The sequence below is a fragment of the Mytilus edulis genome, chromosome 9 (assembly GCF_963676685.1).
Source record: "Mytilus edulis chromosome 9, xbMytEdul2.2, whole genome shotgun sequence".
NCBI classification, from domain to species: Eukaryota; Metazoa; Mollusca; class Bivalvia; order Mytilida; family Mytilidae; genus Mytilus; species Mytilus edulis.
This window is the reverse complement of record NC_092352.1, coordinates 44,441,707-44,513,795: the sequence shown is the minus strand read 5'-3', so window position 1 is coordinate 44,513,795 and position 72,089 is coordinate 44,441,707. Positions and strand designations below refer to the sequence as shown.

The window sequence follows — 72,089 nt, the reverse complement described above, 5'->3', positions numbered from 1 at the left end:
TTATGCAGATCTCTGTTCATTGATATTCAGTAACTACTGATCTACGTTTATATTTATAATGACTGGTCCTTTGTACAATTTTTTTATCCTCATAACGTTCTAAGCTAGAACGTTAGCCTCTATTCTCATGTTATCTTCAATTTTTATAAAAAAAAAAAAAAAGTGTAACTTATATATTCAAGCAGTAATTCCAATTGAAGATATGTTAGCTACCTTGTTCGTGTCAATTTTCAGTTGCAGGGTCAACAATTGAGTGCTTTATTTAAAATCTGTTCATTCGAATTTTTTATAGATGACTACCCCCGAAACTTATAGAGTTGAATCGTTCTATTCCGACCACACACAATTCTAACAATATTTATATTTGGCTGAACATGGAAATAAATATTATTATTGGAAACTGCATGTTTCGAACTGAATGGATGATTTAATCGAATCATTTGTTCTTTTTCTGCCAGATATTTTAACTTTGAGCGATGCATTTCATTGGAAATGACACGTAAACATCGTACTGTTTTTACATTTAAATCTCTCCTTCCATTGTATCCAGTAAGCACATTATTGTGGGGGAAAGGCTTTTTCAATCGTTTCAAATTATTTTTGTCTTAAAAACACAAAAACTTCGACGTATGAATAGGAAACTATAACAATGTAAGCATATGTAAGGCTTCAATTTTCACATTAATATTCATTGGTTTAATAACTTCCTTGTTATCATATTCCATCAAGAAAATCAAGATAGGAAATGCAATCCCTGTGATATTGTTTAAACAACATGGGATGCAATCTAATTAAAAGTCCTTTTTGAATTTTGCCACATATACGTTTAGAAATTAAAAAAAAAGAGTCATAATGTTTACATTTATAACAGACAAGTAATTTTATACTGTCAGATAAATAGAGAAGAAAACGTACATGAAAATACATAATTTATTTAAATAACTTAGCTACATTGTAGTGTTGTGTTGTTGTTTTTCTCTTATATTTATGCGTTTCCCTCAGTTTCAGTTTGTTACCCTGTTTTTGTTTTTTGTCCATGGATTTGTGAGTTTGAACAGCGGTATACTACTGTTGCCTTTATTTAGCCGGATTCAACCACATATCATGTCGGAAAAAAACTGACAACATAAAAGGACTAAAAGACAATCAACAGTAAACGAATTCTGTATAGGAAACAAACAAAAATAGCAACATGAACCCAACCATAAACCGGAGGGGAATAGGTTTGAGGGGTTTGTGATGCGTTAAATACGCTATTTTGTTTTATTATATAATATTTTGCCGAGTCTGTTTAAATTATCTGCATTCTCATTTCTCTTTATTTGTCAACAACTACATTATATTTTTATTCGAAAAAAAGGAAATAATTTGAAACATTTCAAATCATTGTGTTTTCTTTTTTCTTTTTATGTTCCTTCATTTTCAATCAAATGATTGATTTTATATAAATAAGAAATCATTCGGCAATCCCTTGAAGATGAGGGTACGGAATCGGCCGAGTTGAGGCGAATGACACGAAACATGTGAAGCAAACATAAAGTAAGTGTAAAGAGTATTCTTATAAAAATTTGTAATATAATTTAATTAATAGAATTCTGGATCGGTCTTTATAAGTTGAGAATGCAAAAAGATATAACAAAAATACCGTACTTCAATGTTTATTAAATTTACGACCCATTAAGACTGATCTGATTCTATCATTTGAATAAAATGATTCTTAAAGGTTACCAATTCAAAGTTGTTAGCTCTTTGCATGTTATCTTTACCGGTTCTTCATCGTGAAATGTTTTTTTTTATTATTAAAACTTTAAACATAACTATACATGTTGGAAGAACGGAACTAGAAAAACAGTAGTTATTTCGTGCTTTTTAGACTGTCCTTTCTAAATAATTATAATATTTATATTTTCAATACTCAAATATTTTGGCCTCATTCGCAAACATTACTGAACAACCATTAATTGTCGTAATGCGCAGATGGTGTATCAACATTGGTATTGTTAATCTGGTTAATACCACTTGTTCGATACCTCTGCTGGTGGACTGTTGTTTACCAAGGGCATCACCAGCACAAAAGCCAGTCCTGTCATGAAAATACGAATATAGTTTGATCAGAATTTGCTGTCATAAATGTTTTGACATTATTTTAAATCAAGGAATATATATCTCCCTCACTCAAAGCTCTGTTTCCGTATCTGGATTTGGCTTGGTTTTTGGTCCCTTTCTTTTTTGTTTGAATCGCTTACCATATTTTTATTATATTTTTGAAACTTAAATACGTTGGCCTTCATCATCACACAGGACATTTATTGTCGAAAATCACGTCTGGTACGGTTAAAAGTATTGCAACACTTTGTGAAGGAAGTTAATTTGTGTCTTGTATCTGTTTTCATATAGTTTAGAATGATGCATATATTTGAAAATGTATAAAATAGTCCTTTCTTTGAAAAAAAAACACAATTGCGACCAATTGAACTTTCTACTAGTATTATAATTTTTTAAAGTGGAATTTCAGTGAAAAGATACATCTAAGATGTCAGCTTATGGTATAATTGTTAATGGCAAATTGATTTCCGGTATTACGCCACACTCATTGATAGACATAAACGAGAAAAGAAAGGCATTAATGTGACAACGACAAATGGAACACAAATGTTCAGTAACAGTTAATTATATCGTAAGTCAACCGTAAAAGTTAAACAGAATCATTTCATATTTACAATTAAGTTGGAATTCCTTGTAAAGGCAATTCACTAATAGTGCGAAAATCATTGATTGAAATTACATGCTAAAATTTATCGTACATTAAAATTGAGATTATATAGTCTTCCTGTGTATGTGCTACCGGCTTGTTGCTACAAAATGTACGAAGCAACATGCACAAGATACAGTATAGTACGTAAAATGTCAAATAGAACCGATCCAATTGCTCGGAATTACTGAAAGCTAGAGAGAAAAGACACAAAAGTAAATAACAACAAAATATATGTTTGCCATATTCAAATATCAATCAGTAAACATCCAACATATCTAGCTATGTTGAAACTAATTAAGATGAATAATCAATGTATCACAATGTAATATCGATAAAAACAACATCCTAACACGATAAATTGATATTCTTTTAGAATCAAATGTATCCAAAGGAAGTCTATATTGGTCGTATTCCAAAGCACGGGATCAATTGACTACACCACCGTTTGTTATCAGGTTTCTACTATACTAAAAATCTACAACAATACTATCGAAATACGAGGCAAATTCATGAGGTTGAATTTCATTTAAACTGAAAAAATCAAAATAGCCAGACTTTCAACCTTATCTGTGTATCCATGCACGGGTTGGGTTAGGGAAAATCCGAATATTATTTGTTTGGATTTGCTACCATCAAATGTTTTAACATTATTATAATTCCAGAAATATAACTCCCTCATGCAAATTTGGATTACTTGCCTTTGTTTGACTTTACTTAAGATCCTCTTTGGTTTGATTCGCTCACCATATCTGTCTCATTATTTGGATACTCTAGTATCATCACGATTGGTTGCCGAAAAACTCGTCTAGTGCTTTAAAATTTGTACCGTTTGTGTTATTGTTTTATTATTGTCTTCAGTAGTTTAGAATATAGAATATATTTGGAAACGTTTTATCTTTATTAAGATTAAACTAAAAGTACGTCAATGTATAAAATTGACCTTTATTTGAAAAAAAATAATAATCTGCAAATTAGCTTATTTCAAACACCGAAATACAGGCAACTAACTTGGATGAGGAACGTAATGAATGTGGCGAGGTTAAGGATGTCTATGAGCGATTTACTCTCTCCTTAGGTGGAAAACGATGTCGTATTTAACAACAAAACCAACGAACAAACGATAGAATTAGTTGGAAATTGCTTGACTCATCAGTTTAGGCATAAAACAACATCCAAAGGTCTATCTACCGTATTTAATTGATATTCGTTCAAAAAAATAAGTTTGTTTAAATGAAGTTCACACGGTCATATTCAACCGCAAAGGTTCTTTTTACAACATCATCGTAAAAGTTGGGACGTTTATCCCTTTTGTAAATGTAATTAGTTTCTATCGGTACATGTATATCGTTGCTTTTTTCTAATAACTGGATTCTATTCAGAAAAGAACAATAATGCTGTCAGATACTTAATGTGAAAATGTATATAAACTATAAATAACCTTCAATTCAAAATTCAACTAAAATAGACAGAAAAAATGGAATATGTCATAGAGACGACAACTCGACCAAAGAGCAGACAACAGACGAAGGTCACCAATGGGTCTTCAACGCAGCGAGAAAATCCCGCACACGGAAGTAGTCCTCAGTTGGCCCCTATTTACAATTGTGTACTAGTTCAACAATAATGTTACCGTTACGAACGAAAAAAGAACACAAAGGAAATGCAGACAATAGGATTTTTTATTACTTTCTATAGGATATTAGGTAGGCTAATTTTAAGTATTTTTTTTAAGTGTTAGGAGTAGATACAGACACCTTTTAAGTATTGTTCTACAGTTTTACTTCTTCCGATCTATAGCTACACCTAATAACAGCGGTTGGACCTACTACATCCTTCAAAAATATATTGATGCTTTCTCTTTATCCTCGATGGATAATGAACTGTTATTGACCGATTACTAATTACATCCGTTGGCCGAAGACCGTTCATTGAATCTTAATGTTGATTTCGATTTCACTATCTGATATTGGACTATTATTAAAATTAATTTATAAGTATTTTTCACAGATCACATTACATATTTTTTGTTAGATCGCAGACGTGTTATGATCTGAGTGACCTTACCTCAATACTGATTTGCTTGTGGATATATTGAAACAATAAACAAGTTTTTTTCAGCAATTACATTTTATAAGGGGCACTAGGTGTCAAATTTGTGTTCATCGATTTGATCAAAATTCTCACATTTAATTGATAACCATGTAAACAATTATCCAAATTATAAAAAATCTAAAATAAAGAATTACCCGGGCATAGGCTCGATAATATGTAAAATCGTTTTGTGTGTATTTTAGTCTAAACGCCATCTCAATAACTATCGAGTCGACCTCCGAATACCTCATATGGTCATATAAGCGATATAAACATTTAAATATAGATATAAATACAAAGCGAACTTGTACAATTGGATTTTTCTAGGTCTGTTTCATTTCATAGTATAGATTAAAATCATATGTTAATCATCTTTTAACCTGTATAACCTGTATAACTGTATAAGAATAATCTGTTTGTGGACCGAAATAGTCAATCAAATTATTAACCTTTGTTTCACTTCCAATGTTAACATGCTTTTCCAATAAATTACCGAACACGCACACTGTGTGCGTTATCCATCTCTAGGTAAGGGGTTAAACTGAAGTTCACATGAATAATGATAATTTATCATCAATGTTTCTTGGCTTATGTTGCACCTTAGATCACCCCAGCGTTTTGTTAGGTTCGTGAAGTTTTTATGTTCTGTTGTGTATACTGTTGTCTTTCTTATTGATGTTTTACCTTTTTTATTTTGGCGTTGTCAATTTATTTTTGACTTATGAGTTTGAATGAACGTCTGGTATCTTTCGTCTCTCTTGAATATCCTAAATCTAGTTTACTTTTACTAATTTTAATCAATTCATGCAAGTCCCGCATGTTTCATTTTAACCTTGATTTGTTATTTCAGAATGAATTTATTAAATTTGTAAAACTGATGATGCCTCTAATCCAAAGCACACATGACATTGCATGTGACAAGCTGATATAAAAACAAGATTTTCCGAAAACATATTTTCTTTACGGCTATATTTCAAGAAGTAAAGCAAAGTTAATTCATGTTTTCGACATCCGGTGTCCTTGTGAAGTATGCAATCGTTCGCGTAGGTGTTGATATTTGTATACCTTTCAATTGATATTATATTTTGTGACGTCAATTCTTTTTTATTACGGATGTTATCGTGCCTTTTGTACAAGCTAACTATCTGTTAATTGTTTTTAGTTTCTGAAAACTTTCCAATATTTGAACTTCTTTATTGGAGCCACGTTAAAGGATCAATATATGATTTTTTTCCTCCATTGTTGAAGCATATGATAAAAAGATCATAACATGTCATTTTTCATATCTCATGTATTATCAGCCTTCATTCATTATCAGCCCTCGAGCCATGCGGCTCTTGGATTGATATTGAACCTAGGGCTGATAATACATGCGATATGACAAATACCATGTAATGATCTGATATTATTTCAGCGTAGGCGGTAATGGCAACGTTTTTCTTCTGTAGCTCAGTCCACATCGTAAACATGGACATGTATGATAGCTTGTTTCGGATCTGAGACATTTTCACAAAATTTATGTGGTTAATTTTCGGGTTACGAATAGTTATCAAAGGTACCAGGTTTATAATTTAGTATGCAATAAACGCGTTTCGTCTACTTAAGACCTATCGGTGACGCTCATATCAAAATATTTATGAATCAATACAAGTACAAAGTTGGAGAACAAAAATTCCAAAAAGTTCTGTCAAATACGGCTAAGGTAATCTATATATGCCTGGGATAAGAAAATCCTTAGTTTTTCGAAAAGATCAAAGTTTTGTAAACAGGAAATTTATCAAAATGACCACATTATTGATATTCATGTCAACACCGAAGTGTTGACTACTGGGCTGGTGATAACCTCGGGGACAAAACGTCCACCGCACAGTGGCACCGACCCAGTGGCGTAAATAGTTATCAAAGGTACCAGGATTGTAATTTGGTACGCCAGACGCTAGTTTCGTCTACATGAAATCATCAGTGACGCTCATATCAAAATATCTATAAAGCCAAACAATTACGAATCAATGTGATTACTTTTCTCGTTAATTAGCATACCCCGAAAATCCTGTCGTGATGCAGGTTCTCGTGGTAAAAATTCCTTTTTTAACACAAGAAGTTCTTTGAAAGTTTAATACTTTGAACACATTCAATAGCTCCATACTTATAACACATTTATTATATATCCTTCTTCTTTCAAAATCAACACAAATGATTAAGCTGTCTTGTATGTTCTTCCATTTATTTGTATTGTAACATTGCCATAACAGCACAATGTTTGGCTTGACAGAAAACCAGGTTCAACCAACCATTTTTCTTCTTAAAATGACCTCCACCAAGTCAAGAAAATGACCGTTGTTATCTTATAGATCGTTTCTGTTTGTGTTGCATTGTCTTATAGTTGATGTGTTTCCGTCGGTTTTAATTTGTTACCCGAATTTGTTTTCTCTTAATCGATTTATAACTTTCGAACATGCGGTATTCTGCTTTTATTTACCATCGTTATGCAGATCTCTGTTCATTGATATTCAGTAACTACTGATCTACGTTTATATTTATAATGACTGGTCCTTTGTACAATATTTTTATCATCATAACGTTCTAAGCTAGAACGTTAGCCTCTATTCTCATGTAATCTTCAATTTTTATAAAAAAAAAAGTGTAACTTATATATTCAAGCAGTAATTCCAATTGAAGATATGTTAGCTACCTTGTTCGTGTCAATTTTCAGGTGCAGGGTCAACAATTGAGTGCTTTATTTAAAATCTGTTCATTCGAATTTTTTATAGATGACTACCCCCGAAACTTATAGAGTTGAATCGTTCTATTCCGACCACACATAATTCTAACAATATTTATATTTGGCTGAACATGGAAATAAATATCATAATTGAAAACTGCATGTTTCGAACTGAATAGATGATTTAATCGAATCATTTGTTCTTTTTCTGCCAGATATTTTAACTTTGAGCGATGCATTTCATTGGATATGACACGTAAACATCGTGCTGTTTTTACATTTAAATCTCTCCTTCCATTGTATCCAGTTAGCACATTATTGTGGGGGAAAGGCTTTTTCAATCGTTTCAAATATTTTTGTCTTAAAAACACAAAAACTTCGACGTTTGAATAGGAAACTATAACAATGTAAGCATATGTAAGGCTTCAATTTTCACATTAATATTCATTGGTTTAATAACTTCCTTGTTATCATATTCCATCAAGAAAATCAAGATAGGAAATGCAATCTCTGTGATATTGTTTAAACTACATGGGATGCAATCTTATTAAAAGTCCTTTTTGAATTTTGCCACATATACGTTTAGAAATTTAAAAAAAAGAGTCATAATGTTTACATTTATAACAGACAAGTAATTTTATACTGTCAGATAAATAGAAAAGAAAACGTACATGAAAATACATAATTTATTTAAATAACTTAGCTACATTGTAGTGTTGTGTCGTTGTTCTCCTCTTATATTTATGCGTTTCCCTCAGTTTTAGTTTGTTACCCTGTTTTTGTTTTTTGTCCATGGATTTGTGAGTTTGAACAGCTGTATACTACTGTTGCCTTTATTTAGCCGGATTCAACCACATATCATGTCGAAAAAAAACTGACAACATAAAAGGACTAAAAGACAAACAACAGTATACCAATTCTTTATAGGAAACAAACAAAAATAGCAACATGAACCCAATCATAAACCGGATGGGGAATAGGTTTGAGGGGTTCGTGATGCGTTAAATACGCTATTCTGTTTAATTATATAATATTTTGCCGAGTCTGTTTATCTGCATTCTCATTTCTCTTCATTTGACAACAACTACATTATATTTTTTTCGAAAAAAAGGAAATAATTTGAAACAATTCAAATCATTGTGTTCTTTTTTTTCTTTTTATGTTTCTTCATTTTCAATCAAATGTTTGATTTTGCATAAATAAAAAACCATTCGGCAATCCTCGGAAGATGAGGGTACGGAATCGGCCGAGTTGAGACGAATGACAAGAAACATGTGAAGCAAACAAAAAGAAAGTGTAAAGAGTATTCTTATAAAAATTTGTAACACAATTTAATTAATTGTATTCTGGATCGGTCTTTATAAGTTGAGAATGCAAAAAGATATAACAAAAATACCGTACTTCTATGTTTATTAAATTTGAAATACGACCCATTAAGACTGATCTGATTCGATCATTTGAATGAAATAATTCTTAAAGGTTACCGATTCAAAGTTGTTAGATCTTTGCATGTTATCTTTAACGGTTCTTCATCGTGAAAAGTTTTTTTTTATTATTAAAACTTTAAACATAATTATATATGTTGGAAGAACGGAACTAGAGAAGCCGTAGTTATTTCGTGCTGTAGACTGTCCTTTCTAAATAATTATGATATTCATATTTTGGATACTCAAATATTTTGGCCTCATTCGGAAACATTACTGAACAACCATAAATTGTCGAAATGCGCAGATGGTGTATAAACATTGGTATCGTTAATCTGGTTAATATCACTTGTTTGATACCTCTGCTGGTCGACTGTTGTTTACCAAGGAAATCACAAGCCCAGAAGCCAGTCCTGTCATGGAAATACGAATATAGTTTGATCAGAATTTGCTGTCGTAAATGTTTTGACATTATTTTAAATCAAGGAATATATATCTCCCTCACTGAAAGCTCTGTTTCCGTATCTGGATTTGGCTTGGTTTTTGGTCTCTTTGTTTTTGTTTGAATCGCTTACCATATTTTTATTATATTTTTAATACATAAATACTTAGGCCTTCAGCATCACACAGGACATTTATTTTCGAAAGTCACATCTGGTACGGTTAAAAGTATTTCAACATTTTGTGAAGGAAGTTAATTTGTGTTTTGTATCTGTCTTTCATATAGTTTAGAATGATGCATATATTTGAAAATGTGTAAAATAGTCCTTTCTTTGAAAAAAACCAATTGCGACCAAGATGCTTTTGCGTATATTAAGTTGCACTTTCTACTAGTATTATAATGTTTTAAAGTGGAATTTCAGTGAAAAGATACATCATAGATGTCAGCTTATGGTATAATTTTTAATGGCAAATTGATTTCCGGATTTCCGGTATTACGCCACACTCATTGTTAGACATAAACGAGAAAAGAAATGCATTAATGTGACAACGACAAATGGAACACAAATGTTCAGTAACAGTCAATTAAATCGTAAGTCAACCGTAAAAGTTAGACAGAATCATTTCATATTTACAATTAAGTTGGAATTCCTTGTAAAAGCAATTCACTAATAGTGCGAAAATCATTGATTGAAATTACATGCTAAAATTTATCGTATATTGAAATTGAGATACATAGTCTTCCTGTGTATGTGCTACCGGCTTGTTGCTACAAAATGTACGAAATAACATGCACAAGACACAGTAAACGTAAAATGTCAAATAGAACCGATCCAATTGCTCGCAATTACTGAAAGCTAGTAAGAAAATACACAAAGGTAAATAACAACAAAATATATGTTTGCCATATTCAAATATCAATCAGTAAACATCCAACATATCTAGCTATGTTGAAACTAATTAAGATGAATAATCAATGTATCACAATTTATCATATGTTTAGTAGTAAATACAGTAGTTTTGCATATGTGATAAATAGCCTGCTGTTTAATCCATATCGCGCAACTTTGATGCGCACCCTTTATCGCATACCCTTTATCACATCCCTACCCTTTATCGCATACCCTTTATCACACCCCTACCCTTTATCGCATACCCTTTATCACACCCCTACTTTTTTTTTTTTTTTTTTTTATACATAAAGTCAGTTTTGGTTTTTTTTTTTGCTTAAGAAAAATTTTCCTCAAAATAGGTAGATTTTTTGAATGACGTCATTGTTTGGTATGTGACGTCACGAACGTCGAGTTTTCATATTGTATGTGACGTCACGAACGTCAAGTTTTCATATTTTTTGGCACACTAAATGCAACTATGAAAAATACAAAACACACAAATTAATACAATAATAAACAAAATATTTTTTAATAATTGTAAGGTAACCCAGGTGCTTCGGATAAGTTCAGTTCTTTTAATGCCTTTGAAACAAGACAAAAGTATAACTGAACCCAGTGCTATGGATCCGAAAACAGTTCATATAATATAATACTCTTCTGTTGAAATATATGATAAAGCGTATAATACATGGCAAAATCCGTATCACATGCCGTATCACCCTCGACCAATATCATCCCTCGGGCCTAAAGGCCCTTGGGCTGATATTGATGTCTCGGGATGATACGACATATGATAAGGATTTTGCCATGTATTATTCTCTATGTAATACCGATAAAAACAACATCCTAACACGATAAATTGATATTCTTTTAGAATCAAATGTATCCAAAGGAAGTCTATATTGGTTGTATTCCAAAGCGAGGGATCATTTGACTACATCACCGTTTGTTATCAGGTTTCTACCGGTACATGTATACTAAAAATCTACAACAATACTATCGAATTCCGAGGCAAATTCATGAGGTTGAAGTCCATTTAAACTGACAAAATCAAAATAGCCAGACTTTCAAACCTTATCTGTGTATCCATGCAGGGGTTGGGTTAGGGCAAATACGAATATTATTTGTTTGGATTTGATATCATCAAATGTTTTAACATTATTTTAATTCCAGAAATATAACTCCCTCATGCAAACTCGGATTATTTGTCTTGGTTTGACCTTACTTAAGGTCCTCTTTGGTTTGATTCGCTCACCATATATATCTCATAATTTGAATACTCTATCATCATCACGATTGATTGCCAAAAAAACTCATCTGGTGCATCAAAATTTGTACCGTTTGTGTTATTGTTTTATTATTGTCTTCAGTAGTTTAGAATATAGAATATATTTGGAAACGTATTATCTTTATTAAGCTTAACTTAAAAGTACGTCAATGTATAAAATTGACCTTTATTTGAAAAAAAATATAATCTGCAAATTAGCTTATTTCAAACACCGAAATACAGGCAACTAACTTGGAAGAGGAACGTAATGAATGTGGCGAGGAGAAGGATGTCTATGAGCGATTTACTCTCTCCTTAGGTGGAAAACGATGTCGTTTTTAACAACAAAACCAACGAACAAACGATAGAATTAGTTGGAAATGGGTTGACTCATCAGTTTGGACATAAAAACAACATCCAAAGGTATAGCTACCGTATGTAATTAATATTCTTTCAAAAAAATAAGTTTGTTTAAATGAAGTTCACACGGTCATATTTAACAGCACAGGTTCTTTACACAATATCATCGTAAAAGTTAGGACGTTTATCCCTTTTGTAAATGTAATTAGTTTCTATCGGTACATGTATACTGACATATCGTTGTTTTTTTCTTATAACTGGATTCTATTCAGAAAAGAACAATAATGCAGTCAGATACTGAATGTGAAAATGTATATAAACTACAAATAACATTCAATTCAAAATTCAACTAAAATAGACAGAAAAAATGGAATAAGTCATAGAGACAATAACCCGACCAAAGAGCAGACAACAGCCGAAGGTCACCAATGGGTCTTCAACGCAGCGAGAAAATCCCGCACCCTGCAGTAGTCCTCAGCTGGCCACTATCTAAAAGTGTGTACTAGTTCAACAATAATGTTACCGTTATGAACGAAAAAAGAACACAAAAGAAATACAGACAATAGGATTTTTTATTACTTTCTATAGGTTATTTGTTAGGCTAATTTTAAGTATTTTTGTAAAGTGTTAGGAGTAGATACAGACACCTTTTAAGTATTGTTCTACAGTTTTACTTCTTCCGATCTATAGCTACACCTTATAACAGCTGGTGGACTATTAGTCCCCGAGGGTATCACCAGCCCAGAAGCCAGTACTTCGGTACTGGCATAAAAATACGGATTTTTTTGTGTTATTAAAATTTGCTGTTACAAAATGATAGAAATTATTATAAATTAAGGAATGTATCTCCCTCATGCAAAGCTCCGATTCCTTTCACGGATTTGGCTATACTTTTTGGACCTTTTGGATTATAGCTCTTCATCTTTTATATAAGCTTTGGATTTCAAACATTTTGGCCACGCGCATCACTGAAGAGACATGTATTGTCGAAATGCGCATCTGGTGCAAGAAAATTGATACCGTTAATTTTATTACTATCACTGGGTCGATGCCTCTGCTGGTGGACTATTAGTCCCCGAGGGTATCACCAGCCCAGTAGCCAGTACTTCGGTACTGGCATGAAAATACGGATTTTTTTGTGTTATTAAAATTTGCTGTTACAAAATGATAGAAATTATTATAAATTAAGGAATGTATCTCCCGCATGCAAAGCTCCGATTCCTTTCACGGATTTGGCTATACTTTTTGGACCTTTTGGATTATAGCTCTTCATCTTTTATATAAGCTTTGGATTTCAAACATTTTGGCCACGAGCATCACTGAAGAGACATGTATTGTCGAAATGCGCATCTGGTGCAAGAAAATTGATACCGTAAATTTTATTGGACCTACCACATTACTTTAAAAAATGTATTGATGTTTTCTCTTTATCCTTGATGGATAATGAACTGTTATTGACCGATTACTAATTACATCCGTCGGCCGAAGACCGTTCATTAAATCTTAGTGTTGATTTCGATTTCACTTTATGATATTGGACTATTATTCAAAATAATGTATAAGTATTTTTCACAGATCACATTACTTCTTCCGATCTATAGCTACACATAATAACAGCGGTTGGACCTACCACATTCCTTTAACAATATGTTGATGTTTTCTCTTTATCCTTGATGGATAATGAACTGTTATTGACCGATTACTAATTACATCCGTTGGCCGAAGACCGTTCATTAAATCTTAGTGTTGATTTCGATTTCACTTTCTGATCTAGAACTCTCATGATCTAGTACTCGGATGACATATATATTTACATTCCATAACACAACACTCTACACGTGGTGGCGTGACGTACTGTAACCGAATCGAGTACACTCAAAACATAGTTGAAGCATGAACTTGTGTATGACCTTTGACATATGTGTTAATAATTATAATATATATATATACGGTAATGCTACTACCTATATTTACTTTGTATAAATAATACATTTGTATAAGTTCAAATAACTTGAAATCATATAGTTTAATATATACCTGTAAGATAATATATATACTCATTCTGTCATCTGTAATTATAATATACTATACATATTTGATGCTCCTGTAGCGCAGTTACTGCGTCTGAGTTTAATAAAGTTTGAAAGTTTGATATTGGACTATTATTCAAATCAATTAATACATGTAAGTATTTTTCACAGATCACATTACTTATTTTTTGTTAGATCGCAGACATGTTATGATCTGAGTGACCTTACTTTAATACTGATTTGCTTGTGGATATATTGAAACAATAAACAAGTTTTTTCAGCAATTACATTTAAGGGGCACTAGGAGTCAAATTCATGTTCATCGATTTGATCAAAATTCTCACATTTAATTGATAAACATGTAAACAATTATCCAAATTATAAAAAATCTAAAATAAATTATCAGGGCATAGGCTCGATAATATGTAACATCGTTTTGTGTGTATTTTAGTCTTAACGCCATCTCAAAAACTATCGAGTCGACTTACATGTACAAATACCTCATATGGTCATATAAGCGATATAAACATTCAAATATAGATATAAATACAAAGCGAACTTGTACAAATGGATTTTTCTAGGTCTGTTTCATTTCAAAGTATAGATTAAAATTATATGTTAATCATCTTTTAACCTGTATAACCTGTATAACTGTATAACAATAATCTGTTTGTGGACCGAATCAGTCAATCAAATTATTAACCTTTGTTTCACTTCCAATGTTAACATGCTTTTCCAATAAATTACTGAACACGCACACTGTGTGTGATTCCATCTCTAGGTAAGGGGTTAAATTGAAGTTCACATGAATACGGATTCAATGAGATCAAATTATTCACTTGCAAGTGAATAATTTATCATCAATGTTTCTTGGCTTATGTTGCACTTAAGATCACCCCAGCGTTTTGTTTTGTTCGTGAAGTTTTTATGATCTATTGTGTATACTGTTGTCTTTCTTTTTGATGTTTTAACTTTTTTATCTTGGCGTTGTCAATTTATTTAGTTTTTACTTATGAGTTTGAATGAACGTCTGGTATCTTTTGTCTCTCTTGAATATCCTAAACCTATTTTACTTTTACCGAATTCATGCAATTCCCGCATGTTTCATTTTAACCTTGATTTGTAATTTCAGAATGGATTTATTAAATTTGTAAAACTGATACTGCCTGTAACCCAAAGCACACATGACACTGCATCTGACAAGCTGATGTAAAAATAACTTTTTCCGGAAAATATTTTCTTTACGGCTATATTTCAAGAATCTACATGTTAATTTCTCTTTAGTTTCTGAAAATACGTTTATTGTTGTATATATGTTGTATATTCTACAAATTAACTCATTTATGTATCTTAAAATACTAATTAATCATTTAACAGTATACAGTTTTATGTTTCTTTGAAGGATCAACCTCAGTCATATAGATTAAACATAGTACCAAGTCTATAATTAAAATTTCAAACTCAGATTTTGGATGATGTTATATATACAAGTCATTCAATTTGCAGTTATTCATTTGTGAATATTTAAGGATGTTCTCTAGCTTCAAAATGTTGCTGTTGAAATTATATCTTCTTTTCTTAAGTTCATGTGTTTCTTATGTTAGCATCTACATTGTAGAATGGTGTCTGATATATATCATGACCCTTGATTTTGTGACTATACATTGTAGGATGTGGTTTTAAACATTTCATATAAAAATCATATTTGGTATAACTGCCAATTAGAAAACTCTCCATAAGAGAGCAATGCAAATGACACGTTATAGGTCACCATACGGCCTTCCCAAATGAGCAAAGCCTATACCGCATAGTAAACTGTGACAAAAAAAACACGAAATAACAAATGTAGAACAATTCAAACGAAGAAACTAACGTCCTAATTAATGAACAAAAAATAACGAAAAACAAATATTAACACAGCAGCAATTGACAACAACATGCACCGAATTACAGGCTCCTGACTTGGGACAAACACATACATACCGAATGGGACAGGATTAAACATGTAAGCGGGAGTTCAACCGTCCCATAACCTGATACAAATGTGTAACAGTACAACATGAGAAAAAAATATAAAAACAGTTGAAAAGGCTGCATACTTACAAAAAATCTACTGCAAATATATTATTAAGCAATAATTTGTTTTGTAATTCCTAATTAGTTTCTCGTCATCTTTGTGATGATGACTGATGTACCCATATTCTGACTATTTTATTTATTGTGTCTGTTTAGTTAACGCATCAATGTAAATATAACGGAAATTGATGAGACTGTCATCAAAGTGAGAGGGTTAGCGCTTTAAAACCAGGTTTAATCCACCATTTTCTACATTTAAAAATGCCTGTACCAATTCAGGAATATGACAGTTCTTGTCCATTCTTTTTTGATGCGTTTTGTTATTTGATTTTGCCAGGTGATTATGGACTTCCCGAAATGATTTTCCTCTAAGTTTAGTAATTTTGTGATTTTACTTTTGTCATTTTCATATTTTTCAGCTTTGGTCGTGGTATCAGGTTACTTGTCAACAGATGTTGATATAAGAAGACCTTGTCAATATACGATTAACGCAACATCAAACTCCCTGTGTTGTTCCTCCAAGGTCTCTAACCCTAACAAATTGTCTTGAATTAAATATGATGTAAACATGTCTGTTTATGTTCTCTTAGCACGTAATATTATCCTGGGAGCGATATCTAAATGATTTATCTTAAGTTTCTTATAACAGATTCATGATATATGATATTTATCAAATCTTTGTTCTCTAAAAAAATGCTTTATCAAAATTGCTGATTCTTGATTATCACTATCGTTTTGATGACGTGTTTTTCAGCATTCTTATGATAACCAATTGTGCTCCTCTTCTTGTCAACTTTGTACATACCGAATACTGACTTTTTTGTTTCTGATGCTGAATTAATCAGCACGAGCATCAAATGAATCCGCAAGGTTGAGCTTATATTCGGGCTAATGAAGTCAGTATCTAAAAATAAAATGATGTTATTCTTTTGATCGGCAATTTTACCCTAACCAGTGTTTGTTGTTTGAGAATATGAAATAAATTGAAGTGGTGAGTAAAATATTTTTCACGAGAAGAAAATGTTGTAATGGTGTTGCGAGTGTATAAATGATGTCGAATGCATTCCATTGATAAGTTGCTACGGATGGACATGCATGCGTGATGCTGGTTGAACTGTTACGTGACGTCTTTGCCTAATATCAGGTATCAGGTTCTTTCCGTGATATAGAACAAATATTAGGAAGGTAAATCATAGGTAAATATACATATTCAAGTTATCGTAACCACAATCCCGTCCTATTTTCCTCTACATTAACGAATTTGACTTTTTGATGATTTAATTCCATGTGTAATCTTGAGGTAACGTTAACCATTCAAAGCCCTAACCCCAATAACTAACCCTTTTGGTGTGGATATATTTTCTCAGTCTGAAGCATGTTTTTTTTTGTCATAACTGTTTATCGTTATGAGATTGAATATCCTTTACGTATATTTCACCTCTCTTAAACATCAACGGATGCGGGACGTAGATATTAAACATCATACCATACAACGTCAAACTAAGGAATAATTAAAACAAAGGCAAAGTGATTGTACTGAAAATATATGTAATATATTGTTTATATAAAATTTATCATAAGTAGAAGTGTTTCTTGCATATTTGTTTATTAGTAATATTTCATTCGTTATTTATCATTAATTGGTGTTTATGACAACACTAAGCCAAAGTGGTATAAATGCCTATGAGACAACTCTCCACGAGAGACCAATTGACCTACAAGTTAACAGTTATCGGTCATCATGATGTTGTTATAACTTGGGTCTAATCCCTTTTGCAACTTTTACATAAAATATGTTAAAACTTACATTGAGGAAACCCCATACCACATATAACCCTATAAAAGGACACAGAAATGACAATTGAAAAACAAGTCAAAAGAGAACCATTAACAAGTAAAAAACCTATCTATTAAATATAAGGGCATACACTACAGTCTCGGTATTTAAAAAAAAAAGAATAACAAAGAATATATGCGTACCTTTCTTGCTTTTGCAACTGAGTTTGGGTGTTGTATACGGATGTTGATTAAAGTACTACAAACCAAGATAGAGAAAATAAACATGGAAAAGAAAAAAGGGGAAATTACATGATCTTAGCTTTAATGAATAAAAAAAAAAGATAAGTATATAGGATTTACTAAATTTTATCATCGGTATAAAGACATCATTCGTAAATATAGCTCAACATGCAGACTTCTAATACGTTCAGGTATTTCACATCCAATTTTTTATGGAAATATTCTTTATAAAGCACAAAGGTGTCAGTATTCACCTCAGAAACTTACAAAACCTTTGAATAGACTTATTAAGAAGGGACATAATTACGATACTGTTGTAAAGTCATTAAAGATTGCATATTTTGGCGTTAATATTGAGTCACTGATAAGGTCTTTGCATCGGAACTAAACACATTTATTCTAAAAACAGTTGTTGGCATGACACGGGTTATGTTCTTCTCATATATGTTATGATGGTATGATACTAAACCCCTAACGGGAAGGATTGTGCCTGATGTTCATATGATGAAATCATAATCTTTCAGTCAGTTTAATTGAAGTCTGGAGCTGGCATGTCAGTTAACTGCTAGTAGTCTGTTGTTATTTATGTATTATTGTCATTTTGTTTATTTTCTTTGGTTACATCTTCTGACATCAGACTCGGACTTCTCTTGAACTGAATTTTAATGTGCGTATGAAGTCCGTACAGTGACCTGTTGTTGTTAATTTCTATGTCAGTTGCTAATCATGTCACATATTCTTATCTTTATAATAAATAACAACTAACAGAAAACTGAGTGAAACAGCTTGTAACTAATAATAGGAGAAAATCGGTTAGAGTACCACTCAAAGATAATTGAAAAATCGAGTTCATTTGTAACAGAACAACCACGTGTCTAGTTATAAACGACAATAAACTATATATGGATAGCGAGGGTAGTACTTGTAATGTTGCTTCTTATACAAATTTAATAAAGCGATAATTGGTCGAGTTTAGTGAATTTTGTTGAACAAACATAAAAGTCATGATTAATTCTGTTTTACACAATCTACGTTAATATTATGTTATTCAATGATTCAAATGAAATATATTCATTTATATATTTTCTGATTTGATGGATGAAATTTAAGCAAATAAAACAGTATTGATGAAAATATCGATTAATAAAACATAGAGTTTTAGGACTTCTCTTATATTTCTAACTTATAAGATTTGTTGAAAAAAATCAAGTTTGCTTACAATAGAATATTAATCAAGCAAATATTTCATTAATGTTTTCCTATGTCGGTATTTCCTGTTGTGCTACTAGTTCCAAATTGAAAAAAACATGTATTCAGTTATCAGTTATGTATGCATTTTGTTTTTATTTATCATATATAGTATTTGCATATATGTTATACATATATTACATATCTTTGTTCTCATGAGCATTATTTGCTTAAAGTAATAAAAGAATCAAAAACATACATGTTTGCATTTTTAAAACCATATTACAGTGTAACAATTAAAAATTGACACCTCAGTTAATAATGAGAGAAGACAATTATATAATAAGAATAGATGGTGACCAACAAAATCTTATTTTTAAATTAAAAAGATATAATGCAGTTCAGCAAAAGGAAATTTATTTTAATTTTAAAAGTTAACCAACTATTTTGTTTTTGACGTATGTAAAGTATGTTACGACATGTCGTTCGTATATATCACTATCGGAATTTCATTAACCTTCATGTTCTTCAACTTGTACGTGATATATTATTTATAGCAAGTCATTTCTTTTGAACACAATTTCAATAACGTATGTCATCGAGAGGAAATTGTGGTTTTTATATTAAGACAGAAAAAAGTTAATGTTGAGCATGTTTGTTTACTGTCATGATAAGAATGCCTAGCCAATGCAAATGGTAAATAAAGTATCCATTTTCTACATCAAACATGTCAACCAAGCTTTTCATTTTGGGGGCTTTCATAGCTGAAAATGCAGTATGGGCTTTGCTCACTGTTGAAGGCCGTACGGTGACCTGTAGTTGTTAATTTCTGTGTCATTTGGTCTCTTGTGGAGAGTTGTCTCATTGGCAATCATACCACATCTTCTTTTTTTATATTTTGGATACATATATATCATTGTCATGATTCCAGACAGAAATGTTTTATATATACTGAAATGCATACGGGTGTATTTATTAGTATACATTCCAATACTACTATTACTGATGTTTTGTTATACATTGTTTTTTAAACAAGTTCCCATTCCTGTTTTTCATAAAGATTGGCATCTAAACTCTATCACATATCCCACATATCCACTAATATAAGTGATACTAGAAAACACCCGCGATATTGCGGGCATTTAGAGCTTGGTTGAAAGTTTGAAAACTGTTGTAGGAGAATTTTTGTAAAAGATTTCATGTCTGGAGAATTTCAGAAAAGGTATCAAAATTCATAGGTACTTAAATACAGTTTAAGCCCTCTCCCTTGCTTCCAAAGTCCGTTATTATTTTTTTCTGTTAAATTCCATTATTTTCGCGTTTCTGTATACTACGAACATACATATACTATAATTAAAGTATATTTGCTATCAACTTTCAAATTCAAGTTGCTTCTCCTACGCGATCGTTGCTAAGTTATATATAGAGTCTCTATCAACGCAACTGTTGATTATTATTGTCCTGTCCCCGAGTAATCTTATGAAATTTCTGTGCAAGTTAAAAACGAAAGTCCTGTTTGACTTAAAAGCGAAATCGCGGACATTTTAAACTTGGTTGAAAGTATGTTAACTAGTTATCAAAGGTACCAGGATTATAATTCAATACGGCTACTCATCAGTGTCGCTCAGATCAAAACAGTTGAAAAAGCCAAATAAATACAAAGTTGAAGAGCATTTTGAGGACCCCTATATATTTTAGCGCCAGGGATGAATTTTTGTAAAAGATTTTATGTCTGGAGAATTTAAGAAATGACATCAAAGTCATATAGGTACATGGAGACATGACAATATTTTTAAGCTTTTTCTCTTTTTTCCAAGTCTGTTATTATTTTATTTTCTGTTACATGTGTATATGCCATTATTTCGCGTTTCGGTATACTATGAAACATACGTATCTAAAGTTTATTTATTAACTATTAATTCTAATTGCATACGATTGGTTCTCAATGTTAAAACTGGAAGTCATATCTGACTTAAAAGTCGGTTTGAATACGGAATCAATATCCGGACACGTTTTTTTTTTTGTTTTTCTCCCAAAATAACCCAAACTGAATAGTCATAAGAATGGATGACAAATGCGACTATACACGGTACCGAAGTATAGGACACAGATGCATGATGATTAATTTATTGTGGTAGGAGGATAAACGACACCCAAATGAGGTCTTCTAGTTTAAAAGTATAGATGATAAAAGGTAATGAAAAAATGATAAATTTCCTACATTCAATAATTACTACTGAATGTGACTTTGAAAGCGTGTAATCAATAGGAAAATTTTGTATACCCTTTACCGACTTACCTATTCTCATTCCGTTTGATGATCATGCAACTCCAATTTTATTCCTTAAATCATTTGTGTTTAATCTTTACCTGTAAGATACCTTAGAATCCTTTAATTCGTTATACAATGTGTTCCAATTATCTTCTCTAAAAGCTCTCACAACACTTGAGACGGACTATGAACGGTGTGAATCAGATGTTAATATTGTAAGAATAAGCATGCAATGTATCGAATAAACATACGATTTATCAGAATATCGTGGCAGGCATACTATAACAATGCTTAAAGTACTAAAAAATGTTTTATAACACTAATTTTGAGAATGATGGTGGTCAAATTGTGATTTCTTCTATTGTTGTAGAAAATGTTTAAAGTCATTTAAATTTACAGCATTTCTGTTAGAAAGGTTGTTAAACTAATTAAAGAAACATGTCTCTTCAGTGATGCTCGTGGCCAAAATATTTGCAATCCAAAGCTTACATAAAAGATGAAGAGCTTTAATCCAAAAGGTCCAAAAAGTATAGCCAAATAAGATAGACCTCTTCGTAATTCATTGCTATTTGTGATACCATGGTTTAAGTACTTATTTATTGGTTATTTATATGTTTCGTCTATGTGTGTTTAATTGCCAAGTATTTCGATTTGGCTTTCATAAAATGATTACACAATCAGAAATGGATAAACAAGTGTTCTTTGAAGAATAAAAACATTAAAAAGAAATTCTTCTAAATTTCAACTTTCTATTAAAAGACATGTACTCTATCTCATGTTCACTAACTTCCACCAAACACCCATCCTCGTCACTCTCTCTATCGATCGAACGCATATTATCCCTTTTGTTTACTCAATTTTCTTCTCACAATCGTTATTTCTGATTCACTGAATAATTCACATTTTCCCGCTCCCGCTCAAATACACATTCTCATTCACGTACTGACAACCACTCTTTCTCTCTCGTTCACCTACCCACGCGTTCAGTCACTCACGAGTTTACTCCTCGAGAATCAATTTTCTTTTAAATGAAATCAGAACAAAATTATGCCTCGTTCACACGAACATTTAATTTGAATTGAATTTGAAACGAATGCGAATCGAATTCGCTAATCACGTTCACACACTCCTCTTTTTTTAATTCGAATTGATTCGAATTGGCTAATTCGAATTATCCAATTCGAATCAGAAATACGCTTTTCTTAATACGAATTAAAAGTTAACGTCGTTTGGACAGTAAAGCGAATTTGACGTACATTGCAATTCAAATTAGAATTGACGTTAGAACGTAAACGTTGCGAATGCGAATTAAACTAATTCGAATTAGTTAATGGGAATCGAATTCGAATTACGTGTGAACTCAGCATAAAACTTTCTATCTACTTCTAGGAGCAAAATTTTTGTTCTTTATGTTTCGAAAATTAAAGTTAAAAAACAACACCACAATTCGAACAAAGAACCAGTAAGTCACTCAAAAGACGGCACGCAACACCAAATACAACAAACAAAGCAATAAACAAAATCATAAACAATGACTTTGCAGATCCCTACTAGTTTAGTCACAAAATGTGGCACAATAGTGATATTATTTTCCATCTTAGATACCTACCATCATCTGATTACCAAATCTTATACTAGCAATATTGTTGTACACCTGTTGCTATAGATATAAACTGACTGTGAATCCGTCAAGATGTGTTATATATATATATCTTGAAATTTATACGCTATAACTGCTCATTTGTAAAGATATATATCAATTGTATTTATCTATCTTTTCATATATAAAGTTTATATACATTTTCACGGATATAGTTTATTTGCATCTCAACGGATCAACATTTAATTTTCAAATACAGTTTTACAGATATATGCACTCTGCTGTTTATAAGTCAGATTAAAAAATAGTTTAGATAATAGAATGAACTATGCTTTCCGTGTAATTATTGCGAAATTGTCTGCTCCCACACGATCTTTTGTTTAATGTATAGTTTGTTTACACTATGTGTTACTAATTTTGCTATGTTTTCACAGATCGCATAATATACACTCCTTTTCTTAAAGATAATCATATGCAAAGAAATAACTAAATCAAATTAAATTTTGCTTGACCTACGTAAACATTTTTAGTTAAGATCTCCTTGATTAGTACAAACTCAGCAACTATAATATACTTTGTACAAAGCCAAATATATAACTTTAAAGTACATTCATCATCGATCTGCCGAGACGACCTTTTTTCAAGATATAGGAGACGCAAGATTGAATTAACAAATCAAATTGATGTAATACTTTCAATACGAATCTTAGTTCTTTATCGATAATACATCAATTATTTTATCGTGTGCAATGTTATACGAATGTATACAATTTTTTCTCTGTAGATATTGAGCAAAATATTTGTATGAAAGTTGTTCATAATATTAATTGCGTCTGAGTTATTTTTATTCTAACAAATAACTACATGATAGAACTGATATCGTATATTGCCGAAAGAACAACATTATCTGTTTCGCATTTATTTAGTACAACTCTATGATTGCATTTGATTTGATTTATTTTGCTTTTTTCTGAAGTCGTTCTGTGTCCCAGCTCTTATTTACCTCTGTCGTAGTTGATATGACATGTTTTAACAGTAATTAATTTACCTCAGTTATCATATAAAATAAGTTCACAATATTTTCGATACTTTGCAAAGTACAAGCTTTGAACTATTGGACCGGTCAAAAATTTACAACTTTTGGACCTGGGTGAAACTATTTGACCGCAAGCGTCATTATATTTCGCGGAATTTTAAATGCAGCTACGTTATTGGAGGATTTTGAAAATAACGCGGGAGTAACGACGTCGTGTTTTACCTATTGCATATAGTATAGTGTTGACGCCAGAACAAGACGTAGCCTTACCATTTGAACATATCTATGAAGTAAGCGTTATGGTTTGGTTTCTTCTTTTTAATATTACGATAGTTTATTCATCATCTCCATGTATTTTCTGCTGGCTTTTTCGATATAATAAAAAACTTACTAACTAGATATTTGCAGAATAGTAAGTTTATTGTCCCTCGGATACAACTAGTGCCCTCTGCTACAACTCAGGACAATAGTTTCTTCTCGGGAACGTTTTATAACCATTCACAAATATATATACTTCATAACTGCTTCAATTTAGTTGAACTTGTTTATGACCGCCATAGCAGAACAATATTAAATAGGACTATATTAAATGCTGCAAAACATAATTTGCCTTATAATTAAACACATCATAGATACCAGGACTAAATTTAGTATATACTCCAGACGCGCGTTTCGTCTACAAAGACTCATCAGTGACGCTCGAATCCAAAAAAGTTAAAAAAAAAAAAAAAAAAAAAAAAAAAAAAAGTCCAATAAAGTACGAAGTTGACGAGCATTGAGGACCAAAATTCCTAAAAGTTTTGCCAAATACAGCTGAGGTAATCTATGCCTGAGGTAGAAAAGCCTTAGTATTTAAAAATAATTTCAAAATTTTGTAAACAGTAAATTTATAAATATAACCATATCAATGACAATTCATGTCAGCACAGCACAAAATGTGCTGACTACTGGGCTTGTGATACCCTCGGGGAAATAAATCTCCACCAGCAGTGGCATCGACCCAGTGGTTGTAAATAAACTCATTATAGATACCAGTACTAAATGTAGAATATACGCCAGATGCGCGTTTCGTCTACAAAGACTCATCACTGACGCTCGAATTCAAAAGAGTTAAAAAAGCCAAATTAAGTACGAAGTTGACGAGCATTGAATATAATTTCATAATATTAATATACAGTGGAGATCACTTCTAACCTCTCATTAGAACTGTCAGAATATCTGTCATAGAACTGTTCTAACCTGTCCTAGAACAGTTCTATCTAGAACAGTTCTACCTTAGAACTGTTCTAAGTAGAACTGTCAGAATCAGTTCTAGGTAGAACTGACTAAATCAGTTCTAGGTAGAAATGTCAGGATCAGTTCTAGGGTAGAACTGTCTAAATCAGTTCTAGGTAGAACTGTCCAAATCAGTTCTAACCGTAGAACTGTCAGCAGCAGAGCTGACTAAATCAGTCAGGACTGTAGAACAGTTCTAAATGACGTTACTGCAGTAAGGTCACTTTAGAATTTAGCAGAAATAAATCACTTCCAATTACTTTGCTATAGCAGATTTTCTATATTTTTTACTGATCAAACGTTACATGTACAAATATCGAAGTGAATAGAAGGTTATCCAACTCATCGTAGAAATATTATTATAAGATTGCATAGGAAACATCATTGTTTACGTTTCTTCGTTCTCCGTTTTTAACAGGCTCTTCATAAATATAACTCTGCATTTAATTCATGGAATTTTAATCGTAATTTACCTTGTTTGCCTTGGATTTACATTCATTTAAGATTCTGTTTTGACAAATGTTCAAACGAAAATTGTACAGTGTATGAATTATGGGATATTAATGAAAAAAGTGTTGTATTATAACGTAAAAAAACTATATACATTTGCACCATCTCGTTAATTTAGCCAGACTTATCCACAACGATTATAAAATGATATCAGGGAGTCTGGAACTCAGAAAAATATACTCATCTGAACATGAATGAAACATTTGCCCCTGGACGTTCGGCTACAAACAAAATCATGCATTTTTCTTTGCCTTCTTCAAATTATATTAACAGTATACTATTCCAAGAAGAGAACTTCCCATACATGTACTTTTTATTTTAAAATAAAGTATATGAATCAGTCATGTGAGTGTTGGATGATGCTGTAAAATAGTTTTGTTAAAAAAAAAAACATTACAAACCTGAGACTACTATATACTACTATATAGTAGTCTCAGCACAAACTAACGGACTTAAAAAGTCACTTTAGTGACGGTTCATTATTATGGATACAGAGAGGAAATAACAGCGCGCTAAATTTTTAGATATGGTATAAATACACCTTATCGCTATTTGTCTGCCATTACTGGATATCACACAGGTTCCCGTAAAAATTTGACGTCATAAAACAAAATATCTGACGCCACAATGGAAAAGTGATTGTTGTATGCTTCAAAAGTTCAAGAGGCCGGGTCAGCCAGGATTAGCAATAAGGTGTATTGTGTTCCAAAGTTGGTGTCATTTTTATCATACGATCCGTCCTGACATAGAAATATTATTGGTTTACAATGACTGAGGCCATATATATTTACATGATAAGTGTAAATAAGTTCAGTTTTGGTTGATGTGGTCAAATAATTTTGTTAAAACGACTCGGTCTGATACACGTATATCGAAACTACTGAAATTTGTTTACAATTCAATATTTTGAATAAAAAGAGGACTTGCAGAAAATTGCTGGTACTCTAAATTGATGTGGAAATTTTTTTGTAGCCAATGTATTACACTATTGCTGTCATTTGAATTATACAATGCATCGTGATATGTAACTATAAGTGATTTACTATGCGGCTATATATATATATATTAAGATTTACATTATAAAGTGTAAATATGGTCAGTTTTGGTTGATGCTGTCAAATATAAAAAAGAAAATATGGTATGATTGCCAATGAGACAACTATCCACAAAAGACCAAAATCACACAGACATTAACAACTATAGATCACCGTACGGCCTTCAACAATGAGCAAAGCCCATACTGCATAGTAAGCTATAAAAATGGTCAGTTTTCATGGTTTTGGATGATGCGGACAAATAATTTTGTTATATCCATGAGTCAGTCTGAGATATCAAAACTACTGAAATTAGTTTACGATTCAAAATTTTGATTAAAAAGAGGACATGCTGGCACTATAAACTGATCCTAGCATAATTTTGTTTTCCAATATTGCTTTCATTTATATTAAACAATCCATCCTGCTATAAAAATATAAGCTCGTGCAATATAAAATTCTACTCGGAACAATATTCCCCAATATTCATGCAATAACCCTATAATATAGATCATTTGTATAATCATGATTATACACTCCATCCTTACATAAAAATATTACAGATTTACTATGCGACTATAACATGTATAAGAGTTACATAAAAAAGAGCAAATATGGTCAGTTTTGGTTGATGTGGTCAAATATGGTCAGTTTTGGTTGATGCTGTCAAATATGGTCAGTTTTGATTGATGCAGACAAATAATTTTGTTACATGAGTCAGACTGAGGTATGAAAACTACTGATATTTGTTTCTGATGCGATATTTTGAATAAAAATAGGAAATGCTGGCACCCTCAATTGATGCGAAAAAAAATTTGTGGTCATTGATTTCCAATATTGCAGTTATTTATATACTACAGTCCCTCTCGACCTAAAATTATAACTGAATTGCTGTGCAGCTATATAGATTTACATAATAAAAAGCAAATAAGGTAAGTTTTGGTTGATGCAGTAAAAAGATTTTATTACACTACTCAGTCTGAAGTATAAAAACGACTGATATTTGTTTCTGATGCGATATTTTGAATAAAAATAGGAAATGCTGGCACCCTCAATTGATGCGAAAAAAAATTTGTGGTCATTGATTTCCAATATTGCAGTTATTTATATACTACAGTCCCTCTCGACCTAAAATTATAACTGAATTGCTGTGCAGCTATATAGATTTACATAATAAAAAGCAAATAAGGTAAGTTTTGGTTGATGCAGTCAAATGATTTTATTACACTACTCAGTCTGAAGTATAAAAACGACTGATATTTGTTTATGATTCAATATTTAGGATCAAGGGGAGGGGGTCCAGGGGTTGGAACCCCACATTTTTTTTAACAGCAATGCATTTGAATGGGAGCATATAGTGGGACCCCCCCCCCCCCTTGCCTTTTAAAAATGACTGGATCTGTCCCTGCATGCTGGCACTATAAATTGATGCGAACAATTTTGGAAAATGTAACTTGTATATATTTATTACAGTCCCTCTAGACCTAAAATTAAATCTGAAGTACTGTGCAGCTATATAGATTTGCAGAATGAAAAAACAAATAATGGCAGTTTAGATTGATACGGTCAAAAGATTTTTGTTAAACAGGTCGTCCGAGGTGTGAAAACTACTATTAAACTGATATTATATTGGTTAATGAGGTCCGATAATTTTTTGATGTGATAACGAGCCATCCTGACTCCCGGAATAACAAATGTAAAACAATTCAAATAATAATGCCCCCCCCCCCCCTTAATACTAACGGCCTAATTTATGTACAAAAAATGAAAGAAAAACAAATAATTTATGTGACACATCAACAAAAGAAAATCACTTAATTACATGCTCCTGACTTGGAACAGGCACATACATGCAGAATATGGCGTGGTTAACAGGTTAAACATGTTCTCTTGCCGATTATAAATCTGAAATAAAACCGGCAAAATAGCAAAACTCTATATAATTTAAATTGCTTTTTTACCCAAGCCTTTATATTAAGGCAAAGAATTCTTAAAACTTATAAATCAACTCTAGCCGTAGAATTTATAAATCAATTTTAGCCGTAGAATTTATTAATCAATTTTAGCCGTAGAACTTATAAATCAATTCTGGTCGTAGAATTTATAAAAATCAATTCTAGCCGTAGAATTAGAAATCAATTCTAACCGTAGAACTGTTCTAGAAGTAGAACTGTTTAAATATTTGCTCAGTTCTAGCTAGAACTGTCTAAAACTGTTCTAGGGTAGAACTGTCAGGATCAGTTCTAGGTAGAACTGACCAAATCAGTTCTAGCTAGAACAGTTCTAACCTAGAACTGACTAAAAGGTGTCAGACTGACAGTTATACGTACTGTTCTAGAACAGTTCTCCTGGCAGATTTAATGAGAGGTAAGAAGTGATCTCCACTGTAGTTACACGTTACTAATTTGTAACATCTCAAAGACTAAAGCCTAATAACTATAAAAGAGGGGCGAAAGATACCAGAGGAACAGTCAAACTCATAAATCGAAAAAAAACTGACATTGCCATAGCTAAACATCAAAAAGACAAACAGACAAATAATAGTACAAAATCAACAACCCGTGAAGCTACCCAGTACCTCTAAGTATGACATCCATTGTCACCGAACTAGTGTACAAATGTTTAGAGGTCAGGTTAGGACCACCTTCGGTTGCAGGATTTTCTCGCTGCATTGACAAACTTCTGGTGCCGTTCGGCTGTTGTCTGTTCTTTGACCGGGTTGTTGTCTCTTTGACATATTCCCAATTTCTGGCTAAATTATAACCTATAATTAAAACTAACTGAAACTATTCAAAGGTTGGGTTAGGCTCGAATAATTCGACGTAAAAATCATGTAACACATACTTGTAGTTGAAAAAAAAAACATAGATTTAGCATGTTCTTCATCTAGCAACGACCTTCACTTAAACCTCTACGTTTGGTTGTCTAGATAAGAGTCTCAGAGCTATTTCATGTCGAATACTGCGCTTTGTCTTTGAGATTTAGAACGATGATAAAACTATATTTCTTTTGCGTAAAAGTATTTTGATTTCGTCTCATGATGTTTATTTTCAAAACGAGACCATTGAGTTTGCATTATACAGTTTTATGCACAATGTATAAATATTACGTAAGATTGATTAAATCACACAAACAAAGATATTTACTGTACGAGAGACATCAGATTTTGTTAATCAAATGCTATTGACAAATATTTTGTGTTATTAACAACTATACATAATATCTTTTATTAAATTCCTTTTTTATTATAACAAATGAGGGGTTTGAGATTCGAATGAGTAATGATGATGAAGTTTGCATAACATGATGAAATGCAGAATTAAGATAGACGCATTTCGTGTCGTCATTTTAATTGTTATATAATAGTTCATTTCTGTGTGTGTTACATTTTAATGTTGTGTTTCTGTTGAGTTGTAGTTCTCCTCTTATATTTGATGTGTTTCCTACAGTTTTAGTTTGTAACCCGGATTTGTTTTTTTCTCAATCGATTTATGAATTTCGAACAGCGGTATACTACTGTTGCCTTTATTTAATGCCATACGATCTGACAAATTGAAGATTACTAATATCTTACATGATACATGCTTTTGTAAATATTGATTAGAATATCATTCGTTGAATGCATTAAAAAAAATAACATTTGAAATGGATGAATGTTTTTTGGTTATAAAGAAAAATTATAAGGAAATATAATAAATACGGGTATGCGTTTTGTTGAAATTTCCGTTCTATCTGAAAAACATCTGAGCCAAACAATGACATAAGAAAAACTGTTTTAAACGTTCAAATAAATATAAATAGATGTGGTATGATTGCCAAGGAGACATCAAGTGACGAGGGAAAAAGCCCAGACATGAAAGAAGTGAAACGACTTAAACGAGAAATCAACCTATTGTGACTATATTTATCAACGTTTTCTATCAAACTTTGACAAAGTCTTTTTGTGAGCGGCCATTATCTTGAGTATTGTTGGATACTTACGAGACAACATTAAAAACATGATCGAAGAAAAAGGTGGAGTTAAATATATGACTTTGAAAAGAAAATTGGTCAATAGAATTTTCATAGAATAATTGCATTGGCATAGAATAACTGCTTTTATTTGTATTCTGTGTTTTAATATTTTTAGAAGGCGGATGATAAATCGAAGAGATAGGGGACACAACTCTCCAGCACGAACTTATTAAAAGTCAGGATTCGACGGGGAAAAAGTTTTGTTTTGTAAAAATATATCGCATCTTTTTTCTAGTACAATAATTATATAATTGGCTGACTTGTAAAATGACATCAATGTTTCACATCTGTACTCAACAATATATTGTATACCAATACAGTTTACGACATATATGAAACAACAACCACTGATTACCACGTTTTTTAAGTTAAGTTGCAATTTGTTAATATAGTTTTAAAAATGTACCAGGATTATAATTTAATACGCCAGACGCGCGTTTCGTCTACATAAGACTCATCAGTGACGTTCAGATCAAAATAGTTATAAAGCCAAACAAGTACAAACCTAAATTAAACTACTTAAATATTTATTGGTTTTATTACTGCAAATCTCGATGCAAAAGAAAAAGTATTTATTTAAAAAAACATAGGATCTTCTAAAAACAGTTAATCTCAGATTATTGTATTGAACATTCTGAAAGTATTTTTTGTTGTACTAACACAATGCAATCATTCTTGGAATTTGCTTGTTTGTTTTAACTAATTTATAAGCAGGGACATATATGTCTTTTGGGTTTTTCTTAATTCCATCAGGGTCATAATGACTATTTCTGATGAAAATAATACCGTATTCCACCACGTAGCAATGACAGAAATGAAGTTGCTAAAATAATTATACATGTGATATTTTCCAAATAAAACATGTAAAAAATCAAATGATATCAAAAACGTATTTTTCATGAATTACATTAAAACCAAGACTATTGACAAGGTCGTTCAATATTACTTAAAGTCACAGTATGACAATGTTATTTGTTAATGTTGAGGTTTTTACAGCATAATTTTGCATTTTTAGCTTAGAGAAATGACAGAAAAAGTTAATAGCAGGGATATTCTGAACAAAATAACAAATTACTTCATAATTATATAGGATTAAATTATCCTTTGATGCAACATACTACAAAAATATATTCTGCAAAATGCGGTGAAACACATTTTGATTGCACATGAAAAACATGTTGTTTAATATTCAATGCCGATGCCTCTGCTGTCAGTCCTGGCGGGTATCACCAGTACAGGAGCCATGAAAATATAGATATTGTGCTATTAAAATGTGTTTGAAATTGAATTGAAATAAGAAATATATCTTCCTCATGCAAGGCTGTTATTCCTTGTCCCACTATTGTACAGCGGTTTGGTTTATAAACACTTCATTTTCAAAATAGAATATAATAAAAACAAATACCGAACTCCGATGAACCTTCAAAACGAAAACACATCAAACGAATGAATAACAGCTGTCATATTTCTAAATATGTTTTAATATTTTAAATATTGTTCTTTCTTGCGCATTATGGAAGGGACATCTATAGTCGAAATGGGCATCTGGTGCAGAAAAAATTGTAAGTACTGTCAACGTTATTACTACCAGTAGATTATTAGTCCCCAAGGGAAGGACCAGCCAAATAAGCAGTACTTCAAGAATGGCATGAAGAAACAAATACTATGTTATTAGAATTTGCTTTTATATAATTCTGGAAGTTATTATGAACTAAGAAATACATATCCCTCGTTTAAACCTCTAATTCCTTACCAGGCAGGTTTTAAATTTAATTCTTTTTGGTAATAAACTTTTGATTTTTTCAATGAGGTTTGGATTTTAAAACAATTTGGTCTCACTGAGGAGACATTTTATGTCGAAAAGTGCTGCTGGTGCACACATATTCAAGTTATCAATGTGTACTATTAAGAATATTCGATACACCAATTCCAAAGTAGGTTTTAATATGTTCAACTCCAAAGGGAATTGTTCATAATCTCTTACTCAGTGTACTGTACATGCATCCTGCAAATATTCGACTATAAATATTATAGTTCTTCTTACTAGTGCTCTTGGTCTTACATTACCACAGATAGACAAGACCAAATGAATATTGTGATTGTAAAATAATGGTGTCTACATTAGAGCAGTATAAAGTGTCATACTTAATTAAACAGGTTAGTAAATTTACAAAACAAGGGTTTATATTGACCCATCCATTGCACATAAACAAGATTGATACAATGCTTATATATTATCACATCTTCCTAGTGAAAGGGAGAGAACATCTACTCAAACGTTGTCTTAGTAAAATGAGGAACTTTAAAGAGAACATTCAATAAAAGTTTTTTTTTATATATTAGTTCATATTCATTCTAATCGCTTTTGTGGATTCGAGCGTCACTGATGAGTCTTTTGTAGACGAAACGCGCGTCTGGCGTATATACAAAATTTAGTCCTGGTATCTATAATGAGTTTATTCATAAGATAAAGCAGCTAAAAGCTTACAACATCCTTTACAGATCTATAATAATATTTTCATTACATGTAATCAATAAGCTTATGCATATATTGACAATATGTTTAGTAAGTAATGTTTTGTCACATTACTTAGACATGTGTACTCCAATTCAAGAGAACCTTATCCAATATTGCATTCTCACATATTCTATCGTGTATTTTCATGCAAATTCTTATATGTTTCTCATATTTGTTAAAACATGTGCTTTTGGTACAAATATATATGCACAAATTCTGATTTCTAAGGCCCTATTTAGACCATATTTGTTTTAAAACTAAAACTTCCTGTATGTATAAAGGTCAATTCCATGTTTGTCATTTTTTTTTATTATCTGCTACATTTTAGTTCTGCTTCCCTGTAGTGTATATATTTAATACGTAGGGTATATTTCATTTCATTTCATGATTAAGGGGGCTCCTGGGTATAAATCCAATTTTTTTTCTAATATAGGATTTCGCTTTATTTTTTTATAAATGAACCTTATCATGTACTTAAAAGAAAAATGAAATAAAAAAAATGGGGTCACCGTTCATTTAAGATCACAATCTGCCTTCGGAAGAAGCATACATTTTTGTTAATGTCCTTTTTTTCTGTTGAACTAATAGGAGAAATAGAGGTAATATTGAAATAAAAAAATAACCTAATTACAGAAATCGCTTAAATTTTACAATTATTAAGTTTATGTACAGCTTTATGAAAACAATAGTTAAAAAAGATATTGAAAATGTGATGCCAAAAAAAGGGCATTTTTGCACCAAAGGGAGATAATTTGGAGCTTTTTCAATATAATAAACATTTTAAAAGGTATATGGAGTCTAACCGAATCGATTTTTTGGGTTGATTTTTTTACCATATCATAAAGTAATAACCAATAGTGTAATAAATAAAATGTGTAATGAAAAAATAAAGGTTCAATTTTTGGCTGAATTTTTTGTACCCACGAACCACCTTAATTATTGCTATTGATACTCTTTGATCTTTTAAATAAAGGCAACAGTAGTATACTGCTGTTTGAAAGTCATAAATCGATTGAGAGAAAATAAATCCGGTTTACAAACTATAACCGAGGGAAACACAACAACTATAAGAGGAAAACAACAAAACAACAGAAACACTGAAGTGCAATAAGAACAAACGACAATGCAACACATACAGAAACAAAATATAAGTTACAACTGTCATTTTCCTGATTTGTGACAGGATATTTGAAGAAAAGAAATCATGGGTTGAAACTTGCTTTTTGGCTAGCCAAACCTCGTGCTGTTATGGCAATATGAAATATAACACTAAAATAACAACATAACATGACAGGATTGCATTACAAATAATTTGCAAGAACATTCAGGACATCGAAATACTCAAATAACCAATGCAATAGTCCATTTCGACATGCTAATACGTACCAGGCTTATCATTTAATACGCCAAACGCGCTTTTCGTCTATAAATGACTCATCAGTGACGCTCAGATCAAAACAGTAAGAAAGTCAAACAAGAACAAAGTTGAAAAGAATAAGTGATCCAAAATTCCAAAAAATTGTTTTATATACGGCTAAGGGTTATCTATGTCTGGGATAAGAAAATTCTTAGTATTTAGAATATTTCATACTTTTGCAAACAGAAAAACATGGCTAATGATTTAAGAAATTAAGAGTATTGCAAGTGAATGCTATTCATTTAATCTAAATTGTTTTCTAAAAGATAGTCAATTATCGAATGCGTTTTTTTTTTATTTTCTTAGCAGTATTTTTTAACATTAAAACATACGCATTTGACAATTACAATGACATGGCTGTGTAAGCTGTATTTCCACATTGTTTTACGACTGAAATAGGACAGTACTTTAGGGTTATGGAACAACAGTTTATTATCAATTGAATTTCATCAATAATTTAATTCTATCTTAAAACAACACAATGCTTGCTTCAAAGTCCTCCATTTGATAAAAAAAAAAAGCATCAACAGTTCAACTAAGGTGATCTCTTATTTGATCCCAGAAAAGTTTCTGTGCATTGTCATCACTGTCCCATGCTGCATAACTTGACATTTTCAAAAGGTGATATAGCTCAGAATTCATGTTCTTAAATTCTATCTCTTCCAGTAGCACAAGAAATATGGATAATTTCCCAAGTTTATTTAATTTGTTTTTAGCAACAGCAAGTTGAAATAAGCACCACTCATTTTTGGCAAAATTATTCGACAGAACAAGTATAACTGTTTCACTCAAATGCATGTGTTCAACAATGTTATCTGCAAATACTTTTCCCAATTCAAAGTCCCTGTGTGGAATACACAACTTATAACCTTGCTTCTCTTCTATTTCTTGAATGAGGCTTCTTTTTACCCATGTGAAATCTTCGTAACAATAAACTACGTAAGCAGAATATACGAAATCCTCTTTGTTGACGAGTTCTTTGTACTGTTTACGGAGTGAACGAAGTTTGTACAACTGGAATCTGAAACGCCATCGACAGATATAACCGGTTATAGTTACGATCAAAATAAAAGCGACGCCAAATCCGATTGACAGGGAAATTGACAAAATGTGGCATTCTATAAAGTCTGGATTGTAATCAACTACCTTCAATTTGCCAGTATCACATTTGTAAGTATTATTTCCAGAAATATTTACACGAGTATGTTTCATCCAATTCCTAAACCACTGAAGGTCACACGTGCAGCTAAACCGATTAAATAAAAGGTTTATTGAGGTCAAGTTGTTCAAAAGAGCCAGCGGAAAAGATGTATCATAAATCATTCCAATCTTATTGCTCCTTAAATTAACTATCTTCAAATTTCGAACACCATTAAAAACAGAATGGCCATAATTCCATGGGTGAATCTTATTGTTCTCGAATGAAATAAAAGTCAGTAAAGGAAATAGCGGTAAAAAGTATTTCGGCATGTATGATAGAGATATTGATTCCATCCATAATTTCCGAAGTTTTTTCAGAGGTTTGAACATCAATCTGATTTTATTCGATATTAAATCTATTTTATTATTAGATAGGTCAAGTTCTTTTATATTTTTACTGTAGCCAAACAATGAATCAGGATGAAACATTTCTTGGTTTGCAGATTTCGAGGTAAACAAAAAGCCGTCCGCTCGCCAGAATGTTAAACTTTGTAGAGAGGAACTGTTGAAGGCGTATTTATGAATCTTTTTAAATTGTGTAGACATCTGCTTCATTGTTAGCTCCGTTAAGGATTTGAGATTTGAAAATATGTTTGTTGGTATTAACCTTATTGACAGTCCACTCAAATATAACTTCTTGAGATTTTGCAGACACGAAGAACAGTTTCTCAAATGGTTAATGGTATATAGCTTTGTGTCACACATACGTAAATTTGCAATATTATTTAAACCAAACTGACAAAAATCTGGAATTATATTAAACCAGTTACCAGCCAAGTTTATATCGTGTATGTTAGGAAGTCCAGTCAAGTTAAAATCCGAATCTTTAATTGAATTCCATGAAATATCCAGCGACTTTAGTTGTGGAAGACCTGAAAACCATCTTCCTTCAAATGGTGTTAAGTAGCTATGGCTCAACTCGATCCTCGTCACATTACTATTATTTAACCCATCAAATAATCCTTCGAGTGGATGCCAGAGAAGATGGTTTAATCTCAACTGGTGTATACCTTTTCGTAAACTTTTAAAACAGTCCATTGCATCTTTTTCTGTTATATTGTTCCTCGAGAGGTCTAGTTTTTCCAGGAAAATAAAACTAGCAAAAGAATCGTTTTGAATAACACTGATTGAATTGCCTTGCAAATCTAGATTTTTCAGTTTTAAATGTGTTAGATTGTTAAATGTTTTCCTTGACACATTTGGTAAGTGATTGTTTATAAAAATGACTTCTACTGTTTTTGGAGGAAATTTTGGAATAAAATTCATCTTTATAGTATGCAATTTTCCATTACATTTTGAAATAAAATTGTGTTTAGGGTTTTGTTTATCATATCCACATTTACATATCTTTGGACAGTTTCCTTTATTTGATTTAAATACCGCAGAAATCAGTGGTATGCATAGATAAAGCAAAAGTCTCCGGAACATCATCTTACTGCTTTTTCAAATAAAATCTGAAACATAGTAATATGCACATTTATGGTTTGATACTATTAATAAAATGACTTTCACCCAACTGTTCACATTTTTATCAGATAATAAAATAAACAAATTACAATTGGAACTGATATCAAGTCTGATTTCAGTTCGCTTTGAAATTTGATAATGTAAGACTTTATCCCCGTTTGATAATATAATGATTATGAGGTATTTAATGTCGATTTCATTATTTACATAGTACTCACTGTTTCGGGAACATGATATCAACTTCAAAATAAACATGATAAATTAATAAAAATCTATAATAAATTAAGCACTTTAAAATATAAAGTATTTGTCATAACTTTCATAACGGAAACATTTCATTGTTTTGCCTTTATGACTAAATTTCAAACTCAATGGCATGACATTAATATGTTTGATTCAATTCATCCGTACCATGTGAATCAAGGATAATAAGCATATGATCAGGAAAACATTATGGTGACGTGCACTTAGATTGTACCTAATTAAGTTGACTGATTGATAGTATATGACAGTACATTGTTACTGTAACTGTGCGTCTAAGTGCCAGCCAAAACGCAAACAAATTAATTAAGATAAAAATAGTTTTTAGTGGCAGTGGATAGGATTGATTTACAGTAGAAATCAAAACCCTACGAATACTGCTCATGTTCTATGTAGAAAAATACTCACAGCTGTTAAATGTGTATTGCATTCAAACTTTCCTGTTGGATCTAAAGTTTTTGAATATACATGCATATACTATTATAATAGGTTCTCGTTCTTTTCGGTTTAGCATCGACTATCCATTGTATAGTCTTTGGTGTGATTTAGCCTCTCTTTACACCGTTTTTGTTCATATACTTTTATGTTTAATTTTGTTTTTTGGGGTTATAGTTGTTATCATAGGTACCAGGCTTATAATTTAATTCGCCAGACCGGCGGCGTTTCATCTACATAAGACTCATCAGTGACGTTCAGATCAAAATAGTAAGACGGCCACACAAGTTTACAATTGAAGAGCATTGAGGACCCAAAAATTCCAAATCGTCGTACCAAATAATGCTACGGTAATCTATGCCTGGGATTGGTATGTCGAATAATTCATACTTTTGCAAAGAATTAATTTATAAAAATGATAATATGATTGATAATCATGTCAACACTTAAGTGCTGACTGCTAGTTTGGTGATATCCTCGGAGACGATACGTCGACCAGAAGTGAGCCATTTCGAAATAACATGAATTTAATACTGAAAATACATTGGACCGAAACTATATTGTTGAATTTTTATAGTGCGTTGTGTTGTCGAATCCTATAGAATCCTGTAACATATTGTAGTAGTCTCAGAATCCAAACAGTGCCAACTTTAACTGACTAGAATGTGTCCTCTCGGTATCCCGTATTCACTTTTGCCATTGGTTGCTGTCTCAAAAACGTATACCCTTTATATGTTTGTATTCAAATATAACAAGAAGTATACGATTTGTACAATTTGTATTACTGTTATTTTTACACTGTACTGTTTTAATTGACAGGCAATTAAATGCCGCAGACACTTTTATTATGGTTACATACTTTATAAGACAATGTTCAGAAAAAAATCAAATAAAAATGAATGCATCACATGATTGATATAAAGAGTCATTTAAATTTCATTTATAACTTTGCCTCATTAAAACAGTTTGTTTTAGATTCTGTGCCAAACTATCCACGTGATTTGGTTTAAATACTATTTTAGCCTCGATTTGATGACCTGTTCCCATGATTCCACTCACTTGGAATGTTTCATCTGCGACCTTTACCGGTCTTGTGTAATTGACATATTCTTCAGTTTTGAAATTAAGTCCGGGGTACGTGTTATTTAGTTTCATTGCTTTATGCCATTTGCTATCATGTTCAGTGATACCGACGTCGGATATGCCAACAGAAAGTTTATTTGTGTATGTCATATAGTTTAGAAATGCATGCCATGGCAACGTGAACATAATAACCAGACGTCGGTTGCAATCACTGATAAGCCATGACACTATTCCGCATATTCCAAATGCAGGCCAATATGGTTTCTTCGTTGCAACCTGTAAAATAATTGATAATAAAGTTTCAGTTATTTTGTTATCATAAAGGCTGGGGGGAATATTTAAAAAAGGATGTGTGAGCTTCATATACTTACTCGATCTTTTTAATATCTTAACAAGCGTGCACACGCTGAAATGCTTTCCTTTTCTACTGGCTATTTATTTTTGGTCGATAGTCCTAAATATGATACTTTACTACAACTATCACATGAATTCAACATGCTTTGTAAAAATGAGAATGAGGTCAGATAAACCAAGCTGAAAATGCATGTAAATCTTACAAAATTATTAATATTTAAACTGTATACATAATAACACAATTGGACCTTGCAAGGTATGCACATACCAAATATAGTTATCATTTAACTCATAATAAGTGAGAAATTAAGAATACAACAAATTTTAACTTTCTTTTCAAGTAGTCAGCCCCTATGAATTTACTAACCCTCTATGGATCCGTAGGACTTCAGTTGCGAAACATATAACTTGTAATAGCCGTAGACGAATCAAAGTACCCACAAAGATAAATTAAATGATTTAACAGAGATCACACACATCTATTGAATGTTGATCTGACACCTGGTACAACTTGAATATAAAATTCCCTCCGGATTATTCAGGACAGATTTAATGTGGTATGTGTATTGTAAAAGAATTGGAGATACATGTACATGAAAAAAAGTTTAAAACGATTTTGTTTTTAATTTCTTAACATGTAATTTTCTATTGAATTTGAAACCTTATAGTATATACCATTGCCTCTTTGTATCCTGGACGAATATCTAAAGCTGGTATTGAAATTTCTCCACTAGTCAAGTATGTCTCAGAATTTTTTAGTTTATATTTCGGCAAGTTCTCTACCTCAATGCCAAACACGACGTGATAGTTTCGAGGCATTATCGAGGACAATGTGGTGTTCCCTAGAGAAGAACCTGGCACAGCTGTGACACCATCAAGCAGATTTTCTATGGAAACAGATTCTACAAGAAGAAAATTATTGGATACTGAATTTTTTTAATTGTTCGATTAATATGATTGTGCATTGGATCTTAACATCACGACAATATACCAAGACAAACATGGCGTGCAAATCCTTTTAAACTGAATGCAAATTTTATCAGAATGCTGGAAACTTGGGAAACTGTAGACTCCTCAGTTTTGCATCATGTTTTAATGATCTAAGTATATAGAATATTACAACTTAATCTTAGATCATACGTTGTGAATACAAGGTTTAGTAGTATTATTCTGATAGTATCATAGATACGAAAATAGAGCCTAACGTGAATGCAATAAATTATCATTGCATCATTAAAGGTTATTTTTCAAATTATATGCAGAAGTTTTACCCTAACATAGATATAAGAAGATGTGGTTTGTGTGCCAATGCGATAATTATCCATCTAATCACAATTAATTAAAGTAAATCATTATAGGTCAAAACACGGAATTTAACACGAAGCCTCCGATCAGCAAGCTATAGAGGGCCCCAAAAATGATAAGTGTTAAACCATTTAAACACGAAAGTCTTATCTATATAAAAACAACGAGAAACATTTATGAACCCCACCAACAAACGGTTCCTGACTTAGGACAGGTGCAAACAAATGTAGTCTCGTGTAGTATATGCATGTATTGAGTGCAAACTTTAATATATATATATGCATACCTCCTGGAATATTGTCCTGGTCATTTGTGAGTTTTTCAAGCATCTAAAAGTACATATTAGTACAAATATATGATTAATAACCCGGAATTGCAACATTCAAGAATTTCCAGTTAAACGAACAATGGATAGTACATGGTTGTGACTACATGTGCCTGTCGAATAGTATTATACAAAGCACTCAGGCTAATTGAAGCACATGACAAACTACAAGCAACTTGTATACCGCCTTTAAAGATTCCATTTAAATTTCCTAAGACCAACATAACTAGTCGTTCGTCGTCAAAAAGGTTATAGAGGTTTCTTTCGTTTGCAATTGATCATTTAGAAATCAAACCGTATGAAATCGACTTGGAGCGTCACTGATGCATCTTTTGTGGACGAAACGCGCGTCTGGCGTAAATACAAAAATGTAATCCTGGTATCTATGATGAGTTTATTTGCAAGGGCATCTTTGAAATTCAATAAATTCTAACAAAATTTCAAGGAAACTCCAGAAACAGTTCGAAAAAAAGTTGTAAACATTGTTTCTGATATTACTTGTATGTCTCATTTTTTGTCAACATGTAAACTTACACCTGCATGCACAAACAGAAATGTTCTGGTATACATCACATTTTACAAGATAAATTATTTTAATTTCAATTACTAAACTAAATGGATATTATAATTGCAGTAATTGTAAAAAAAAATTAAAAAAAAATTAGCATTTAACAAATGTTTTAGTACTATATCGTTAGTATAAACGTTAATTTACCAGTTTGATGTGCTTCAGTTCGTCGTCCTTCTCTATCTGTTGAAGTAATATTGTCTGCAATTTCAAATAGATTGCAGTGTTAAATGGTTGACTACCAACTTCATACAGTTTCTGTCTAGTTTCTGTTTCTTTCCCATCTTTCTTTGCTATGACCAATAAGGACTTTGAGATTTGTTCAATTGATTGCTTATATTCCTCATTTGTCATTTTTCATTTTTTGGCATGCGCAGATTCATTTCTTATCTTTACAAGATCGTCAACTGCTTTTCTTTCAACGGAGGAAGGAGGGACAAGGAAATTTATCAAAATAACTCGAGCTAGAGTCACATCAAGCTCTTGTATAGTGATGTTTCCTTTTACAGGCCAACAACAGTTTGGCGCCGATCTACTGCCTTTTGATTGTGACGGTGTGCCAGTAGGGCAACTACAGCACGGATAGTAGTTGTAACATAGATGGTAGAGATCATGCTGGATCTTTCTGATGAAGTCTTCGTATGTGATGCCTTGGTTTGTCAAATAATATTCAATAAGTTGTTGAAGTGATTCTTTAGTTACATCGACTATAACTGTTGAATGTCTGTAAAAGTTTCTTGTTGTTCCTGCTCTTCCATCATTGTCTTTAGTAATTAGAATTTCTGAAATATTTTAAGTGAAGAGAAAAAATTAAAGAAAACAATCAAATATAAGTCCACATGGACTTGTACATGTACTAAAAATTAGAACACTTGTTGCTGATACACGTTGTTGAAATTTAATACCGGTATTTGGATTACATTTACCAGATTGTATATTCCCGTGCTTGCATTTCCTATCATGATTTTCTTGATAGAGGTTTGCTGCTCACAAGGAAGCTATTAAACCAAGAGTTCCAAATGGTGAAGTTGAAATCATCCCTTCGTAAATTTTACGGACGCCATCACGAGTTGGTTGACCGTTATGGAATAACCGTTTCACAAATGATATCGGATATGTTCCTTACGTCGTAACTACAACCCCCTTCCCTTTCATGAATATGACCTACCGAATTAGACTATTTACCGGATTTGTAATCACTTAAGCAACACGACGGGTGCCACATGTGGAGCAGGATCTGCTTACCCTTCCGCAGCACCTGAGATCACCCCTAGTTTTTGGTGGGGTTCGTGTTCTTTATTCTTTAGTTTTCTATGTTGTGTCGTGTGTACTATTGTTTTTCTGTTTGTCTTTTTTATTTTTAGCCATGGCGTTGTCAGTTTGTTTTAGATTTATGAGTTTGACTGTCCCTTTGGTATCTTTCGTCCCTCTTTTCTTTTCTGAGACAAATGCAGGATTATCAGAATATTGCATTCGCGGAAGAATATAGATTTCTAAAATGCGGCGTCTGTCAGCCCAGCAAGAGTATGCATTGTTGTTGATTTTACAATTAAATGTGTTAGCCAACAGCTTTGCCTGTTGAAATGGATAGGATTTGTATGATTAGTTCAAAGATACCCAAGATGACACAAATTAATATTGTAAGAATATACATTTAGAGGCGCTGAAGAGCCAATATCGGTCACCTGCATCTTAAACTATTTCCACTTTTTAGTAAAATCATCATTAAACGTGAACTTCTTCATTCATAGTTAACTGACAATTTCACTCTGTTGACATATTTGTATATCTATTTTGTCTGACAATTTTTCCTTTCTATCTATTACAGTTTTTAATACAATGAGAAAAAATGCAGAAAAATATTTTTTTAAAATATCATTCACGGGCAATAACTCTAAGAAGAAGTCAACTGCAGATTTTAATCATAATTATATCTTACTGGTCATTTATGCTATAAAGGAGCATTAGCTACAAAATATAAAAAGATAGAATATGATTTTTCTTGGTTTAATAATTAATAAAAGGGAAAGAATGAAATAAAAACTCGATTTTAGCAGCCAATTTTGCTGAATTCTGTCAAAACAAGGAAAGACACATAAAATAATTCATTTGCAAGTATATAATTCGAACTCTTTGCTCTTCTAACAGTCAGAGTAAATATGTCAAGATATAGGTATCGACAGTTTGTAGAACCATGAATGCGCTTATGTTAAACAAATTGAATGATAATTAGTATGTTTATTTGTTGTTGTAATTTACCGATAACAAAATCAATATTAATTTTATACAAACAGAACTCTTTTTTGACAGAAATTACAAAACATAGTTCATTCATTAACTGGTTGGACCGTGAAACACTCAGTCTGATAAGATATACATTGTACACAAAATATTACAAAAAAGATATATTATGGAAACAAATTCCACCCTTTCAAAATCAAGGATCCGACCCTCAAGGTAAATGTACTTTTGAACTGTGCAGTATATCTGAGGTAGCTAATGCACACATAACCTGTGCCTTATCCAGATTATAGCACAGTATTAACAAAGTTACATCCCAGCTCCTTTGTTCTAACAGGGGTGATCTGAGCCGGATCACCCCTACCAGATCACCCCAGTTTGAGTTTCTTTGTTATGCATGCTTTCCTTTGTTCTGTAACATTTTGGCGGGAATGTCAAATCCACTATAAAACTTATAATTAATTATACAGAAAAGAATATCTATGAAAACTCACGTAGAAAAAAATCCAGTATATACTGGGAATCGAACTCAAGACCTTTAGCATATCAAGCCTCGACACATACCACTACAGTAGGACGACTGGATACGAATTAACAGTAATTATACATACTTATATCTAATTAAAGGAAGCAAGATCTTTTTATAAGTAGGGCGAGTTGGCAGACCTTTATTCAGTGGGGTTTAAACCTTTTTTGTTAATAAGTGAGTTGTCAGGCTGACTGTTCAATTTGATTTTACACTTTTTCAAAGTGTGGCGAGTCGGAAAACAAGAGAGTGGTGTTTTTTTTTTATAAAGTGGCGATATAGTATGGGCCAATTGGCAAGTGGGGCGAGTTGACATTGTTTGATATCTACTCATCGTGTTCGGGGGTCATAAAGGGTATACATCATGTAGTAATATAGAAAGTATATTATAATGGTTGTGTGGCGTTTTAAACTAGATTTTTTGAATTGTAAATAGTTTTTCGTCTAATTTAAAACAGCTGGGATGTAAAATAGTTATCCCACTCGGACTTGGTGTGTCAGTGTTAGATCACCCTCTGGCCTCCGGCCATCGGGGTGATCTTACACTGACACACCGCGTCCTTGAGGGATAACTATTAAAGATTTTACCCATTTCATGTCTTAACTTGAATTATTGATCGAAGTTGTTTGTCAACAAGTAGTAATTGGTTCTTTTTTGGTTAAACGTTCTCTGAAATGCACATGGCGCAGAAGATTTAATTAAATTTGACCTTGTTTTGAATATGAAGACCAAATGCTGATTTAATGCAAAGTAGATAGATAATTCAAAGATGAAATGACGATGACAATAGATGCAAAGAGCCCTAATTATATGTTTGTTATGTCTTTTGTCTATTATGAAACATGCTTTCCATCGTCAATTTATTAATAAAAAAAGATATTAAAAAAAAGAACTATGAATCCTACAACTATATATTTACATGTGTGTATTGTTGTAGTAAAAATTACAGTTTATAACCCACCATTACTGTTTATTCCGCCATCACCTATTCTTTTGATATAAACCAAACAAACAAAGTTCAATAGTCATGGTTCGACAGTCTCTGACAATTTTATAAATAGTTCATCACATAAAATTTCTCTTTAAATCTTAAGTTAAGAACATTATGAACTTAATACGCCGTAGGATTTCAGTGTTTTAAAATAAATATTTGGATTAGGCAAAACGAATATAACCTTTTCATTGTGGTTCGAGAGCTTGAAAACGACTGGTTTCTTTATACAAGTGGACGACCATTTGATATTATTGATGGGGGAGGAGGATTTGTTTTGAATCAGTTATTTATTTTTGTGGACTAGAAGCACAGAATAGTTATTTTCTGCACTGTTGAAGCATATTTTTTTCATTTTTATTAAAACAAGGGATTGATTATTCTCACAATTATATTCATAATATTTGAAAACACATTTCTAAATTATTATATTTTTCTTGAATAAATATAATACATGTATAGTCAAATCATTATGTACCATTAAATCAGGATTAATCCTCGTCCTCTGGACAGGCATGAAATGAATCTTCTGAATTCAAAACTGCATAATTATATTTCAGAGGTACAACTTACAAGGTATAAAGGCTGGGCTGTTACTAGCCTTAATAGAGTAATGGCAAACATATTTACCGAGCGGAGCGAGTCGAAAAATAATTCGGCGAAGGGTTTGGGGCCGCTGAAGGCCTCAAGAAGCTAATAAACCTTAAGACCAGCATTGGATAATGAATGTGTTATGTAAAAAGTAAAAATTACAAAAATAACGAACTTAAAATGGAAAGTCATTTATCGAATGAAATAATCAAATACCTCTAACACATCAGACCAATGGAAACAACTGTCATATTCCTAACTTGGTACAGGCAGTACCTTGTGTAGAAAGTGGTTGATTAAACCTGTGTTTAAAGCGCTTGTCATGATATTGCAAGTAGCTGAAAAACAAGAAGCTCACTCGTTTATTATTTCTGATTTTGACAACAAAATGGACAAATATATGACAAAGTAAAGGTTTTTACAATTAGGTATATCAATAAATTCAAATTGAGTTTTCTATTTTTAGTTTAAAAATTTCCAGATATATTTAAGTTATTTCCTTGTTAAATTGGTAACTAACAACAGTTCAAACATGTTTTAATGATGATGAAATCTTAATGAAATGAGTGGTAAGACCATATCTGACATTATCAATTCAATATTCAATTTTATGTTTAATAACACTTTTTTAACGAATATGTCATGTATACTATAATAAAGATACACAGGAGAAATTTATATTTTGGACAAATTCATTTGGTCCATTTTATTAATGATGCTTAATTGTTTATTAAGAGTATATTGCAAGTATTGTTATAAAAATACTTTAAAAAACACAATTCATAAAAGTTGACCATGAGAATTCAAAAGTTCACTACAAATCGTCTTAATATCAAAATAAAACCAGAAAGAAGAAAATAAAAAGAATAGAATAAGGAGATAAAAGAAAGACGAAAGGAAATTAGAAAATGACAATTATATATAATAAGACAAATAATTTAAATTTCAAACTCGGTACATGTGTAACTTTCATTATTAAAACAAACCATGACGTAATTTCTCAGTTAACCATTTCTTTTATACTTTTGTATTCCTTTAAATAACAATTTTATAATGTCAAGGACTTCTTTTTTTAAAGTAACTGTAGTTCACACGGTGCCGAATTTGTTTAAAATACTATTATGTTCTTGCACTGCTTATCATTGCTTTGTGCTTTCAGGCACCGAGTAAATATTTCATGATTGAGTGTGTGTATGGGGGTTTGGGGGGGGTTAAAAAGTAAAATCACAAAAATAATGAACTTAGAGGAAATTCTAATTGGAAAGTCCATAATCACATGGCAAAATCAAATAACAAAACACATCAAAAACGAAAATATGAATTTATCATGTTTTCAATCCTTTAAAAGGAAAGCTATGAATTCGAAAATATGTTATTTACTAACTTTTCATTGTTTTATAGGAAAAGGACTTCACTTACAAATTGGGAGAACGGCAGTCAGTATTGTGAAAGGAGATATAGTCACCCAAGAGGTACGATGAATAGAGCATAAATGGAGAATAGAAATGGGGACTGTGTCAAAGAGGCATAAATTTATGTATTACTGAAAAATTATTACACCAGGGTTTTCGATATCACAAACTAGTCAAAACATTTACTAAATTTTATCATCGATATAAAGACATCATTCGTAAATATAGCTCAACGTGCAGACTTCTAATACGTTCAGGTATTTCACATCCAATTTTTTAGTGAAATATTCTTTATAAAGCACAAAGGTGTCAGTATTCACCTCAGAAACTTACAAAACCTTTGAATAGACTTATTAAGAAGGGATATAATTACGATACTGTTGTCAAGTCATTAAAGATTGCATATTTTGGCGTTAATATTGAGTCACTGATAAGGTCTTTGCATCAGAACTAAACACATTTATTCTAAAAACTGTTGTTGGCATGACACGGATTATGTTCTTCTCATATATGTTATGATGGTATGATACTAAACCCCTAACGGGAAGGATTGTGCCTGATGTTCATATGATGAAATCATAATCTTTCAGTCAGTTTAATTGAAGTCTGGAGCTGGCATGTCAGTTAACTGCTAGTAGTCTGTTGTTATTTATGTATTATTGTCATTTTGTTTATTTTCTTTGATTACATCTTCTGACATCAGACTCGGACTTCTCTTGAACTGAATTTTAATGTGCGTATTGTTATGCGTTTACTTTTCTACATTGGTTAGAGGTATAGGGAGAGGGTTGAGATCTCACAAACATGTTTAACCCCGCCGCATTTTTGCGCCTGTCCCAAGTCAGGAGCCTCTGACCTTTGTTAGTCTTGTATTATTTTAATTTTAGTTTCTTGTGTACAATTTGGAAATTAGTATGGCGTTCATTATCACTGGACTAGTATATATGTGTTTAGGGGCCAGCTGAAGGACGCCTCCGGGTGCGGGAATTTCTCGCTACATTGAAGACCTGTTGGTGACCCTCTGCTGTTGTTTTTTATTTGGTCGGGTTGTTGTCTCTTTGACACATTCCCCATTTCCATTCTCAATTTCATCAATCCGATCAAAGAGTAGAAAATCTACTTAAATTCTCCATACTATGTTTTCCTTCGTGATATTCCATTTTGTTAGTCGTTAGTGCCCGATACTTAATGCAATCAAGTTTGATTATCATCTGTACCATTTTCTTTAAAATGCGCCTCTATAATGATAGTACTTAATAAAAGTTACGTCAATAAAACAAAACTAGATATTGATCGAATTTCCAACATCAGTTTTATCTATAAAACTCTTACTCGAAATTGTGTGTGCTCACAATACTTGTTTCTGTATTCATGCTTAAGTACCCCGGTGTCAAAAGCCGAAAATATAATATAAAATTAAAAATTGAAAAAGGGAATGTTGCAAAAAGACCCCACAAAAAAACCGACTAAAGAACAGAAAATAGCTCAACGTGCTCAAGGCCATCAATGGGTCTTCAACACAGAGAGAAAACCCGCACCTGGAGTCAAAACTTCAACTGAACACCAAATACAAATGTGTACTAATTTCAGTAAAATTTGACGTCACACCAAACTCCGAAACTATAAATGAACTAAAATTGAAAGAACATGCAAGACTTTAAAGACCAGAGTCAATAGGAATAAAGACAAATAGAAACTTATTAGAACAGCCGTTTTCGTTTCAAGCAAAAGTTGGCTGCAGGATTCTTATGAATTCAATAGAATTCAATAGAATTCATACCCCTCGAATGAATATTGAACTCCTTGATTGTATTGAATGTATTGAATGTACGAGTGGCGCTTTTCCCAAACATGACCAGATATATGTTCCACGTGTCATCAACTGAAATTAACGTGCCATGGAAAACATGACCGGTTGAACAAACTCTAGAAGTACAGTAAAAAATACTCCTGAGCACTTGTTACTCTGTTTGATTTTTTTTTCTGAACATTCACTTTTCTGTCAAGTGATTTGTGACATCAGTCTTTTCCTATGCCTTTCCGTCCTTGTTAGCCATAGTGTTGTCTGTTTTAAAATCATTGGCAATATGGATTGAAAAAAGGCAATAAGTTTACTTGTTAAATAATACAATTAAAACAGCCCTAATACTACCAAAACGGCATGTGTCATACTGGTGACATCATACTGGTTATATAAATCACGTGATCTGTATTGCTTTTCCGCCCGGTCCAATATTTCCAATACGGACTGGCAATGTATCCTGAATTACTTGAAAACATACATTGTATATTGTGCATGTAATTCAGAATGCATTGCCAGTCCGTATTGGAAATATTGGCCCTATATTCACATCATTGTCAGTCCGTATTGGAAATATTGGCCCGTTTAATACAGCATTCAGAACAAGTCTGTATTGAAAAAGTTGGATTATTTAATAAAAGTGTTATGAACTGGCTGTTTGTGTATTGGCACTGGTATAGATTCTCGGTCAGCTGTATTGGCCCTCGACCCTACGGGTCTCGAGACCAATACAGCAAACCTTGAATCTATGCCAGTGCCAATACACAAACAGCCAGTTAATAACACTATGCTATTTTTCAGATTGATGTAATAGTGAATACTACGAATGCAGAGTTAAATCTTAACAATGCAGGCCCTTCTTCTAAGGCAATTTTAGCAGCCGCTGGAAACAGTATTCAACAAGAGTGTAATACTAATTACCGCTCTAATATCAATCCCGGTGATGTGGCTGTCACAGGATCCGGATATTTGAAATGTGAAAATGTATTTCATATCTACATTCCAATGTATAAAAATCCAGAAGACGAAAAGGTTCGTATTATAAATACGTTTAATGTTAACATTTAACCAATAAAAACTTACCGCCACGAAATATCACAATATTGCTGAAAATGGCGTTAAACACCATTAAACTAATCAATCATAATGACTATATCAGTACCAAATGAATGCTACTTCATCATTGTAATTACCAAGTATATATTTTTTTTAATAATAATACTTTATTCAGAAGCAATACAGCTTATAGAATATACAATTTTACAATATTTTTTTGAATGCATCAGTGAAATATAAATACAATAAAATAATATATGTTAATACATATATGAAATAAAAAAGTTAATCATAATTATGTTCTAATTCATAACTTCAAGCGAACATAAATTATTTACAAAATAAACTTAACACCTTTGTATGGGATCAGCTCGCCTGACAGTGTGCAGCAAAGCTTTAATTTTATTAAAGACAAATGCAACGTAAAAAATGTTCATCAGTGTTACTGTCTGCCAAGGCCGCTGCAGGTAACAAACACAAAAACCAATCTACAAAAATAAAAACAATTTTTATTATTTACGAAAATACATATTATGAATCAAATAAAGATTCTGTTCTTACACACATTATTTTTCACATTAATAAAAAATAACACAAATAAAATACATTAAGTCGGGTGGGAGGGTGGGAAACTTTTCTGCACCAAAAGCGAACCTCGAATGACAATATATTTAATTTACAAAACCGCCAAAAGTATAGCACGAAATATTTGAAATGACCTTATTCAAATATTATGGTCAGTTCTACCTCGACCAATGAAAAACATTTAACCTATTATATACTTTCAAACACGTGTAATTTCATTAATAGTTATCCCATAAGGACGCGGTGTGTCAGTGTAAGATCACCCCGATGGCCGGAGGCCAGAGGGTGATCTAACACTGACACACCAAGTTCGACTGGGATAACTATTTTACATCCCAGCTGTTTTAGATTAGACGAAAAACCATTTACAATTCATAAAATCTAGTTTAGAACGCCACACAACCATAACAATATACTTTATATATTACTATATGATGTATACCCTTTTTGACCCCCAAACACGATGAGTAGATATCAAACAATGTCAACTCGCCCCACTTGCCAATCGGCCCACACTATATCGCCACTTTATTAAAATATCGTCCCAATTTTGTTTACCGACTTGCCCCACTTTGAAAAAGTCTAAAATCAAATTGAACAATCAGTCTGAAAACTCATAAATTAACGTAAAAGGTTAAAACCCCACTGAATAAAGGTTTGACAACTCGACCCACTTATAAAAAATATCTTGCTTCCTTTAAGTATGTCAAATTACTATTATTTCGTATCCAGTCGTCCTGGTGTAGTGGTATATGTCGTGGCTTGATATGCTAAAGGTCTTGAGTTCGAATCCCAGCATATCCACTGGATTTTTTCTACGTGAATTTTGATAGATAGTCTTTTCCGTAAAATTAATTATAAGTTTTATAGTGGATTTGACATTCCCGCCAAAATCTTACAGAACAAAGGAAAGCATGACTAACAAAGAAACTCAAACTAGGGTGATCTGGCAGGGGTGATCCGGCTCAGATCACCCCTGTTAGAACAAAGGAGCTGGGATGTAATAAACAAATACACGTGGTAATGTTTACATACCGGTGTACATAACTTTAATAAATATATTTATGTTCTAATTCATAACTTCAAGCGAACATAAATTATTTACAAAATAAACTCAACACCTTTGTATGGGATCAGCTCGCCTGACAGTGTGCAGCAAAGCTTTGAAAAATAAAGAAAGGGTAAAGAAAAAATAAAAGTAAAAATACATAATTAAATCCCAATATTATTTGTTACAGACAGTCTATCCTTCAAAGACTCTTTAACATAACCGTCTTTTGCCGTGTCACTTTTCCACCGACCATGCTTTTTGAACAATCTGTCCTCTACACCAGCCGCTGCAGCAGCCGATGCCCCTCCTGAACGGAGACTATGCAGTCCAAATTTTTTACTATCTAAGCCTATACTCTGTAAACTTGAAAGTAGTATTTCCCGAGCTCTCGTGTATGACAACGGACCTGTACTTCTAAGTTTATAAGAATTATCAGACTTACAAAAATTAACGGATTTAAAAATAAATTCATCAGAATTTGATGTAATACTAGCTAATTTGAGATATCGTTCTAGCATACAGACAGGACAAGTTACAAGATTAGTTCTAGAAATAACCACACCCCTCCCTTCTCTGTAAATATCAGTTTTACTCTTCGCCAAATATAAATTTGCATGTGTAGAATAAATCTTTATATCGATACCTCTCAAATTAACTAGTTCTGGAAACCTTAAAAAACCTGCATAGCTTAATAAACACATACAAACGGTTCTTAAGTCTTTAAGATTACTATTAAGATGACCATAAGTATGAACAATCTTTCGCAAAATGTCTGGTGTAATAGGATCTTTCTTAGTGATAAAATGTCCCAATTTTCTCTGTGCTCCTTCGTTTACAAACGTTACTAATTCAGATGTACAAGGATTATTAAATCCAGCCAGTTTATGTGCCCAGCTAATGGCGTATATTACTTCATTTATCTTGCTTGCCGATTTTGCATTCTGTGAAATGTGAATCAAATATAGAGAAACTGTATAATCAGATGAAGGTAATGGAGTAATATTATGTATTTTAGTCCACTTACAGAAAGTATTAAAGGCATACTGGTACTTTTTAGTGTTTAGAGAACGTGAGCTCAAGCAGTACTCTGGTAGTCTAGCTTTCAATGTAGAAAGTTCATCCGAAATATCTGAATTCTGTTTCCATCTACCAACTCGAAAAATATCTGAAAAATTTGCAATCTTGAAAAAAACATTATAAAATGTCAAAGTATTAAAAAACTTATATACAAATGATCCATGCCACTGTAAACATAACAGGACCTTGTCCAATATTTATTTGACCATGCCAGCTACAATGCTATATACATTAGTGCCGTGTTGAATACAACCATGCTTTCTACAATGCATATACACACTAGGGCCTTATCAACAACAACCGTGCCTGCTACAATACACATTCATGTACTAGGGCCTCGTTACTTTAACCTCGCCAGCTACAATACACATCTGTGTACTAGGACCTCGTCACTTCAACCTCGCCAGCTACAATACACATTAGTGCACTAGGACCTTGTTATCCTTGTCGCATCTAACTTCACTGCCAATACTGGAGCAATAAAAGGCTCAGTGCCAAAAATGGATTTTCTATTAGAACCACTGACAAAAATACCACTTGTATTTTTAAATTCAATAACATCAGATATGTAATCTCTGTAATTCATATTTTTATCAAAAATGAAAGGCCAATAGGTCTCAGATATCCATTTTGGTACAACTAAAGTACCTCTAGCTTTACAAGCAATTACATGTTTTATAGCTCTCAATACTAAGTAAATAGGTGGTACAATCCAATTGTTTTCACCAGACCAATTCTGAGTAAAACAGTCTACAGCTTCTGTAGTTACATTCCAGAATAAAGAGTTAAATCTTTTTAATTTTGTGTTACGAGAACTAGCAAAACGATCGACTGTATAAAGACCCCAAAGGTCGTTAATAAAAGTATAGAAAAATTCTGAAACTCCCCAGTCTTCATAATCAATGATTTTACTGATATAATCAGCTTTCGAATTTTCACCTCTCGGAATCCATTGTATGTTAATGGAGATTCCCTTTTGTAAACAAATAGAAAAAATGGAAATTGCTATATCTTGCAGTTTTTCTTTCATGCTTCCTGCTTGAACAATTCTGACACAATTTTGATTATCAGTTAGCCATTTTAAGGATTTTCCAGCAAATGCATGTTGATAAGACATCAACGCCAATTCTATGGCCTTTAGATCCCTCCACGTGGAACTCTCTAACATTTCAGTGGATTTCCACATAGTGTGAAAATTTTTACTTTCCAACTCTACTGTACATGCTCCGGCAGCTATGCTGCTAGCATCAGAATATACCATTACATGTGACTGACTATATTGATTTAATGTTTTAAAATTTACATTTGCAATGATATCAAGCCAGAACTTTAATTCTGATATCACAAAACTTTTACTTTCTAAAACTAAATAACTATCCCATGACATTCTACTTTCAATAGACATATAGCAATATCTAGTCATTATTCTAGTAATATTTCCGATCACAGGAGACATACTTTTAATTCTACCCGTTACCTGGGCTAAATTTCTGGCAGAAATATATGGAATTTCTCTGAAAACATTATGAATAGATTGTAATAATTCGTCAATTCTCCTTTGAGGAATGCATAAAGTGAAATTACATGAATCCCAAATGATTCCCAACCACTCCAACTTCTGTACAGGAGTAAAAACTGATTTTTCTTCGTTCAGAAGAAAACCCGCACTCAAAAGTGATTGTTTCACAAATTCAGCATCTTTGATGCATTCATTATGTTCGTTATTCATACCAAATCCATCATCAAGATATAAAACTATTTTTATACCATTTTTTCTCCAATACTTGACCAATGGTCTGAGACACTTTGTAAATATGTAAGGACCCGTTGAGCGACCAAATGCTAAAACAGTGAAGCAATAAAATTTATCTTCCCACGAAAAACCTAGATACGTGTGCTGCTGTGGACATATATCCAAATGAAAATAACCAGATTTTAAATCAAATTTATACAGATAATCATTTTTCTGAAAGTATTGCACAGCTATTTTCCAATCTTCAAATTTAATCTTTTCCTTTTTTACCGATAAATTCAAAGTGCTCAAATCTAAAATTAGACGCCTTTTCCCAGACTTTTGAGTAGATACACATGCGGATTGACAATGTAAGGTTGAAATGGGACCTCAATGACGCAACCTGAAAGAACAAGTTCATTTACAGATTTGCTAACAAAATCATCATTCTTTAGAGCAGATTTGTTATTTTTCATGTACATGCTCGAAGGAGTATCAATAAATGGAATAAGATAACCATTTTTCAGTGTGTCTAAAATAAATGAGTTAGCACCAATATGCTCCCAGTACTGAATACTTTTAGCTAACCTTCCCTTTACACCAGAAAAATACCCGTGTTAGATTTGAAATTTTCAAAAAATCTTACTTGTCTAAGCAAAATCTCAATATCATGATTTAAACAATAATCACTATCAAATTCAGAAAATAAATATAAATACTTATCATTAACTAACTGTTAATTGTTCTGTTGTGTATTGTTGAAGTTGAACTGGTTGCGTTTGACAAGTGGACAGTTCTTCCTCCAGTGGCCAAATTGTTTACAGGCATGGCACATATCGTGCTGGGACGGCTCACGCCGCCCGCTGCCAGCTCGAAAGGGCGGCGGGTTCTGTCGCTGATACTGATTGGAATAATAAGGATTAGGAGCAGTTTCAACGAGAGCCGGTCTAGAAGTTGTCTTGTAGGGATTTGGGCGTCGGGATTTGTCTTTAGTCGAACGCATGGCTCTGGACTCCGCCTGGCGGATTTTCTTTTCATCTTCAGAGTCTGAAGCGATAACATTTGCTTCATACTCTCTGACAGTAGCCCAACCACCGGCTGAAGTATCTGCTATGCGTATCAGTTTGTTTCTGCCCTTAACCTTATCTATGAGGTCTATGATGATACGTGACACCTTGGTTTCTGAACGGGGAACAAAGCTATAAACCTTGTTTAACTCGGTAATAGTTTCCTCGTTAAATTTCTATTGTATTTTGTTGCCCTCGTGCTTGAATTTAAGGGAAATCTCTTCTTTTAACTTTTTGGAAATTACGTCCTGTTCACGGACCAAATCTGATTTAAGATCTACTAGCTTATTGTCAAAATACACTTTAAAAAGTTCAAAAGTATCAGCTAAATCACGGCGCTCTTCTACTATGTGGTTTCTACTTTGTGATTTACCGGTTGAAATGTGTGAATGCTCAGTCTCACCTTCGGACATTGGACTTCCTTCTCTATTCTCAGACATACTCAGGTTAAGCACAAGCTTCCAACTTTACTGCACCAAAAGCGAACCTCGAATGACAATATCTTTAATTTACAAAACCGCCAAAAGTATAGCACGAAATATTTGAAATGACCTTATTCAAATATTATGGTCAGTTCTACCTCGACCAATGAAAAACGTTTAACCTATTATATACTTTCAAACACGTGTAATTTCATAAACAAATACACGTGGTAATGTTTACATACCGGTGTACATAACTTTAATAAATATATTGATATATTTAGTCTGCTGCTCAGTGTGAACAATCAGAATTCTGAACTCGTAAAGGTGAACATATACATGTACATGTAATTTAAAATGAAACAAAATTGATATTAATTTAGAATTTGTAACTGTACTTACCCTTCCAACACATGAGATTAACAACAAACATTGTCTGAGCTAATGTTTCAATATATACAAATGGAAAAAAGAATTGCAAAACATTGATATTTTAAAACTTGAAAAATCAGCCTTTTTTTTTGGACGGAATATAAAATATTTATAAAATAATATTGAAACGTAGTTAATGATACCATTGGCATTAAAACGAGCAAAAAATGTATGAAAAAAATTGTTTTATCTAACCAAAATTTTTATAACAAAATGAAGTGTTTTTTGTAAAAAAATGCATTTTACAACTTTTACTGTAGCCGAACTTTACCATGTCTGACATTTCAAAAATAATCTTTAGATGATTGTTCATATCATGGTTGATCGTTATACGCCAAAGAACTAATACTTTGTGCGCAGCTTCCATTCTAACGGATAACCGCCTCTTAACGTCTTCTCATTCCTGCCATAAGTCGACTAAATTGTTGCTAAGGAAGGGTATTGTTTATTTCATGACGTGTTCGAACTGGTGTGTCCTTCCGTGCACTTTACGCCCAATAGTGTCCCATATATGATCGATATGTTTCAAATCCGAACTACGACCGGGCCAACGAAAATAAACCGAATTCAATTGGAACAATGGATCTTCTTCCACGATGCTAATTTCCAACTTTGGCGACCTCTGCACTACATTGGATACGGGCAACTGTGTGTCTGTTCGTAGGCAAAGGTCTCCGAAATGGTCTTATCGCATGATAACCAGTAGCGATGAACCGATCTCGAACAGTTCTTGTTTAAAGGCTCCTGTATGGTCATCACTCTTTTTTTTTAGGATTGTAGGATTTTTTTGCATAGGGTTTCCTTCTGACCAACCTTCATTATGCTTGATTTTCCCTAGCAGATGTTATAGGGGGTCTTCTTGATCTCCGAAGGTCTTTTACATCGTTTGTTGCCTGATTTTTATTCTCAAAACGACTTATAATGGAATGGTGATGACCAACAGTACGTGCAATTGTCACAGCGATATACCTGCTTCTCTCATGCTGATTATCTGCCATCTTGCTGCAGTTATGAGTTGTGGGTGACCAATTACAAGGTGTCAATCACATAACTTTATAAACTTGGTTATTTAAAGTGTTGGAAACAATAAGGATAAAATTATCTGTTTTATTGTTAACGAGTACAGTAGCTGCATGTGCAGGCAGATAAGAACTTATCGAGTCGATATTTATACTGCACTCGTTTTATTTGAGCAGTCAAAATGCGTTGATCGTATATTTCTATGTCATATACAGTCACTTGACCTGATATCACTTTTCCTCATGAATATTTAAATCGAAATTGTCGAAGTTATATTTATTTATTCATACGACCTCTACAACCTGTTCTTGCTTCCAATGTAAACAACAGTGCGTTTAACGACTCAAACTTGTTTCTTTCACAATTTTTGGAGAAAAAAAACATATTTCACGTGTTAATATTTTTTGTTTGCAACCTATAAATCATTATGTTTTATGTTTATTGTTGATATTTTAGTCTATAAACAAACGAATTCGTTCACCATTGATTGCGGTTTTCAACAGGTAATGGTGTATATTTCATCGTGTTGTATATTTCTCCGGCTGTGTGATATGAGGCCTTTTTAAAGGAGGATTTCCCCCAATATTGAAATCAAATAAATAACATTAACATACTACACAACAATTGAAAATAGTTTTCTTAGATTGCAGTATAAAGACAATAATAGTGAATTGACTTGACATATCAACGATATAAGGATTTGACCCGAAACGGGGAAAAAGCTCGGCACAGCCTCATATTTCCCCGTTTCTTAGCCTCATCCTTATATCGATGATATGTCAAGTCAATGCACTATTATTGTCTATTTATTGATTAAACTCAGGTGATATTTAAATAATGTTTAACTAGTTCTATTTCAACAAAGTATATCACACAAAAATAAAGAGTGTTTTTTAATTTAAATTTCAATTTGGTGTTGCAATACTTTTTTCCATGTGTATATTATATAAAACATCTTATGACGAAATAATAGATCTTCAATTAATTTTATGGTTTGGAATAATTCAAGTTAAGCATATATATATGCATTTTGTTGAAACACCCCACTATTGTTGAAACCATATGCACGTTGACCTCTTTATGGTTTTGTTTATTTGTTTCGTTGTGTTGCATTCGATACCCCGCATATCCGTATCTAACTCTTCCATTTTTTCCTGAAATATAATGCATTAATACTAATTATCTATTAAAGAATATACATGCAGCCGTATATGAATGTCTGAAGGAAACTGACAGTTTGAGTTTGCAGTCCATTGCCTTTCCTGCTCTTGGAACTGGTGGACTGAATTACGAACCAAATTTTGTAGCAAACTCACTGTTTGATACTGTAAAAAGATACAATGTGCAGAACCCATCGACGAACATAGAATTGGTTGTATGTGTTGTTTACCAAGATCAAATGTATCAGGTATTGTTCATGGGATAAATTAAATACCCTTTATTTTGACTTTATTTTATTTTTATGCCCCACCTACGATAGTAGAGGGGCATTATGTTTTCTGGTCTGTGCGTCTTTCCGTCTGTTCGTCTGTTCGTCCGTCCGTCCGTTCGTCCGTCCGTCTGTCCGTCCGTTCGTCCCACTTCAGGTTAAAGTTTTTGGTCAAGGTAGTTCTTGATGAAGCGGAAGTCCAATCAACTTAAAACTTAATACACATGTTCCTTATGATATGATCTTTCTTATTATAAAACAAAGTTAAACTTTTGACCCCATTTTCATGGTCCACTGAACATGGAAAATGATAATAAGAGTGGGGCATCCGTGTACTTTGGACACATTCTTGTTTACTATAGCTACCACCCGAAACACAATTCATCAATATATTTCAATTACCAGTGCTTAACGCATTTCATTTCTTTACACTTCAATTTAAATAGCTTCTTCTTCTTATCGTCGCCTTTACACTTGAATATCAGTCTCCTCAACAAATTTTCTGTAGGGAATCCACTGGTCCGTACAGCGTCCCTTTGAGTGGTGTTTCTGGGTGCCATATCTTATCTTTCAATGCCTGATCGATCATGCATGACCGTAAGAGGTGTGTCGTATCCTGCTCTGCTTTCCAGAATGTCACATTGGAGATGGCACAACTTTCATGACTGTATAGAATTTGGTTGAGCCTGTTGTGTCTTGTCCTCAGTCTAAATATAGTGGTTTGTTCAGATCTTGTTAGCTGATGGTAACTGGCTTGTTGGTGGTAGTCTTCATCTCTGTAAAGCAGACTGGATTTTCTTCCTGTTGTTGTTCAGCACCATACTTTGCTAATTTATCGGCTTGTTCATTACCCCAAACTCCACAATGTGAAGGGATCCACTGAACTACTGTTGTCAGAATTTTGATGTTGTATAAAACTTGTTGGAGTTGAGGTAGCTTGTCGATCTTCAAAGCTTGTGGCACAGAGAGGGCATCAATCAGGAGTACTGCTCGAGTTGTGTTATCGATTTTGTTTTTGATGGAGTTTGCAGCATAAGTAAGGGCTTCTTCTTAGCTTTGTAGTTGGAACAATGTAGGCTTGTTGGTATTGCCTCTGATTGTTGCTCTCCATTTGGATACCTAATGTATATACCAGCCCCTCACTTTTGCATGTGCGGCTGACCCATCTATACTGTTACCCAGGTTTTTTTTAAGCATACTCATTTTCAGTGTTTTCTTAACATTTCTAGTCTGTTCATCTTTAGTGGTATTGAGCGGAACTGAGGTCTGGATAGTGACATTTCTAAGTTTATCTTCACACGGGTTGTTATTCATTGTGAAAGCTGTTGGCTCGATATATTTAGGTGGCGCTTCCTCGTGTTTTCATTGTTATGCTCTTGTCTCTTATGTAAAGCTGGATCTTTTTAGTCTGTCTCATGAGAGTTGTTTTCAGCCTGGTATTCATTGGTTGGTCAAGGCTCTTGTCTCTAATGTAAAGCTGGATCTTTTGAGTCTGCCTGATGAGATTTGTTTCAGTCTGGTATTCATTGGGTGGTCTTGTGAACACTGGTATTACATCATTAGTTATTATTCATTTATTGTTTTCTTTTCCTTTTTTCATTTCATTCCTTTATCATGTTTATTTTTTTGTCTTTTTTTTTTTTGTTTTCTTATGGGATTTTTTTCGGGTTTTTTTCAAGTAAACACTTATTTCTTATTTTCTAATATTCGTCCCTTTTGTATGTTTATTTTGAGTACTTTTTGGGAGTATAATTTTTTCCTTGGCCTGTCTACACTTTGGTTCATTTTCGTTTTGCAAAGGAATTAAAGGGTATAAAATAAATCCTTGTTTTTATTTATCACAAGCATCATTAATGACTATGAAAACGATTAAAAAAAACAAAAACAAAAACAACAACACATGGATTTCTTCGTACTTTTCAGACATTTGTGGCAGCTGCAAGAGAAAGAGCAAGACGAATAGGTATGTTCGTTTTACATGTGTGTACCAAAAGGTATTATAACCTTTACTGCATTATCAAGGTAAATAACGATCACATTGCAATTTATTAACGCATCTAATTAAATTGTAGCATTAATTATTTGTTCTCACTCTCTTGCATCCAAAAAATGCTAAAATCAAGAACCCTCTAAAATTAATGATTCATATATTTTTAATTATTATATATTTTTAACAAAATTGATGCAAGACTTATTTGCATTCACTAAAATACCGGTTAAGTTCTAAAACTCAGAAATGACCTGAGTGATCCAGTTACAAAACCATATACGATTTATGGTTACACTCTAGAGAATATCTTCTAAGATACGGAAACAAAATGGAGTAGAAAATCTAGAAGAATTGATATTTTATCGTGTTTTTCTATGTTTTGATGTTATACTATTGTTTCAGAAAAAGGGAGAAGGTTTGGTACCATTAACACGTTTAATACTGCTGCAAATGTTTGCACCTGTCTTCAGGATTCTGATGTACAGTAGTTGTCGTTTGTTCATGTAATTTATACGTGTTTCTCGTTTCTCGTTTTTTATATAGACTAGACCGTTGGTTTTCCCGTTTGAATGGTTTTACACTAGTAATTTTGGGGCCCTTTATAGCTTTTTTGTCGGTGTGAGCCAAGGCCGTACATTGACCTATAATGGTTTACTTTTATGAATCGTTATGTGGAAGGAGAGTTGTCTCCTTGGCACTCACACCTATATCTATATATGACTACACATTAGAATAGCATACGACTAAATAAATAAAGGAATGACTAATTAAGAGCTTCTAACTACCTAAACATTTTCCCATTTCATTTTACAGGAAATGAGGCTAATAAGATCACATTGAAAACCCCTGGAAGTACGAAAATTGGAAATAGTCATATAAAAGTATTAGTAGGAGATCTAACACAGGAACAGGTAAACATGGCTTTAAATTTGTTAATTATTATCAAAGTGATTTTTATCTTAGTTAATAAATAAACTCATCATAGATACCAGCTAGCTAGGATTACAATTTTATATTTACGCCAGACGCGCGTTTCGTTTACAAAAGACTCATCAGTGACGCTCGAATCAAAAATGTTTAAAAGGCCATACTGTCGGGGTGTACCCTTGTGCCTATTTACTTGGGGTTTTTTTTGTCCTTCTTAAATGAACGAATTGTATTTAAATTAATATTATATTCACTTGAAATTGTAGGAAACGACCTTTCGGTATTCCAATCAAATTTAAATTTCAAATTGATAAAACTATTAGTAGATTAATTTAAAACAGAAGACATTTCAAATACAACAAGACATACATGTAAATTAACAAACAACAGTGTTATATCCAGGTCCCAAATGTTAATTTCCTACCAAACTCTTCTTTACAGGTAGACGTTCTAGTTCACACCTGTTCACATTCGCTGCAGCTTAAAAAGACGTCGGGACTGGCAACAGAAATATTAAATACCGCAGGGCGGAACATACAAACGGAACTCGATAATAATTATCCAAATGGCTTGAAAAATGGTGAATTTGCTGTAACCAATGGCTATGGATTGGGTTGTAAAAAAGTATACCACGGAAAAGTCCTCGATTTTACTGCAAATGGCAGAAATGATCGACCAGAAAAAGTGAGTAAAACAAACAGCTAATTAATTATGACTTTTGTCTCGCCTGCGATGAAAATCGCGGAATTCAGGACATGGGGTCACAATCCCCACGCATTGGCTGCGGCGTAAACTATTTGTATAAGGCTAAGGTTTATGCTCAGAAGGTAGAAGACCTGGATACTTCATGCCTTGTTAATAGATGGCATGGTACGTATATTCTGCAGTTTAACATATGGCAATAGTCCTTGAAAAGGTGCACATGCCTTTCTGGTAGTATTGATCTGACTTGAACCTGATCAATTGTTCGTTAGTCAATGTTAAGTTTTCATTGTTGAGTTAGTTTTTCTCAGATACTTAAAGTAAGCGGTTAACTATGTTTTATATATGGAATAATTTCATTACCTACATGACATCTGGCAGAGTTCATTTGGCCTGGACCTCATTTATGGTTTACCTCGATTTCCTTTACATGAACCTTTGATACTGTGTGGTGTATTTTTTTGAAACATGTTTTTATACTCTCGTATTAATGTTGCGCACGATGTTCCTACAACACGACGTTACACCACCACGACGTCAAAGAAAGTTTTCTGAAACTTTTGACGTACATTTACTCAATTTGTAGGTTTCATTTGCCTGTAGTTGGTTGATTTTAAATCTGTCTCTATTAATTTTGTGATGTCTATTTACCATGAATTTATTTACCTCAAGTTGTTGAAATCGATTAAATAATTTTTACCCTTAATTCACCTTTTGAAAATGTTGTATTGTCGTAAGTAATGAACTTGAAGGAAGGAAAAATGGGACTGAAGTATACGGTATTCAATAAATGAATAACAAAACTTTAATCGCAGGTTGCTAAAATTGCATGGTGCATATCATTTGTCATTGTAAATTTTTCATATCTTGATTCAACCCTAATACAAATATATCCGACACTGTGCAAGTAAATAAAAACATATTTACCCTTGATCACTTTGAATTGAATTGTATTAAAAATTTGCTTGACACATTACTTGTCGAAATACAACCATTAAATAAAATTACTATAACCCGATCTTGAAAATTATTTTCCCAGTCATTTGAAGTTGCTTGCTTTTAAAATGTACTAATCTTCTCCTTAATCGTCCGTATAATACGGGGTTGCATTAATTCAATGAAACTGTTTTTGTCGCTGTTTGCGACAAGTCTTTCAGTTACCTCCGTTTCATGCACAACATGCACCGTGGTTTTTTTCGCCAACCAAATTTTTTTTTTAAATTTCACAACGCGATTCATTTCAAGTATCAGGAATATACGATGGAACAAATTTTGCATATGAAACGTCGAAAAAAAAGCGTTTGTTTGGATTTTTCGACGTTTTTCGACGTTTGCACAAAATGGCTACCGTTTTGTAATGTTTCGTAGCATTTAAATCCTGTCAGACCCAAACATGCAGTTAATAAAAAATTAATCTAGACTGTATGTACTGTTCGTGTATCTAACTTTTGTTTTGGTAAATTATAAATTACTTTTGAAATATCAGGTAAAAAACCCGGATTAATTGCTTGGACAAATGAAATATCAACTTGGACATAATACCGCTTGAAAAACGTTTGTGTAGAGATGGTTTTATAGAATCTACAATTTTTGAACTCACGAACAATGAGGCAAATGTTTGTTCTTTCGGTAAATGTTATAGTTATTGCACATTTTTTAGACATTTTTAGCTATGTCTACTTATAAAACTACCTTTCAGCCGTTAAGTCAACGAAAAACGTCATCGGACATTTTTCTTATTCCAGCTTAATATGCAGCCACCGACTCTAACGAAATTCGCAAAAGAACGGCTTTAATTTAACGGAGAACTGACACACTTCGTTGCTTCTGTCAAGTTTCTGGAAGATCAGATAATAAGAAATAGGATCACTATACATAAGAGATAAAACAGTTGTTTAAAAATGTAACGTTGGACATCCGTTTTTTTCACATAGCTTTCTTATTTTAATCCTCAAATATACTAGATATTACTAAACATATGACCAAGAGCTATAAGAACATAAAGGAAAACATATACTGAATTAGTTTTTATAGTGGTTAGTGTTTGTTAACATTTTATTTTGTTTTGCGGAGGAAATTTCGAAGATTCTGTTTTAAATCATAGGGGTTGTAGGAACAACGTGCGTGACATTATTACAGACTTTACTTGAATTTAATAATGTAAAGTAAAGCAGGTGAGACATGTCTGAGTGTACACTCTTGAGGTGTTTTTCTAAAGTATATGTATATCGTGATCTATGTAAACCAAGTGGCTCAACTTATATGCTTATCATGCTCTCGCCATTGTTGCCCTATTAGCATGTTTAACTCACATATACATTTCTCCTTTCATTTTACAGATTTTGCTCACATTTGTAACAAGGTGCCTCACAGTAGCAAATAAATACGGATCGGAAAGTATTGCATTTCCAGCACTAGGTACAGGTATCCTAAAGTTTCCGTCTGATATTGCAGCCTCTATTTTTATTAGAGCAATTACAGACTTTATTCATAAACATCCTCGAACATCGATCACTGACATTAGAGTTGTTGTATATGGAGGTAATCCTTCCTGGTCGAGCATCCAAAAGGTAATCTCGAGTAAAAAGTTTAATGTAAAAACGCTTTTGTTGCTTAGTATGCGGTTTCTATAATTTATTATACTTAATGAATGGCTATTATTTATTTGGAATTTATTGAACCATAAAATCATTTTTTGACTCTTCACATTGAATAATCCGCGGAAAGTGTGAAGAGTCAAAAATTAATTTTATGGTTCAATAAATTCAAAATAATTTATTGCCATTCATTATAAATAAATTTCTTTCAAAAATTAGGATCAAAGAACTTTTTATATTATTTATATTAACAATAACAACGTACACACATGTTGGCGTATGTATACAAAACGTCAGAGTGGTCGTGTCGCCATGAAAAGTGACAACATTGAAAATAAATTGTCCGGATTAATAAAACAATGAAAATTTAGGAATAAATAAAGCCTTGGTTATGAGTATATAGGCGTCACAATGTGAAATGAATAAGTTAAGGCTAAACTATTTTTTTCTTTGCACAAAATATGACTACTTTTTCCCCTTTCTGACTATTTTTATTTTACAATTGTCCTTATAATAACATATGCGCACTTAAATCATAAGGCATTCAGTATGATAAAAAAAAATATTGCCTTTGAATGAATGTGTTAGGTTGATTAGGCACGACAAAAGTCGTGGTAATATTTGTTTTCCCTCGCTTGGTAATCTACCGTACATGTAACACCTTCATAAATACCAGTATGTTCAAAATACTGTACCAATTTTTCTGCACTAGATGTATATTTTGATATTTTATAACTTCGGTGATGCCTTAATTGCCTAATGTAACGTCGAAGAGCTTAAAATGTAAAAAGAAACAGGAAGTATGTGTGGTACAGGTAAGGAAGTGATTGAAACAGCATATACATGAATGCTAGTTAAATAAAAAGGTCCAATGTGTTTGTCAGCATGACGTAAAGACGACTAATCAAAGCTTTCAACTTTATATATAACTAATGTATGACCTTTGTGTTGTTAAAAATTACACCATTCTAGGACCTTTTGTTTTCTACCTAATTAAAATGAGTTATAATTAACAAGTTCCTGGTCGAATTAGAATTTTATTAAGTAACGGACCTGCGATGTAGCGGGTGTGTACAGGTAAAAACAAATTGTACTAACTTGTTGTGAATTTGAGATCAACCCTATGTAAATTTTACGAACTCCATCACGAGTTTGTTAACCGTAATAGAATATCTGTTTAACAAAAAAACGACGGATATATTCCAATTGTCGTAACTACAACCCCGTTGCCTTTTCCCAGAATGTGTTCTGCCAAATAAGACTTACAAGAGCAACACGAAAGGTGCTACATGAGGAATATGCACATGGACCGCAGTATTTGGTTGGGTTCTTATTGATGATACGTTAGTTTTTTATGTTGTGTTTTGTATACTGTTGTTTGTCTATTCGTTTGTGGGTCCTTTTATACATTTTTTTCTTGAATGTAATTCCTGGAGCTTGAAACCAAAATCAGAAAGAACATGTCAAAATTTGATTAATTAGTATATAACTGCTGATACTATTGGATCAATCCATTATGAACACTATTTTCTGTTTTAAAGGCTTACAGGAATGAACTGTCAACAGGCCGAGGTATGATAATACTTGATATATGATACTTTGCAAGAATAAGCAAAATAGTGTTATATCGTATATGAATAATCTGATTTCAAAAGCATTATGTCTACTGAAATAAAAATAAAGATGATCAAACATTCGTGTGATCGTTCATCAAAAATGCAACTTTAAAGGTGGTTGAATGTCAAAGTTTATATTGCAATTTGGGATTATTAAAAAGTATTGTAAACGTATTAGCGAAATTATTGTCGAACTTTCATTCATACTGCAAAACAATACTAAAGCTGGTTGAATTTTGTTTTAGAATTAAAATTATATTATACATTTGCAGCAGTTCCATGCTCGAATTTTCTTTCCATGGCTGTTCCAAAAAGAGGATCAAAGGCTTACTTTCGTTATAAATACAATGAAAACCCTCGGCCGCCTACTAATTGGAGTCATTTCACGTGCGATAAAACAATAAAGGACTGGATTTCAATGCAGGGAACCAATCATTATAAGCTCGTTAAACCAGACCAAAGAATTTCAGACGACATAGAGCATCTATTTCTGAGCACAATTCAACTTGACGGGGCTGAAGTAGTCTCTGTTATGAGAAATGAAAATTTAAAACTATATGAAGAATACTTTCAAGAGTGTCAAAGACTGTATAGTAGAGCAATTGCAACTGGACCATGCAAATCTTTAGCCAATACACCCGGATCTCGGGGACCATCTCTGACAATGCAGTATGCCAACCGACAAATTGCAAACCTATTAGACTCGGACTTAAACGAGGTTTATCTCTTCCATGGAACAAAGAAGGATAGAGTAAATGTTCTTCTTCACAATGGATTCGATCTAAGACTGGCAGCTATGAATTTTAAATCTCTCTGGCTTGGAGCTGGTGTCTACTCAGCAGAAGAGGCTAACTTATCTGCCCAGTATACAGGTATTCAACTGATAATTATTTCTTAAATAAAAGAGACGGATGATACCAAAAAACAAACAAAACTCAATGAGACACCTTCAAAAAGATGGCATAAACGATAAATAACAAAAATACAAATTACAAGTAGACACCAATCTACAAAATACCACACAGATAACTTAAGACTGATTGACATGAACAAAAACAAACAAAAACCATGGGTGATCTCATATGTCCTATTGGACAGAAGCCAATGTGTTGCAAATTAGGTCATGCGATAAAACCCACAATGAATGCGTACGTTCAAAGTATCAAGACAAGTCTACTGACATCTAAAAATACGCAATATAAAAAGCCATTAAACTTGCGATAATGCTACTAGTTATGGATCTCAATTAGAATTATTATATCTACTACCAATACGAAATCTGAATTGCTGATGGCAATATAATAACGAAAACTTATGTAAGAGTCAAAATCGGGAAAAGAACGCTGAGATTGATATTATTTTTCAACTATTTCCAACCCACCCAAATGGTAATTTGTTTTTCGTGATAGTGATTTCAAAACTTGTTTTTACTGGAATAGTTTTTATACAAATGAAAAGACCACATGGAAATCTATTTACTAGGACGCAGAAAGTTGTGATTGTTTGTGTTAAAATTATCATGCGGGATTCGGGGATGTTTTTGATGTCTGAATTTGATAGCTGTTAATTAGGATGAACATTAATCTGTTTTTGTATCTAATAAAACGTGAATTCATTAAAACAACTAACAGTCATTACAAACTTGACTTCCAGTTTCAACTGAAAACAATGTTGTCTGCATAACGACTAAAACTATAGAAAATTTAACAGCATGCGTAATTTGTGTATTATTAATTTTTTTTCTGATTTGTTATAAAGACTTACCACTAGTATCTGTTCTGTTTTAAGATAGTCAGTAACTCAAGTCAAAACGAAATTCATATATTTATTCCGAAATTGCATTATATCTTACAGAAAGAAAAGGAGTATGTACAATTTTTGTTATGAGAGTGTGTTTAGGTGATGTCTTTACAACGAAAACACACATGACTGATTTGAAAAGACCTCCTTGCAAATCCTTCTGTAATGGAATTTGCACTCAGCATAAGGACTTTTTCGATTCTGTTGTTGGAGAGTTTCCCCAAAGAGAATTTGTTGTGTATGATGATGCAAAATGTTATCCCGAATATGTGATACAATACCAAGTGGTGCAAAGTCCTCCGGACCCAAAGGGTGGATGTTACTAACAGCTTATGCAGCACATTTGATATTATTTGAACATGTTTTGAATACTTTATAACATATATAATTGCTTTGGAGTTTTTGTGTGTTTATTTATGTATTTTGAAGTTAAGATTGATGTAAAAGACTTTTCAGTTTTTGAAGATTTTCAAAAGAAATATTGATGATAAAATGATGCAATGGTTAACATGTAAGTGTATATTCGACAATGAAGGGGTCGAGTTCAAATGTAAACTTAAAAATAGAGATTTCTTTCAATTTGTACATGTTATTAAAACACTTGTTTCGTTTCATATAGAACAAGAATGTGTCCTCAGTACACGAATGCCCCACTCGCACTATCATTTTCTATGTTCAGTGGACCGTGAAATTGGAATAAAATCTCTAATTTGGCTTTAAAATTAGAAAGATCATATCATAGGGAACATGTGTACCAAGTTTGAAGTCGATTGGACTTCAACTTAATCAAAAACTAACTTGACCAAAAACTTTAACCTGAAGCGGGACAGACGGACGAACGAACGGACGGACGGACGAACGAACGCACAGACCAGAAAACATAATGTCCTTCTACTATCGTAGGTGGGGCTTAAAAAAAAATTACATTTCTTACTTCAAACGACGGATATTTGATATATTCAGTTTTAAAGTTGAGTTATATTATGTAAAGGGAACATGTCTTCATGCTGTACGTAAATTTATATTTATTGTTTACACATACATGTAGTTATATAAACATATATTCGCATGTCGGCGTCAATAAAATATAATTTCTACTCTGATAGTTACTGTACTTTAAATTTGTATTTAACAAAACTTGGTGACAATCATTATTTGGGTATCTAGCTAGTATTAATAGTTTCATCCGCTAACCCTGCTGGCCAAACAACATGACTGTCCTGATAAAACATAGGTGTAAAATGCAAAATACATTGATAAGCCTGAAATGACAACCTTTTTTTCTTGTTTTTTCTCCTTTTTGCTTTTCATTTAAAACTATAAAATTAAAATAGAAGCTTTAAAAACAAATATTGATTAACAAAACACTCTAGATATTAGATCAACAAACATGAAAGTTTCAGCTATCTTCTTATGTGAATGATTATATTTAGCCTTTTTGTGTTTTGGTCAAATTCAATAAAATATAGAATTGTACAGAGAATTCGTAAACTAAAAAAGTCGAGATAAACGAGATTTTTATCATGAATACTATTTTATTTTACAATGTAAGAGAGTGTTTCCTTTGTTGGCGATAAAGCTAGACCTAGTTCGGCGGTATGTGTATGTCTAGAAAAAAAAAGACAACATCCAGACTATACGTGCTCTTCGTGACATCGTTATAACATGTTGAGGTCAAATTTCTAGTTAGATAATCAAAAATCTTGATAAGAAATGCAACTTGCTGATATACGTTATCATTAATCAAACGGAATACAAAAGGATGTCGAATGAAGGGATTTGCAGAAAACGTAACAATGACACAACATCTGATTCGTGATGGCCTCTGTTGAGTCTTTATTGTCCCTGAACCAGGGTAGTATAGATGATGGAACAGGGAAATTGTCTAAAAAGATAGCAACCCGATTGAAAAGCAGAAAACGGCTCTAGACCAATAATGGGTCTTCAATGCGTGGAGAAACTCCCACACCTAGAGGCAAAATGAAGCTGACGCCAAAACAATAATGTACACAAGTTCAACAAAATTGACGCCATACTTAACTCCGAAACACACAAATGAATCGAACTTTTAAAACACTTACAAAGAGTTACTTCGGGCAGAAACAGAAATGCGGCGGATTACTCGTGTTCTTTGACATCTAAGCGAATCTCTATACATCTAGCCAATGTGGAATAAAATTAACGAAAAAAGCACAATCAATTCAATTCAAAATATTTCCGAGTCCGAAACTAAGCAAAATGACAGTGATGAAAATAAGTTAAAAAAAAAAAGGACTACTATCAGTTACTGACATGCCAGAATTCATTTAAACTCATTGAAGCATTATGTCTTCATCGTATTTAAATTAAGCACAGCCTCTCAAGGGACGACCATTTGATATTCTGGGGGGGGGGGGGGGGGGGACAGGAGGATTTTGAAGATGAATAACTCAACCTTGATAATCACAAAAATAAATGGTTTGTTCTGTGGTAGTTTGAAAAAAAAAGCTGACTTACAATGTATTGAAAATAAATAACTCAGAAGGTCTATTCGAAAGTATGATATGACACCGGATTCTTCACAAAATTCATCTTTTTCCAAAAATAAAACGGGAAACACTCCCAAATCTTTAAATACTAAAAGTATGTGTGTCAGGAACCCTTAACTCACATTCATTACAGGGCCTTAACTACATTGAGACAAATGCCTCATGTAGGAAATTTCAAAACCAAAAGATTGTCTTTTCACGGCGAGTGTCTGGCAAGAAACAATTTGTGTTTTTGGGGATAATTTTTTCTTATTTATTTGTCTTTTGTTCTTTGATTGCCCTTCTGTATTCTGTTAGTGTTGCAATCCTTTTGTAATTTTGTTATTAACTTGGTCATGAGTTTTAAAAAAACAACAGCAGCCACATACATTGTTATTCTAATTAAAACTATGTGAATTAAATGTTTGCTTTATCCTACATATTTTAGCCTTGCTCCACTCGGCATAAATGTTTTGCAATACGTTTAAAAGACTTATTGCAGTAAAACTTTAATTCCTTGTATGAATGCAATACATGTATTTACGCAGATATTCATTTCCACAGATGATGATCAGT

The 72,089-nt window shown here is 32.5% G+C and overlaps 4 protein-coding genes across 6 annotated transcripts; 1 reads left to right on the top strand and 3 right to left on the bottom strand.

Moving 5' to 3' along the window:
- Positions 1-35,163: 35,163 nt before the first annotated feature.
- On the bottom strand, positions 35,164-37,966 carry LOC139488432 (toll-like receptor 13). Its single transcript, XM_071274004.1, has 2 exons — positions 37,828-37,966; positions 35,164-37,596 (listed from the first exon to the last, which is right to left on the bottom strand). Exon 2 carries the CDS (start codon positions 37,571-37,573, stop codon positions 35,474-35,476), a length of 2,100 nt encoding a protein of 699 aa, XP_071130105.1. The 5' UTR covers positions 37,574-37,596; positions 37,828-37,966; the 3' UTR covers positions 35,164-35,473.
- A 1,102-nt stretch (positions 37,967-39,068) lies between these two features.
- LOC139488433 (tereporin-Ca1-like) lies at positions 39,069-45,755 on the bottom strand. 2 transcript variants are annotated; one of them, XM_071274005.1, is made up of 5 exons: positions 45,670-45,755; positions 42,088-42,722; positions 41,334-41,376; positions 40,418-40,644; positions 39,069-39,664 (listed from the first exon to the last, which is right to left on the bottom strand). In XM_071274005.1, the coding sequence occupies exons 2-5, from the start codon at positions 42,292-42,294 to the stop codon at positions 39,242-39,244; spliced, it is 900 nt and encodes a 299-aa protein (XP_071130106.1). In that variant the 5' UTR covers positions 42,295-42,722; positions 45,670-45,755; the 3' UTR covers positions 39,069-39,241. The 2 variants fall into 2 exon arrangements, with proteins under 2 accessions (XP_071130106.1, XP_071130107.1); XM_071274006.1 differs by having other exon boundaries at positions 45,628-45,713.
- A 1,014-nt stretch (positions 45,756-46,769) lies between these two features.
- On the top strand, positions 46,770-70,482 carry LOC139488431 (protein mono-ADP-ribosyltransferase PARP14-like). 2 transcript variants are annotated; one of them, XM_071274002.1, is made up of 11 exons: positions 46,770-46,859; positions 47,692-47,762; positions 50,305-50,535; positions 59,138-59,353; positions 61,298-61,337; positions 62,178-62,275; positions 62,733-62,975; positions 65,333-65,563; positions 67,132-67,162; positions 67,479-68,078; positions 69,061-70,482. In XM_071274002.1, the coding sequence occupies exons 1-11, from the start codon at positions 46,853-46,855 to the stop codon at positions 69,330-69,332; spliced, it is 2,040 nt and encodes a 679-aa protein (XP_071130103.1). In that variant the 5' UTR covers positions 46,770-46,852; the 3' UTR covers positions 69,333-70,482. The 2 variants fall into 2 exon arrangements, with proteins under 2 accessions (XP_071130103.1, XP_071130104.1); XM_071274003.1 differs by having other exon boundaries at positions 67,482-68,078; positions 69,061-70,111.
- On the bottom strand, positions 52,316-56,511 carry LOC139489342 (uncharacterized). The gene is made up of 4 exons (XM_071275651.1): positions 56,475-56,511; positions 55,827-56,186; positions 53,921-55,114; positions 52,316-53,360 (listed from the first exon to the last, which is right to left on the bottom strand). The coding sequence occupies exons 1-4, from the start codon at positions 56,509-56,511 to the stop codon at positions 52,357-52,359; spliced, it is 2,595 nt and encodes an 864-aa protein (XP_071131752.1). The 3' UTR covers positions 52,316-52,356.
- Positions 70,483-72,089: the final 1,607 nt, after the last annotated feature.

Excerpts from the sequence above, each read along its gene's own strand:
- LOC139488432 (XM_071274004.1), bottom strand. The coding sequence starts at position 37,573 with ATGATGTTCCGGAGACTTTTGCTTTATCTATGCATACCACTGATTTCT.
- LOC139488433 (XM_071274005.1), bottom strand. The coding sequence starts at position 42,294 with ATGACAAATGAGGAATATAAGCAATCAATTGAACAAATCTCAAAGTCC. Across the intron at positions 40,645-41,333 it reads CCAGGACAATATTCCAGGAG|AATCTGTTTCCATAGAAAAT; the intron begins GTATGCATATAT and ends TTCTTCTTGTAG. Across the intron at positions 39,665-40,417 it reads CAGGATACAAAGAGGCAATG|GTTGCAACGAAGAAACCATA; the intron begins GTATATACTATA and ends ATTATTTTACAG.
- LOC139488431 (XM_071274002.1), top strand. Across the intron at positions 47,763-50,304 it reads GAGATATAGTCACCCAAGAG|ATTGATGTAATAGTGAATAC; the intron begins GTACGATGAATA and ends GCTATTTTTCAG. Across the intron at positions 59,354-61,297 it reads ACCAAGATCAAATGTATCAG|ACATTTGTGGCAGCTGCAAG; the intron begins GTATTGTTCATG and ends CGTACTTTTCAG.
- LOC139489342 (XM_071275651.1), bottom strand. The coding sequence starts at position 56,511 with ATGTCTGAGAATAGAGAAGGAAGTCCAATGTCCGAAG. Across the intron at positions 56,187-56,474 it reads AGGAAGTCCAATGTCCGAAG|AAACCAAGGTGTCACGTATC; the intron begins GTGAGACTGAGC and ends TTCCCCGTTCAG. Across the intron at positions 55,115-55,826 it reads GCACGATATGTGCCATGCCT|CATTTGGTCGCTCAACGGGT; the intron begins GTAAACAATTTG and ends TCACTGTTTTAG.